The 69891-nt window shown below is 38.5% G+C and overlaps 2 protein-coding genes across 4 annotated transcripts; both read left to right on the top strand.

Annotated features, from left to right (window-relative positions):
• Positions 1–12150: 12150 nt before the first annotated feature.
• Positions 12151–23696, top strand: NPY5R (neuropeptide Y receptor Y5). The gene is made up of 3 exons (XM_061164714.1): positions 12151–12358; positions 12463–12623; positions 22061–23696. The coding sequence occupies exon 3, from the start codon at positions 22070–22072 to the stop codon at positions 23408–23410; it is 1341 nt and encodes a 446-aa protein (XP_061020697.1). The 5' UTR covers positions 12151–12358; positions 12463–12623; positions 22061–22069; the 3' UTR covers positions 23411–23696.
• A 6707-nt stretch (positions 23697–30403) lies between these two features.
• On the top strand, positions 30404–41939 carry LOC133071594 (uncharacterized). 3 transcript variants are annotated; one of them, XM_061164096.1, is made up of 3 exons: positions 30404–32249; positions 36176–36322; positions 40306–41939. In XM_061164096.1, exon 1 carries the CDS (start codon positions 30882–30884, stop codon positions 31839–31841), a length of 960 nt encoding a protein of 319 aa, XP_061020079.1. In that variant the 5' UTR covers positions 30404–30881; the 3' UTR covers positions 31842–32249; positions 36176–36322; positions 40306–41939. The 3 variants fall into 3 exon arrangements, with proteins under 3 accessions (XP_061020079.1, XP_061020080.1, XP_061020077.1); XM_061164097.1 differs by lacking the exon at positions 36176–36322; XM_061164094.1 differs by lacking the exon at positions 40306–41939 and having other exon boundaries at positions 36176–38777.
• Positions 41940–69891: the final 27952 nt, after the last annotated feature.

Raw genomic sequence — 69891 nt, 5'->3', positions numbered from 1 at the left:
TTGTTAGACTGATTAAATACTATTTAAAGTTCAATAGAAAGTATATCTCATTACTTATATAAATAGTGTACATAATCTCTGTAGTCCCTTCCCCTCAAAAAAGGTTTCTAAAATATTTGTAATTAGGTATAGTTTTATAAGGAAACTTCTCAAGTGGCCCTAATGGTAAAGAATTCGCCTGCCAATGCAGGAGAGAAGAGACACGGGTTAGATCCCTGGGTTGAGATCCCCTGGTTGAGATCCCCTGAAGTAGGAAATGGCAACCTGCTCCAGTATCTTATCTGGAAAATTCCATGGACAGAGGAGCCTGGTGAGCTACAGTCCATGGGGCGCAGTCATACATGACTGAGCACTGTATTTTTATAAAGTTGGAAAGGGGTTTCGACGAAGAATCAAAATACCACCATCAGGTAATAAATGTACTATAACAATACATGTGATCATATTTTTTAAAAAACCCACTAGTGATTAAATAAGAGTGAAATGGCATATATACTTTTTTTTTTCTAAGCTAAGGATGAAAATATAAGACACTTTAGGAATTTCAATTGTTTAAAGAAAAATAATTCATTTAGGTTTCTATTCACTCTCTTGTTTACTTCATCCCTTAAATCACATTCTGTTCACAGAAACAAATTTACCCCAGCTCCTTATCATCAAATTGGCTGTTTTTACTCTGCTGCAAGAATTACAAATGAAATAATTTAATTCTCTAAAAGAATACATTCTTATGTAAACAATTTGCTATATCAGCAAATATTTTTGATTTAAGAACATAATTTAGAGTCATTAGACACTTTCTTTTCTATGTTTTCCAGTAATACTAATAAAAGCATGTCTGCAAGAATGCCTAAATTACAATGCCCATTGTATTTAGTCATCTTCTTAATTTTTTATAAAGTGTCCCCACCAAGGCCAATTTATAAAGCTGCATTTTCGAGACATTAATGTCAAATACCAAACTTTGAAAAATTGTTAGACTCAAAGACTTTTTTCCACTTCAAATTTTGTGATACAAAGGGAGGTTTTGAAACTGAATGAAGACAGATTTATACAGTTTTCTAGGAATATCATTTACTAAAGACTCTTTGCAATATGTGAAATAAAAAAACTTATAAGCACAGTATAATAAGATCCTCTTGTAATGTAATCTTATAGAAGATCTGAAGTAAGCAAAGTAGTATGAGTTGCTCAGAAAATGTGTTAAACAGCAATCTGAATTCCTCAAAAAGATTAAATAGTATGAGTGTCAAAGATCTTCTTTTCTTTCTACTATTAAGTGAACAATCAGTTGCATACTTTCTTAGCTTGAGATTAAAGCTAGGTAAAACCTAACCTTTGCTAGAGAGAGAGAATTTTTTGTATCTTATGAAATTTCACAGCAGCCAGATCTATAAATCATGACTAGGAGAATTAAATTAGTGACTTATTCTCATGTTCTCTCAGGCACCAGTCTTGTTCTACCATTTAAATAGAAGCATAGGATCTACACCTTAAACCTCTGTAGATCTTAGTTTTATCATTTAAAAATTGGAAGAGCTTTATGGTCTGGTGCTGTAAATTCCATGAGTCACTCCTTGGCTAGATAAAAGTCTGTCACTATATTCACTCTGGAATTTACATACTATAATTACTTTGTTGGCTGCCTGATGAATTTTGGCTATAAGGGTTAAAGTTCCTGAAATGTTGTTAGGTCTTGATACATGAGAATTATCACAACATCATTCAGAAAAATATTTCTTATTTAATTTTGTTGAAGTGTAGTTGACTAACAATGTTGGGTCAACAGAAAAATCTTGATAGGAATTAATACTACATGTGAAAATTAGAATGTAGGAAATACTGATTAGAAGAAAATTCCACTTGGATAGAATTTACTATGAAGTATGTTGGTGAATCAGTTCATTACTCTATGAATTATTAGATGCCATTTTTTCCTTCTTTCTGTGACTTACCTACTGCTTTTCTTTGAATCTATGATGCCAGAGAATGTAAGTTGCAATGCTATTTTATGGACCACCAAGAAAGAAAAAACACTTCTAGTAAAGAAATGACATATAATCAATTGTAATTAAATTTCAGAGTATTAAAATATTTTTTAAAGTCCTCATCTTTGAACCAATAAAATATAGTAGGTAAAGAACTTTGACTAAATTGGTTAGTACAAATGATCAATACAATCACCTTTTATTGAGAGAATTAACAGAAAGAAGTGACAATTTAATTAAAATGTTAGTATGCAAGTATATAGACAATTCAGTTATCTTCATAGTATAGAAGAAACCAAGTACTAGTCATAGATTTGCTCTTGATTTGAAATGGGAATGTATTCAAGGAAGTAGGTTTCAAATTTAGAGCATTTGTTATAAAACTCTGTCAGAATAGACTCTATATGACAATGATCTTAAAATTACTTAGTAAATATTTGAACATTTTTCTGCAGATTTTGTCCTGTTAAACACTCTTTAAACATTCAACAAATGTGTAATGTTATTTTACAAAAGTGTAATGCTATGTATGTATTGCATGGTATAATGAAAAGAGCTTTGTCACTGTACTACTATCACTTTTTATTGTAATTGCTACCACTCCCTTCCTATCTCCTTTCAAACAGGAGTAGGTATAGCTAGAGAGAAGGGCTAGGATGACCACCACCACTGACCTTCCATTGTCCATGACAAAGGTCTCTGTTCATCCCGACCCACCCCACTGCACCCCACCCCACTCCTGAAACCTCAGGCTTGGCATTAGACCCCTTCTCAACATATTACATCAGAAGATCAGACTTGGCCCCATGAAGTAAAGCTAATTCCCATCTTGAGATTGGGCAGTTTTTCCCCAAAATAGGAGAAAGATTCATTTATATGCATTTAAATAATATGACAAATGGGCACAGAGATGGTATGAAATGTTCCCGGGCATCACTTTGCTAGGGTAACTATTCCTTATTCACCCCTTTGTTCAGGTCTAGCTATAGCTTTTCTTTCCTCAGGTACACATATCAATAAATTTAGAACAAGATTTATATCCAAGTATGGTCTGTGGTATAACCCAACACTTCTTACCCTAGGAAATTGCATAGCTACCACTTTCCACTAGTATTGTATATTGCAGGAAATAACTCAACTGTGCAGAGTATTGCAACAAGTTCAAAATCTCAGTTGAGCCTTAAATGATATTCAGAAATTCTCAGCCTTGGGGACTCCCAATTCCTCTCCTCTTAGAAGCTATTTCAATTCATCACCCCTCTCCTCCAGCCTCCTACCTCATACCCTCAGCCTCAGTGGACTCCGCCTTCTTTCTGAAGGGAGTAAAAGCCAGTAGGGAATTTTTTTTTTTAATTGAAGTAGAGTTGATTTACAATGTTGTGTTAGTTTAAGGTGTACAGCAAAGTAATTCAGTTATATGTTGGAGAAAGGAAAGTGAAAGTCACTCAGTCATGTCTGACTCTTTGCGCTCCCATGGATTATACTTCTCCAGGCCAGGATACTGGAGTGGGTAGCCTTCCCTTCTTCAGGGGATCGTCTCAACCCAGGGATCAAACCCAGGTCTCCCACATTACAGGCAGATTCTTTACCAGCTGAGCCCCAAGCGAAGCCCAAGAATACTAGAGTGGGTAACCTATCCCCTCTCCAGTGGATCATCCCGACCCAGGAATCAAACTGGGATCTCCTGTGTTTCAGGTGGATTCTTTACCAACTGAGCTGTCAGGGAAGCCCTCAATTATATGTATGTGTGTATATATAGAGAGAAAGAGATTATTTTCCTTATAAGGGCTTCCCAGGTGGCACTAGTGGTAAAGAACCTGCCTGCCAGTGCAGGAGAGGTAGGAGACACAGGTTCAATCCCTGGGTCAGGAAGATCGCCTGGAGAAGGAAATGGCAACCCACTCCAGTATTCTTACTTGGGAAATCCCATGGACAGAGGAGCCTGGCGGGCTACAGTCCATGGGGTCGCAAAGAGTCATAGAGAGAGCTTCTTTTCATTACAGGTTATTACAAAACATTGAGTATAGTTCCTTGTTCTATATGGTAGATCCTTGTTGATTATCTATTTTACATCAAGTAGTGTGTATATGTTAATCTCAAACTCCTAATTTGTCCCTACCTCCTCTTTCCCCTTTGGTAACCATAAATATACTTTCTATTTCTGTGAGTCTATTTCTGATTTGTAAATAAATTCATCTGCATAAATTTTAAGATTCATATATAAGTGGTATCATCAGATTTCTCTGTTTGACTTTCTTCACCTAGTATAATCATCTCTAGGTCCATCCATGTTGTAAAAATAGAGTTACCAGATGATCCTGCAGTCTCATTCCTGGGCATGTATCTGGAGAAAATCTTAATATAAAAAGATACATGCACCCCAATGTTCATTGCAGCACCATTTACAATAGCCAAGACATAAAAGCAATCTAAATGTCCATTGACAGAAGAATGGATAAAAAAGATGTGGTGGCAATATTATTCAGTCATAAAAAGAAGGAAATAATGCTGTTTACCATAGGGTATTTATTTTCTTTCACATCCCTCATTTTGGCAGTGGGTTGGCCAGCCTAGCTGATCCAGACTCCAGGCATTAAATCATACAAACCCACTGAATTTTCCCAGATGATGCCCCAAATACCATGTCACAGACAAGTTATCGCTGATGTCCTCTCCTGATGAGAATGCTGACTGACTTAATTCATGAGCATAGATCCCATGAGTTGTTGTTTTCCTATTAAGTTCTGAAAAGCTTGTTACACAACAGTAGCATAACCAAAAACACCAGTTTGTTCATCAACTCACTTTTCTTGACTCAATGCTTAAAACAAAGACAACTCCTCGCCCTTGTCCGCCCTTGTCAGAGATTCTCTAGCTGCCTTGTCTGTCTCCGCCACTCCTCCAGGAATGAAGCCTTTCGCTCCAGTCTTCTCACTGTGCCTCAAGTGGCCCGCTGGAACTTACTTTTGCCTGTGTCACCAATGACTACACTAAGGGATCGAATTCAGACTTTATGATGCATTTGTCTCATTTGACCATCCTTTCCTGAACTTTCATTCTCCTTTGACTTTACTAACTACACTTCATGTGGTTCTCTTTCCTTACTTGCTTTTTGTCAGCCTTCTTCCCCAGGATTTGCATCTCCATCTCCTTAGGTGTCTCTCTCCCTAGGATCCTGTTATATCAATGAGCCAGTGATGGCCCCTGAGTATTAGCCTAAAATCGTCCCCATACTGTTTACTTCTTCACAGCAGACAAAGACAGCAATGCCAGACTGCACCAATCTCAAATTCTCCCACATCTAATTATTTTAATAGAGTCCAAATAAATATATTTTTAGCTATTTAGAGCCTACCTACTTTATATGCTCTGAGAAACTGCACTCAACATCTGCTAACCATGAATGACAATCCTGCAGTGATGAAACACACTCATCTGATGCTGCCCTTCAGAGCTTTCTGACCCAAGTCTCCCCATCTTGCTGGTGAGTGGCATTTTCTAAATGTCTCTAAACCACTCTCTACTTTCTTCTTCTCCCTGGGGATCTCCTTGTGCCATCCTCCTTCTGAGTGGTAGTCTATGCTGCTATCCCTGGGAGGTGTCTTGCTGAGAGAAACTTCCTTGTCATGCAAGCCTGCTCAAGACCAGCCAAATAAAACTTGTGTGCCATGCTTTCCCTGCTGCTGTCTCCTCCCTGACCAGCTCTGAAATTCCCACATTTAACAGAGCTCTTCATCTATATTTTTTCACATTGAAGCATAGTCATACCCTCTGCCATCAATATGGCTCTCCTGTACTCCATGCGAAGTGCAGACCTCTCCCAGGTCTCCTTGGCAGACGTGCTGCACAGCTGGTGGACATGATCCAAACCCGTGCCATCATCTCGGCCCCTCAAGCCAGAACCTGAGGGTCATCCCCGGCGTTTCCCTTTCTTACACACACTCAAATTCAACTGGACTCAAACGCAATGGGTCAGTTGGCAACTGGTCACACATTGCTGTTGATTTCACAGCATGATATGTCTCAAATGTGTTCTTTTATATCCATCAAGCTCTAGTTAATTCTCTACTGAATGGTCCTTCTGCCACCAGCTTCTGTCACAGCAGTTCAGTGATAAAACTTCTCAGCTGAAATCATCTAGTTGCTCTCCAGATCCTTCAAGAAAAGTGCAAACAGTATTCTTTCGAACAAACACTTTCAGTGTGATCTTCTGCCCCCTCCCCAAACTTTGGTTGAACGGAGCTGTCTTCAGGTCTCTGACTGTCACTGTTTATCACCTTTGTTTTCTCCCCTACTCCCTACTTGCCCATCCCCTCCCTCTGCTGGTTTCAGTTCGATTCAGTTCAGTTCAGTTGCTCAGTCGTGTCCCACTCTTTGCGACCCCATGAATCTGCTGGTTTAACTTGCACCAATTCTTTCAACTTCAGTTCAAGTATCTTCTCAACTACAAAGCCCTCTCCTAGATCTATCTCCCATCTCTACAGATTCCCCCCTTGGGCTGAATTTGTATTTATATTCCTATTTTTATTCCTACTGCACTCTGAGTTTATTTCAAACACAATATATTGCAGACAGTTATATATTCCATGGATCTACAGCTATACTGTAATCTCTGGAAGGCAGTAACTCTTTTTTATTTTTCACTTCTTAAAACTTAGAGTCTAGAATAATATCTGGTGTATCATATGATACTGAAAACAGTTTTGTTGAGGGATTGAAGAATGAGAAGTAGATAGGACTATATAAATTATGAAGATCACAAATCAAGTCTATTTATTCATCTCAAACATTAAAAAATATGTTTAGCATTTGTACTTATGATGCTATTATCATTTTTATACATATGAACCACACATGTATACATTTTTTACATATGATTACTAGACTCTTCTTGATTCTTCTTATACTGTTTGATTTTCCTAAATGTTTAATTCTGCTTTCCCCATGCAGTGTAGACTTGAGTAATGGACCTCGCTGGCTTTGAAAATGAATATAATGTCTAGTAACAAAAATGTCTCATACTTTTTTCTACTTGCTGAATAATATACTTTTAAAAGCTGGATTATCCATGAGCATAAAAGTAAGAAGATGGTAACAGATCCATTTTTGAAGATCGTTCAACCATATCCACTTTTGATTCTGAGCTTATGCTTTGAACCATTCTCTAAACATCCTTTTTAAAGACTTAAAAATAAACTGACATACCAAAAATAAATAAATAAACTATTTCCTTTTCATTTCCACTTAAATATAACAAAGCTATATTTAGACTTAAAACTAGATTTAATATTTTAGCCATGAAAATTCACTAAGAAATGGAAATTTATCTTAAAATAATATTGAAGTGATATTTATCAACACTTTTTGTGAGGGGTTTTAACCTACAAAAGGGAAGAATATATGACCTATTTGTGAATTTTCTTGATAGAATATTTTGTCTCTAAAGGAATCCATGTTCTCATTTTTTATATTTTTTGTAATAAAAGTCTTAAATAATGAATTAGACATAGAATACTTTGCTTTAAGAAACACCACAACTTTTAAGAATAAATTAAATTTTACTATAGAGTTATTGCCAGTTGTAGGATAGAGAAGGTACAAAAATAATAGGAAATTTTATCAACAATATTTCTTTCTTCTTTTTCTTCCCCCTTACCCAATATAAAGGCGAAACAAGTAATGTTTATGACCATCAAATTTTTCTGCAGATCCAAAAAAGCTATTTTTCTGCTCATATATTTGTAATGTGTGCTTGTTAATGGCATAGGTATTCAGGGCTCAAAGTGTTAGTGGAAACCTCCTCCATGGGCTTTGGTTCTCTGTAAGGAAGCAAAAAACCAAAGTTCTTACCTGTTGCAAGAAAGTTTATTGACAATAAGGAAAGAAAGAACAGAAGAACACCTCAAGAGCGAGGTGGGTCTCGTCAAGGGAGGCAGTGGCCCTGCAGAGCTGGGGTACAGAGATTTAAAGGCAATGGCCGTTTGCTTAATCCGGGGAGTTGTTCATTGCCAGTCTTGATTGACAGCTGCAGGGTATCTAACAAGATGCTCTACTGCAGCATGTCCTTCCATAACTCAGCCTGTTATAACTAGATGTATATATTCATGGAATATTTATCAGCAGTTAATAAATCCAATGGCCACCGAAGGTTACTTTAGCATATGATAGTGTGAAGGGTGGGCATGTCCCGGAGTAGGGAAAGTCCTGCCAGAAGGCCTGTGGGGAATTTTTCCAGCTTCCTGACTATTTTGGAGTACTGATGGGGGTATCTTAGGGGCAGGAGTAGTAAATTGCTCGGTGGGGGTGGGGTTAGGTGGCTATTGGATCTTTAGCTGAAGGGGCACCTCGCCTTGCTCTTAGCTAACTTCCTGCCTAAGGAAAGGGAATTCCAGATCTGCTAGTCAAAATATTTTGTTTTACAGACAAAAAAAGTAAAGACTAAAAAGATAAAATTGTATGTTTCAAGCCACATAATTAAATTGTAAACCTAGCTACAATCCAGGTATTTTGACAAATGAGTATACAAATACATAGGTGATTATATAACTATATGAATGTGTGTCACATGTAAGTATGTACGTGTTTCTAACATGAAAAATTACTTTAAGAAAAAAACTGGCATCAGTCACTGATTTATATTTAGTGCTTTAATTATTAGGGCATCAAAAAGAAAGATAGAGTTATGCTTACGTAGCATAGTGCTCATCAGAAGACTATGAAATGTTTATAGTTTCCTCTTAGCATGTCAAAGTTGTAATTGAATTCCCTGAGAAAAATGACTCTAGGCTTGCAAATACTTTGGAGTAACTTTTAAAAAACTAGTCTTCGTTAGTTAAATTACATGTATTTCACAAGTACAAGTTAGTTCCTTATCTTAAGTCCTGAATATTGATTACATGACAATCTACTATGATTCCAAAGAAATCAATGCATCAGCAAGCATCATAAAAACATTTTTAACACACAGAAATGGCCCTTTCCATACCTTTTAAGAATCAAAGATTTAAATTTATCATGATAGAAACAGTGGACAAAGAAACATTTACCCTTAATGAATATAACAAAAATTCTCAGAGAAAAAAATACAACTAAAATAATATTTTCTTTCATTTATTTACTTCCACTATAACTAATGTTTGAGATCACATGTCATTTGAGATTATATCAAAGCACTTCAGTAACAAGTCTCCACAAATGGTAGTTGTTATTAAAAAGCAGCAATAACTTTGATAAAAAACAACAGATGTTCCTCAGAGAAAAGTTACCCCAGGCATTGTCTGGAGTGTTTTATTATTCAATAATTTGTCTTAGGAGTTCCCGAGCAATTTTAACTTTTACCTTTACAGATATGCTTCTTTCCATAACTGATAAAGAACCATGAGAACTGGAAAATGGCCAGTTTAATTTTGTAACACACATAAAACCCAACTTAATTTCCCAAATGAGCATTTTCCAAATGGTGAGTGGGAAAAATACATAGAACAGAGGTGGGCATTACTATGTCTATTCCCAGGGGTAGTATTGATACCTTCTCTGTTTGAATAACACTCTATCAAACAGAAACAAAATTACACTATTATACTCTACAGAATTAGAATGATTCATCTTGAATCCTTCCTGGGAAATTTGAAAATAAAAACACAGCTATCTTCATATTTTCTTCTTTATGTAACATATTGTTGAAATTTTACAAATTGATGATTTCTTCAAAAGAAAAGATTTCTAGTGATGTATGGCAAATATGTATTTAAATAAGAAATTCTGACTCTCTTTTTGAGGCTTGCATGTTTGTGCGTGTGGTGAGAACAGAAATGGTGGCTTAAACACAATCTGCATCTCAAAGACATGCTGCCCTTTTATTTTTACTCTAATAATTACTTCCAACCTAAAGGTTCATATCATCAAAAGAAAAAAACCAAAATTTGTGGAAAGAACAAAATACCATTTTCTTTTTAACATGCACAAGCTTATTGCATAGACAAAATGTATTTGTTTTCAGAAGATAGTGTTAGGGCTTATGGTGGGCCACCTCAAAATATGTCAAGATGGCATGCTTGTTATCTCTGATTAAAGTTACTTGAATGACTGATGTGGGACTTTCTCTGGTGGTCCAGTGGTTAAGGGGAGTGCAGGTTTGATCCCTGGTCAGGGAGCTAGGATCCTGCACAACTCCTGGTCAAAAAACCAAAATGTAAAACAGAAGCAATATTATAACAGATTCAATAGACTCTAAAAATGGTTCTCATCAAAAAAAATTCTTTAAAAAAAAATGACCAGTGTGAGAGAGACACTGACTCTTCTTTCTGTCTCTCTAGAAGCAAGAAATAAATCTCACCTGTGACAGGTCCTCTCTCTCCCTGTGGCGGGCACCTCTATAACCAGAGGTGAGAAATTTGGGCAGAGAGGCCTGTATAAGTAAACCACCTTATTTCTTGTATTTACTACTCCAAGCACAAACTCTATTTATGGCTTACTAATTAAGCACCCAAAGCCTAAACTCCCTTGTCCTGTCAATTTCTCACAAATTTATTGTTTGTCTAAAAAGCGTAAAAGCTGCCTGCTTTAGCCACTTTTGAGGTCTCATTTCTACGAGTTCTCCATGCAACATGCAAATGAATTAAAATATGCTTCTTTTTCTCCTGTTAATCCACCTTGTGTCCATTTTATCATTAGTCCAGCCACAAGGACTCCAAAAGTGAGAGGGGAAACAGTCCCCCCTCCGAGACAATAGTCATAAGGGGCCTCTTTTGGAAGTTGTTTTAAAGCCCACGTGCCCCAGAAGTAGGCATGTGTTGTAACTGTACAGGGGATAGAAGGGCAGAAATTTATATGGCAGCTATGGCACTATACTGTGTAGACAGATGCTGGAGTTAAGGAAGTCTAAGAACCAACCTTCCTTTTCTCCCCAGGCATAACTTCTTGACAATTTCATCTTTCCTTTCACCCACCACACAGGCCTACGGGTGTTCTCAGAATGCCTGTTGTGTGAAAACAGTCACAAATGAAATAGGACGTGTATATACTTGAGCTCTTGGATGGCTCTGGCTGCTGCAACAACAGTCTGTACAGGTCCCCTGGGTATCACATACTAAAAGTCAGCAGAAAAGGGGCACAGGAATTTTTTCCTCTGACTTCTGGGGTAATAACTAATATTTACTGTCCCCAGAAATTAGATTTACAAGCAACATTGTTCCCAAGGGATACAGTCCTCTCCAGTTCAGAGTGCCGTTCCCACGGGATTGCACTCATCGCTAGACATGGGGTACTGTGACTGGGACACAGTAGCTTTCAGTTTTGAAGTGTGCAGTAACACACCCCTTCTCAGACCTAACTGTGGTCAAAGGCATGTGACCCTCTCCCTGTTACAGAGAAAACTTGGTTCTGCTCACCCTCGCAAGTGACGCCAGTCCACTGACACGAGGTTGTGGTGAAGGAACGGGCAGTGTTCATTGCAGGTGCCAGGCAAGGAGAATGGGAAGCTCAAAATCAAACTCTAGATGGCTTTCAGGGAGGGGGGTTTAAAAGCAGTGTGAGAGGGAGTTCTGCTGGGTGAGTGAACAGCTTATGCATAATTTTTTAATTGGTTACCATCAATATTAAGTTTCAAGCATCATCAACCTTCTGGTTTCAAGCAGTCCAGCGTCTATATTCTTATGGTCATAAATTTTCATCTGGTGGGGATCTGCTTCCTATAAAAACAACCTAGGAATGGGCCAGCCTTTTGTCTGTATCTTTCAGGGACCTAGTGATTCCACCATGTGGTCCATTTATTCTAAATTGTTAAAAAATAAATAAATAAATTGTTGCCAATTCCCCAGTCCAACAGCTATTCTTTATTTCTACATCTTCACATTCGTAATTATTAGCTCTGAAGCAGCCTTTAGAGACTCAGAGGAGACCTGGTAGCCTAAACAAAATGACTTTTACTTCAAAGGACAGGAACACAAGGGTTTATTACCGGTTCATCCCTAATCTCTCTCTCTCTCTCTCTCACACACACACTCACACCCCCACACACACCCACACACACACCCACACACACACCCACACACCCTCTCACACAGAGAAACCACAGGCTCCTAACAACTGATAACCAAAAATAAGGCAAACCTACTGGATGGATACAGATTTGAACATCTTGAGAACGGAAATCACGTTGAGCAGACACGGAGGACAAGTTTCGTTTGTCTGGTCTTTTTAACCTGTGACAACTCTTTCCCTCCCCGTCGTCTGTAGCTGCCAGGCGCAGCCCGTGGAAGCGAGGGTTCGGCGGCAGCCTCCCCGCCTGGCGCCCACGCTTCGCCCGCGCCGCGCCGGGAAGAAGCCGGCCCTGCTCCGCCCGGTGCCTCCGCAACCCCGCGCCCGCGAAGGTTAGGCGACCCCCGCCCGGACACCTCCCCGCCTGACTCTGGAAGGTGCGAGAAAGACCGGCGCTCTGCTTGCTCTGGGTTTTTATTATTTTTCTGTTTTCTAGCAAGGAGAAAACCTGGGCCTTGAAGAGTTCCCGGGGAGCCCGAGCTACGGTGCTGCCGCGCCCACGGCCGCCCCGAGCCCCACCTCCCTGCACGGCCTTGGCTGGCCCTACCCCGGAGACCGGGTGCCCAGGGGTGCCTCCTCTCCCCCGCCGATCCGAAGGTAGGGGGCGCCCCGAGCGGGTTCGGGGAGCAGGGCCGGGGAGCTCGGCGGGAGCGGTCGCTTCCTCTGGCGTCCCCAGTCCTGCCGCCGCTGAGAGCGGGAACGGCCGCGATCCCGGGAGCCGAGGCGCCCCGAGGTGCCCGTAGGGCCGGGGTTGCGATCAGGGGTCCGAGCTGGGAGCGAGCGCCTCTGGGGCGCGGAGGGAGAGGGGAGGATTCTGCGGCGGTTCCGTGCGAGTCCGGTGGCCGGGGCGTGGGTGAGCAGAGCTGAGCGGGAAGAGCGTGTCTAGGGTCCCGCCGGCAAGGGTGCAGGGAGGACGCGGCTCGGGGGAGAGCGAGCCCGGGGAAGCCCGGCAAATTCGGGGCTGGGCTGCCGGAGGGCTCCAGGCGGGGGCCCCGGGCGCTGACGCCCGGGACCCCGCAGCGGCGCGCCCGGGTCTGCATTCCGGGGGCAGGTATCCCAACTCAACCCAGTGCCCCGAATTCCGAGGCTGGGAATTCATCCCGGAGCTTGCGGACCTTTCAGTTATCTTTTAAAGGGACCGAACTGCCCTGTTGGATGGAAGCCCAGAGACTTGCTGGGAGACCGTGGAAATCACCGAAGGCGCCCTCAGCGAAAATTTGCCTCCCAGATGCAATTTTAAATTTCAGATTTCTCAAGAGAAAAGAAACTCTGATGTTAGAAATGGGGGGAGAGGGTGGCTCGTGCCTGCGTCTTTATCAGCTGAGAGGAACAGTATTTCTTTGCAATTCACATTTTACCAGATTCTGGCTTTAAAAGTAGATCATGGGGATATTTGAGAACGTGAAATATAGCCGTTGTCCCAGGATCACAGCAAAGTAGGCAATAGGTGATATTTTATCATTGCTAGAGGGGAAAAAATTGCACGTATTTTATTCTTTTGTGTGATTAGTAACCTTTTTGAGAAGAAAGATGTGTATTTCCATAAGGCAGGAAAAGATCACAGCAAAGCAACCTTATTTAAATGTATAAGCTCAGTCCTTCTATGTCCTCTGAGTTCCATGCAGCTCCTCCCATTCTTTTTAAGAACTATCTATTAAAATATTGAAAGTCTATTCGCAAGATTCCATTTGTGTTGGTGTCACATATAGATCAATTTTTATAAACAATTACAATATAACAAAATTGCAGTGTCTTTACAAGATACTGCTTTTTAAAAAAAGTCACCACAGTTAGACCAGGAACTTCTGTTTCTTTCACTTGTTACTCTGAGGATAAAAGTTTGATGTTTCAGCCTGGGAATTCTGAGCGGAGGAGGGGGGTTAAAACCAGGTATAAAAGAGTGAACAAAAATTAGACACCACAAAAGGTTTCACACAGTCAATATCAGATGTCTTCTAAAATAATATTTCATTTTAAAAACATTCTTTATTTCATAATTTCTCTAGTGATCTAAGATGAAGAGAAGTTCACATTTAATATTATTTTTATTATCTGTAAAACATTTATGCTGCATAAAATTGTACAACATTCATTACAACACTTGTTGAAAAGCAGATCGTTATTAAAGAGATTTCCATTTCCATTATAGGCTTGTTTATTGTGCTTTTCAGGAAAAAAGAGAAATTAGGGAGTGAATTTAATGAAAGAAACCCTCTATGTTTTTTTCACCTTTCATTTTAAAGTTATTCCTATACTATAAATTTTTCAAGTAAAGAAACGGAAGACTTGAATCTTATTAGACAGAATTTTCCTGATGTTCAAAATGTTCCCAGACTACAAGGAGACACTTTGAAAGAAACAGTTTGACATTCCCTCTTTGCCCCCATCTCTCATTTGCAATATCCACTATTTAGTTGTGAGAAGTTATCCATCCAAGAAAAAAATTTGCATCAGGTTCCTTTAGTGTCTAGTGTGAATGAATGTGTGGTGAGAGAAAGCATAAGGGAAAAAAGATAATTTAATCTATCAGTAACTACAAATAGTCATAGGATTCCCCAGAAATACAAGTGTTCAAGCTGTAGTGATACAAAGGCATCAGGAGAATGCCTTTCTTTCATTTATTCATCATTCATGGAGGGTCTTTCGTGTATGAGACAATTGTAGTCTGCAACAACTCATCTGCTACTGCTGCTGCTAAGTCGCTTCAGTCGTGTCCGACTCTTCGCGATCCCATGGACTGCAGCCTACCAGGCTCCTCCGCCCATGGGATTTTCCAGGCAAGAGTACTGGAGAGGGTTGCCATTGCCTTCTCCCAACAACTCATCAGAGATCTTTAATTAATCTCTCAGAATATTCTCCACATCATACCTTGTATAAGTTATCTTTCTTCTGCCAGAGCCTAGCAAAGCACCTAGCATATTAGATGTTCAATAAATGCTAGCTGAATGAATAAAGGAACAACTGATCTTTCTTAGCTATTCATTAACAAAAAAGGCTTCCCTTTTAAATTACGTGTAAATTAGTGTCTTTTAGAGAATGATAGAAGTGTTGCCTTCAGTCTTGTCATGTCCAGTGAATATTCAGGATGACATTTCTTTCGTCTGATTAATTATGAGACATTGGTTTTTTCCTTAATGAGTTCAATATTTATGTGCATATATTATAATAGAATTGTACCAGCCACCAACTGTACAACCTGATGTACTTCTTTTTCATTTAAGTAAAAATGTTGTAACTATTTTTTACCTTTTCAGTTTTGTGTTCTTATACGATAGCCTTTATCAATGAAGATATTTTGGGGCAGACCTCAGACATATAGCAGACTTGGTTCCAGACCATAACAACAAAGCAAGTCACATGAGTGTTTCATTTTCCAGTGTATATAAAACTTACATTTGCACTGTAGTCTATTAAGCATGCAATAATATTTTATCTAATAAAATAATGTGCGTGCATGCATGCTAGATAGCTTCAGTTGTGTCCGACTCTTTGCAAGGCTATGGACTATAGCCTACCAGGCTTGTCTGTCCATGGGATTCTCTAAACCCCATGGAGAATCCCATGAACAGAATCCCAAGGGCCTCATGGAGACTTCCATGGATAGAATCCCATGGACAGAGAATACTGGACTGAGTTGCCATGCCCTTCTCCAGGGGATCTTCTGAACCCAGTGTCTCTTATTATGTCTCATATATTGGCAGGCAAGTCTTTACCACTAGCATCATCTGGGGAGCCCCAAAACAATGTACATGCCTTAATTAAAAATCCATTATTGCTTAAAAAAATGCTATCATCTGAGCTTTCAGTGAGTCATAGACTTTTTGCTGTAAAGGGTCTTACCTCAGTGTTGGTGGCTGCTGACTGATCAGGGGAGTGATGGTTGCAGAAGGTTGGGGTGACTGTGGCAATTTTTTAAAGTAAGGCACAATAAAATTTGTCCCATTAATTGTATCTTTTAGGAGTGATTTCTCTGTAGCAAACAATGCTGTTTAATAGTATTTTGCCTGCAGTAGAACTCCTTTCAAAGTTGGAGTCAGTCCTCTCAAGCCCTCCTGCTGTTTTATCAACCAAATTTATGTCATATTCTAAATCCTTTGTTGTCATTTCAACAATCTTCACAGCATTTTCACTGGGAGAAGATTCCATTTCGAGAAACCACTTTCTTTGCTCATCCATAAGAAGCAACTCCTCACCCCTTAAAGTTTTATCATGAGATTATAACAATTCAGTTAGTTCTTTAGGCTCTGCTTTCTATTTCCACCACATTTGCAGTTACCTCCTTCACTGAAGTCTTGACTCCTCATAGTCATCGTGATGGTTGAAATCAACTTATTCCCAACTCCTGTTCATATTGACATGTCAACTCTTCTCATAAATCACAAATATTCTTAATGGTATCTAGAATGGTGAATACCTTCTAGAAGTTTTTCAATTGATTTTGCCCAAATTCATCAGAGGAATCATTATCTATGGCAGTTATAGCTTTACAAAATTCTCTATCTTAAGTAATGACATGAAAGTTGAAATTACTCTGATCCGTGGGCTGCAGAATGGATGTCATGTTAGCAGGCAAGGAAACAACATGAATTCTCTTACATCTCATCAGCCTTTTGGGTCACCAGTTGTATTGTCAATGTGCAGTGATATTTTGATAGGAACTTTTTTTTTTTTCCTGAGCAGTAGATCTCAACAGCAGGCTTATAAAATTTGGTAGGCCATGCTGTCAATAGACATGTTTTATTGTTCCATTTATTAAGCACAGACAGAGTAGACTGAGCAGAATTCTTAAGGGCTCCAATATTCTCTGAATAATAGACATGCATTGGCTCAATTTAAAGTCACTAGAGCATTAGCCCTTAACAAGAGAGTCAGTCTGTCCTTTGAAGCTTTGGAGCCAGGTACTGACTTGTCCTCTCTAGCTATGGAAGTCCCAGAGGGCATCTTCTTCCAATATAAGACTGTTTTGTCTACATTGAAAAACTGTTAAGTGCAACCACCTTCATTATTTATATGAGCTAGATCTTCCAGGTTACTTGCTGCAGCTTCTACATCAGTACTTGATGCTTCCCCTTGCACTTTGAGGTTATAGAGAAGGTTTCTTTTCTTAAACCTCATGAAACAATCTCTGCTAGCTTTAGACTCTTCTGCAGCTTCCTCAGCTCTCTTAGCCTTGACAGAATTGAAGAGAGTTAGAGCATTGGTCTGGATTAGGGTTTGGTTTAAGGGAATGTCATTTGTTTGATCTTTTATCTGTTAAAGCTTCCTCTGTATCTACAATAAGGCAGTTTCTTTACTAACCATTCCTGTATTAACTGGAGTAGCACTTTTAATTTCCTTCAAGAACTCCTTTGCATTCACAAGTTGGCTAACTATTTGGCATAAGAAGCCTAGCTCTCAGCCTATCTGGGCCTTTGGCATGCCTTGTATACTAAGCTTCATGGTTTCTAGCTTTAGATTTAAAGTGAAAGACTTGAAACTCTTGAATGCTTAGAGGCCATTGTAGAATTAGCAATTGGCCTAATTTCAATATTGTTGTGTCAGAGAAAAGGGAGGCCTGCGGAGAGGGAGAGAGGTGGGGGAACAGATAATGGAACAGTTAAAACAGACACAATATGTGTGGATTAAGTCGTTATCTTATATGGATACAGTTCATGGTGTCCCAAAACAATTACAATAGTACATCAACAGTCACCAATCACAGATCAACGTAACAAATAATCATGAAAAATTCAAAATATCGAGAGAATCACCAAATGTGACACAAAGACACAAAGTAAGCGTGTGCTGTTGGGAAAATGGTGCTGATACACTCGCTCTAGGCAGGGTTGCCACAAACCTTTAATTTGTAAAAACACACTGTAAGTGAAATAAAGTGAAGCACTCATTTTATAATGAGGCCTGATCATAATTTAAAGTTGAAACGTGGTAAATTATCACAATTGTCTATGTAGGTACTCTTCATTTCATTTTGGGACGTTTTGAAACCTTGTCTAATTTCAGTAGTTCTGATTTATGTATATATGTAAATAGACATACATACATATATGCATATATATTCAATATTCTATATTTTCATACATTGAATAGTAAATATATATGATAAATGGGCATTCAATATTCAATGTATGAATATATATTAATATATCTGCATATATTCAATACATGAATAGATATATATTATTGTATACATTGTATATATACAACATGTTTTTACATATATACATATATGTATGTATGTATGTTTACATATACACATATACTAGAACCATGGCTCAGATGGTAAAGAATCTGCCTGCAAGGCAGGAGACCCAGGTTCCATCCCTGAGGCAGGAAGATTCTGTGGAAGAGAAAATGGCAACCCGCTCCTGTATTCTTGCCTGGAAAATTCCACGGACAGGGGAGTCTGGCAGTTTACAGTCCACTGGGTTGCAAAGAGTCGGACATGACTAAGCACACACACACACACAAATATACACATATAGTCATACTCTATGCTAAATTTGCCCATATTCCCAGGATGACTCATTTCTGTTATTTTAAAGCTGAGAAAATTAAACTACTTTTGTAAATTGATTAAGTAACATATTTATTTAGCATCTACTATGTACAACATACTCTATTAAGCATCATTAAAATCATGAAAATAATTGAGACATTTCCCCTTTTCTCCATCAGAGTGGCACAGAGAGAACTGACCATCACTGGAGGCACTCTGAATTTTAGACTCACACCACATTCTTCTGTTATTACCAGTAGTGCTTCTTCTCCTCTTACTTCAAATGTTGGATAGTCATTGTTACTCTCAAGATGTTTTATCCTACAATTACATGCCCCTAGAAACACAAAGCCATTGTAGAGTATACTGTCCAGTTTCTCTTCTGTCCTTGCCTTGGTCGAAGGGGGGACAATCAGTAGCTACTGATGCACAGCTAAAAAGGACTGTTTTCAAAAAGTGAATCCAGAGACGAATAGCTGAGTATAAAGGATTCATAGTAACAAGCAGCCGGTAGAGACTGTGAGTGTAAATAGGATGGTGAAGAAGCCAGACGGAGCCAGGGGGTCACTGGAGCTCAGGAAATGAGGCAGGAAGGCTCATTGATTAGAAGCTCATGGACCTGTCCAGGGGAGCAGCAGGAAGGCCATTGACTGGGAATATGATGAGTGGGATGATTCAGGAAGCCTGGTGAGTCACTCTCGTACCTACCAGTTATCTTTTTCAACTTGAGACAATATCAGCATAAATTATTGATTAACACCTAAGAATAAATGAATAAGATCCTGAACATTTGAATTCATTTATCATTAAAAGGGGCTTCCCTGATGGCTCAGCTGGTGAAGGATCTGCCTGCAATGTGGGAGACCTGGGCTTGATCCCTGGGTTGGGAAGACATCCTGGAGGACGGAAGACTACCCACTCCAGTTTTCTGGCCTGGAGAATTCCATGGACAAAGAGTCAGACATGACTGAGTGACTTTCACACATCTTTAAAGGAATGCAATTGACCTTCAGAAATTTAATAATATAGAATCTGTTATAGAAGTTGTGAAAAAAACTTTTAAATTTCTCATAGTACAACAACGCTTATATCATGCTATTTGAAAATTTCTGTATGTTTACTTGAAAAGTTATTTATGACAAAGGTATGTGCACAATAAGATTTGTCCTTTGGAAATTTACTGGCCCAGGATCTATATATCCCTTATAAATAGAAGATAATTGTTTACTATTAATTTAAATATGTATGTATTTTATAGTTTTAAACATAATTACCCAACTATAGATCTAGAAATAGATTAATAAACATACACTGATTTTTTAAGATCAGTTCAGTTCAGTTCAGTTCAATCGCTCAGTCGTGTCTGACTCTTTGCGACCCCATGAATCGCAGCAGGCCTCCCTGTCCGTCACCACCTCCTGGAGTCCACCCAAACTCATGTCCATCCAGCCGGTGATGCCATCTAATCCTCTGTCATCCCCTCCTCCTCCTTTCTCTAATCCTTCCCAGCATTAGGGTTTTTTCCAATGAGTCAATTCTTCGCATGAGGTGGCCAAGGTATTCGAGTTTCAGCTGCAGCAATGGTCCTTCCAATGAACACCCAGGACTGATCTCCTTTAGGATGGACTGGTTGGATCTCCTTGCAGTTCAAGGGACTCTCAAGAGTCTTCTCCAACACCACAGTTCAAAAGGATCAATTTTTTGGCGCTCAGCTTTCTTCACAGTCCAACTCTCACATCCACATATGACCACTGGAAAAACCATAGCCTTGACTAGATGGACCTTTGTTGGCAAAGTAGTCTCTGCTTTTCAATTTATTATCTAGGTTGGTCATGACTTTCCTTCCAAGGAATAAGTGTCTTTTAATTTCATGGCTGCAGTCACCATCTGCAGTGATTTTGGAGCCCTCCAAAATAAAGTCTGACACTGTTTCCACTGTTTCCCCATCTATTTCCCATGAAATGAAGGGACCAGATGCCATGATCTTAGTTTTCTGAATGTTGAGCTTTAAGCCAACTTTTTCACTCTCCTCCTTCACTCTCATCAAGAGGCTTTTTAGTTCCTCTTCATTTTCTGCCATAAGGGTGGTGTCATCTTCATATCTGAGGTTATTGATATTTCTCCTGGCATGTATCTCCATATATATCCATATAATATATATCCATCTATCTATATCTATCTACATCGGGATCTCTGTTACAAGGTATACTCATCAGAATTAATGAACTGTTGCTATCCTGAGTATTCTATAAGATATTCTTGTTTAGAAAAAAATGGGAAGTGCTTGCTTTTTTAAAGGGGAGAAGGTTTTCCTTTTGCCTCTTCTTGATATATTATAGGCAATTGTGTACTTCATAGACAATAATGTCAAATCTGTAATATGTAACAGTAAATGAGTAATATCATTGTAGTATTAATATTATTAATATCCTTGAGGTGACAAAATTTATGTGATGTTATATTAGTATCACTTCTTTATGCTATAATATCTTCCTTAAACAAAATGAGGTTATTCAATCTTTTTAAGGTTGAAATCTATTTTCAATTTTTAAAGTAAAAATAAGCAAGTAAATTTTGTTTTTAAAAATACCAGCAGCTAGCTGATCAGTGGTTTAATTCATGATAATCTGCAGGTCTCAGAGAACTGAGAATTGATCACAGGATGATTTTGCTGTCAAGATTGTGTTCACATAGTCAACAGTATCATGTGATAAACATTTATTGAGTGCCTACTCTGTACATGTAGGTCCTAAGATAGTGTATCTACACTTTAGAAGCTCAAATCTGAAGATTTTATGAACTTGATATATTTGGGATATTATTCTGGTTTGAACTTTTCATTTTCCCATATATATTTACTTAACAGTGCCATGATGAAGTTACTGTGCCATGTTTTATGGTCGATATCACAGTGAGTAAAGGACAGTTCTGCTTCCCCATTGCTTATACATAAATAAGATAAACTAGTTTTTATTATACTTGCAGTGCAAAGCAAATTGTGTCATATAGTATCAGACTCTAAACAGACATATGTGGGGATTCAAAGGAGATTATATCCATTTGAATAGAACAAAGAATAGTTTAAGGCAGGTTACTTTTAAGTTTGAGCTTGATTGATGTAGGATAGAAAGAAATGTTTAAGATATGACTACAACATGTATCTCTACTAGAGAAAAATATTAATTAGCTATCATAACTAGATATCCTGAAGTTCTTATCCACATTTTCCTTTTCCTTCCCTTACATTTTTCCTACATAAGTGAAAAAAAAAGGCCTACTTTTTTTATTTTTTTTTATTTTTTGGTCTACTGTTTTAACATGAGTCAGCACATCATAGAAATGATGATGACAGATTTAAACCTACTATAATTGTTATGGCTGATATTTGCACTATATTTGGTGCCAGGTGAAGACTTCACTAACCTTTCTTAGTAAATTAACAGGAGAAAATGGTAAAATTTGTTTCCTTCTCAATGGATTAATTTATAGTTGTGATTTTTTTTTTAATTCCTAACTAGTGTCTTTCTATTCCAAGCAGGAGTATAATATGGATTCAGAGCTCAAGGATTATTATAACAAGACATTTGCTGGTGAGAACAATACTGCTTCCATTCGGAATTCTGATTTCCCAGTCTGGGATGACTATAAAAGCAGTGTTGATGACTTGCAGTATTTTTTGATTGGACTCTATACACTTGTAAGTCTTCTTGGTTTTATGGGGAATCTACTTATTTTGATGGCTCTCATGAGGAAACGAAATCAGAAGACTACAGTCAACTTCCTCATAGGGAACCTGGCCTTCTCCGATATCTTGGTTGTGCTGTTTTGCTCACCTTTCACACTGACCTCGGTCTTGCTGGATCAGTGGATGTTTGGCAGGGTCATGTGTCACATTATGCCTTTCCTTCAATGTGTGACGGTTCTGGTTTCCACTTTAATTTTAATATCCATCGCCATTGTCAGGTATCACATGATAAAACATCCTGTATCTAATCATTTAACGCCTAACCATGGCTATTTCCTGATTGCCACTGTCTGGACACTGGGTTTTGCCATGTGTTCACCTCTCCCAGTGTTTCACAGCCTCGTGGAACTTCAGGAGACCTTTGGCTCCGCATTGCTGAGCAACAGGTATCTATGTGTCGAGTCATGGCCATCTGATGCATACCGAATTGCTTTCACTATCTCTTTATTGCTTGTTCAGTATATTCTGCCCTTAGTTTGTCTAACTGTAAGTCATACTAGTGTCTGCAGGAGTATAAGCTGTGGATTGTCCAACAAAGAAAACCAACTGGAAGAGAAAGAGATGATCAACTTAACTCTCCATCCTTCCCAAAAGAGTGGGCCCCAAGTGAAGCTCCCCAGCAGCCAGAAGTGGAGCTACTCCTTCATCAGGAAGCACAGAAGGCGGTACAGCAAGAAGACAGCCTGTGTGCTGCCTGCCCCAGCTAGGCCACCTCTGGAGAACCGCCCCGGAAGGCTTCCGGAGCACGCAGGCCCCAGGAAGAGTCCGCTCCCTTCATCCAGTAAGTTCATACCAGGGGTGCCCACCTGCTTTGAGGTGAAACCGGAAGAAAACTCAGATGTTCATGAGATGAGAGTAAACCAGTCTATCATGAGAATAAAAAAGAGATCTCGAAGTGTTTTCTACAGACTGACTATCTTGATACTAGTGTTTGCGGTGAGCTGGATGCCTCTACACCTTTTCCACGTGGTGACCGATTTTAATGATAACCTGATTTCAAACAGACATTTCAAGTTGGTGTATTGCATATGTCACTTGCTAGGCATGATGTCCTGTTGTCTTAATCCAATTCTGTATGGATTTCTTAATAATGGGATCAAAGCTGACTTAAGGTCTCTTATACACTGTCTGCATATGTCATAATTCTCAGTGTTTACTAAGGAGAAAAAAAATGTGGTGATCACCTAAAATACATTCATAGTAACTATGTATTTATAATCAGCAAACTTTGTTAACATGTGGAGTTTATGTATAAGAGCTGTGGATTTGGATGTCAGTTCATAATATATAGAAGATAATTTTAATGTGTTATATAAGATAAATTCATTTAGTTGTATAAAGTCATTGTCAATCCAGTCTGTAATTTCATTTTAAAGAGTATTTATATTACCTTCCATTTCAGCTTGTCTGTAAACCAATGAATCGTTAGTTCTTGCTTAAAATAAAAATTGTATTTAACCATACAAAAAAATTGTAGCTTTTTGTTCAAAATTTTAGGTAAAAAAAAAAAAATCTTATTTTTCCTCAGACATTTAATTTCAAATATGAGGAATATTTATTAGTCTTAATTTTTACTTCACAGATTTCTTAATATTTTACTTCTGAAAATACAGAAAAGTTTTAGTATGCCCAACAAACCATAACTAAATGACAGATATATGTTGTTGTTCTTGTTTAGTCACTAAGTCATCTCTGACTCTTTGAGACCACATGCTCCTCTGTCCATGGGATTTCCCACACAAGAATACTGAATGGGTTGCTATTTCATTCTCCAGGGGACCTTCCCGACCCATGGATGGAACCCCATCTCCTGCATTGGCAGGTGGATTCTTTACCACTAAGTCACTAAGGAATTCCCCCTTGGATATAGGCCTAAGTCATAAATTTAATTGCCAACAGTGGGTACAGTTTTGGAACCTCGACAGGAAAATATTTATTTCCTATCACTGATGATTGCTCAAGTTATCAATTTATTTCTCACTATCCTAGCTGTTGTTCAGTCACTAAGTCGTGTCCAGCTCTTTGCAACCCAATAGACTGCTGCATGCCAGGCATACCTGTCTTTCACCACCTCCTGGAGTTTGCTCAAACTCATGTCCATTGAGTCGATGATGCCATCCAACCATCTCATCCTCTGTTGACCCCTTCTCCACCTGCCCTCAATCTTTCCCAGCATCAGGGAAAGAGTAGGGCTTGGTTTGCATTTTTCCAGTGAGTCGACTTTTTGTATCAGTTGTCCAAAGTATTGATGGTTCAGCTTCAGCGTCAGTCCTTCCAATGAATATTCAGGATTGATTTCCTTTAGGGTTGACTGGTTAGAACTCCTGCTGTCCAAGGGACTCTCAAGAAGCTTCTCCAGCACCACAGTTTGAAAGCATCAATTCTTTAATACTCAGCCTTCTGTATGGGTCAACTCTCACTTGTGTATATGACCGCTGCAAAAACCGTAGCTTTGACTATATGGACCTTTGTCAGCAAAGTAATGTCTGCTTTTTAATCCCCTGTCTAGGTTTGTCACAGTTTTTCTTCCAAAGAGCAACCATCTTTTAATTTCAGGGCTGCAGTCACCATCTGCAGTGATTTTGGAGCCCAGGAAAATGAAGTCTGACAATGTTTCCGTTGTTTCCCCATCTATTTGCCATGAAGTGATGGGACTGATGCCATGATCATAGTTTTTTGAATGTTGGGCTTTAAGTCAGCTTTTTCACTTTTATCTATCACTATCAGGAAGCTCTTTAGGTTCCTCTTTACTTTCTGCCACTAAGGTGGTATCATCTGCTTATCTGAGGTTATTGATATTTCTAACTGTTGCTTTTTTGACCTGCATACAGGTTTCTCAGGAGGCAGGTAAGGTGGTCTGATATTCCCATCTCTTTAAGAATTTTCCACAGTTGTGATCCACACAGTCAAAGGCTTTAACATAGTCAATGAAGCAAAAGAGAATGCTTCTCTGGATTTTTCTTGCCTTTTCTGTGATCCAGCTGATGTTGGCAATTTGATTTCTGGCTTCTCTGCTTTTACTAAGTCCAATTTGTACATCTGGAAGTTCTCAGTTCATGTACTGTTATAGCATAGCTTGAAGGATTACCTTGCTAGCATGTGAAATGAGCACAGTTGTGCTGTAGTTTGAACATTCCTTAGTATTGCCCTTCTTTGGGGGTTGGAATGAAAACTGACCTTTTGTAGTCCTGTGGCCACTGCTGAGTTTTTCCAAATTTGCTGGCATATTGAGTGTAGCATTTCAATAGTATCACAATTTAGGATTTTAAATAACTCAGCTGGAATTCCATTACCTCCACTACTCTTGTTTGTAGTAATGCTTCCTAGTGGTTTTCCCTACTTTCTTCAATTTAAATCTGAATTTTGCAATGAGGAGTTCATGATCTGAGCCACAGTCAGCTTCCAGTCTTGTTCTTCGTGACTGTTTAGAGTTTCTCCATCTTCAGCTGCAAAGAATATAATCAATCTGATTTCAATATTGACCTCTGGTGATGTCCATGTGTAGAGCTATCTCTTGTGTTGTTGGAAGAGGATGTATATTATGAACAGAGCATTCTCTTGGCAAAACTCTGTTAGCCTTTGCCCTGCTTCATTTGTTCCATAAGGCCAAACCTGCCTGTTCCTCCAGATACTTCTTGACTTCCTCCTTTTGCATTACAGTCCCCTATAATGAAAAGGACACCTATTTTTGGTGTTAGTTCTAGATGGAATTTTAGGTCTTCACAGAGCCATTCCACTTCAGCTTCTTCAGCATTAGTGGTTGGGGCATGGACTTGGATTACTATGATGCTGAATGTACCACTCACATAGCTCACCTAGAAACAAGGCAGCTTGGGGTTCCCAGGGCATTCTCTGTCAATCACTACAAGCCACCCCATCCACACTGTTATGTCATCTCATGTTGCGACAAAAGACATCTGCTTTTCAGTTCCTTTCTAGGTTTTCTAGCACAAAACTAGGTACAAGCCCCTCTCCTTTCAGCTTCCCTCTGATCTTTCTGGGGTTATATGATTGTCCTAAATTTTGACATGATAGCAGAGAAAACTTTGGTTCACTTTTCTTTTCTCTTTCCTCCTTCTTCTTATTGTACAGTCTTCTGCTTCTTTCTGGCTACTAAGAATGTCCCTTGTTAACAAAATCTTCATTTTTCTGTGCTCTGGGGCTTGTGGTGAAACTATGTACAGAATATCAAGGTTTGTTTTTGGAAAAGAAAGCTTTTGTGATTTAAAATATTTCCCGCAGGACTTCCCTATTGGTCCAGTGGTGCAGACTTTGCCTCCTAGTGAGGGAGTATGAGTTCAACCACTAGCCTCAGATCCCACATGCCTTGTGACCAAAAAAAAGCCAAGAAAATGAAGGCAATATTGTAACATATTCAATAAAGATTTTTTAAATGGCCGTTAAAAAAAAATCTTTAAAAAATTAAAAAAAATAAACACTTTTCCTTTTAAATGCCTAAATTCAAGACTGTACTGTCACCCCAGACCCAAAACAAAAAAGTCTCAGTTTAAGACTGCCCTCTTATTTAAAAGAAATAGCTATTTTCACTTTCATTAGGGCAATCAATTTAACATTAGTGTCCAAAGGGGGAAAATTCACTGATAAGGACAAACATAAAAACATAGGAAAGCATTTTATCCTGTTCAGTTCAGTTCAGTCACTCAGTCATGTCCTACTTTGCGACCCTATGGACTGCAGCACACCAGGCCTCCCTGTCCATCACCAACTCCTGGAATTTACTCAAACTCATGTCCATTGAGTCGGTGATGCCATCCAGCCATCTCATCCTCTGTCGTCCCCTTCTCCTCCCACCTTCAATCTTTCCCAGCATCAGTGTCTTTTCCAATGAGTCAGTTTTTCACATTAGGTGGCCAAAGTACTGGAGTTTCAGCTTCAACATCAGTCCTTCCAATGAATATTCAGGACTGATTTCCTTTAGGATGGACTGGTTGGATCTCCTTGCAGTCCAAGGGACTCTCAAACATCTTCTCCAACACCACAATTCAAAAACATCAATTCTCCAGCTCACAGCTTGCTTTATAGTCCAACTCTAACATCCATACATGACTACTGGAAAAACCATAGCTTTGACTAGACGGACCTTTGTTGGCACTGTCTCTGCTTTTTAATAAGCTTTCTAGGTTGGTCATAACTTTTCTTCCAAGGAGCAAGCATTTTTTAATTTCATGGCTGCAGTCACCATCTGCAGTGATTTTGGAGCCCCCCAAAATAAAGTCTATCACTGTTTCCACTGTTTCCCCATCTATTTGCCATGAAGTGATGGGACCAGATGCCGTGGTCTTGGTTTTCTGAATGTTGAGTTTTAAGCCAACCTTTTCATTTTCCTCATTCACTTTCATCAAGAGACTCTTTAGTTCGTCTTCACTTTGTGCCATAAGAGTGGGTTTATCCTGTTAGAGTAACTTATTTAGCAAATGTACAATAATCAGTCAAACCACAGATTTTATGGTTCCTAATAGATGAGTTTAGTTAAACAGGATTAACTAATTTAATCTTAATCTATTGAAGCTCTTAAACTATTGAACTCTAAGGAAGCCATTTATCTTCCCTAACCAGAAATGACTGAATGTTCTTAATAATTGAAAGTTGAGAAGTTTGAATGGATTGGTAGATAGAAGTCATTAAGGGGAGGATTAATGGTTTTAGAAGGCATTATGAATAATAATTCCCTCCATGGAGAGTTGCTTAGTGAGATAAACAATTTTTGTTCAGTCTACTCTCAATTGCTCAAGAGTTGGTTATCTTTTCTTCCTTTTCTCTCCTGGTGTTTGACTTGATTGCCTCTTTTTTAACACCTCCACAAAGAAAACATGGCTAAAATAAATGGAGATGAAATTAGAAACATCACCCTCACTAAATTTTAACAATAATTTTAAATTATTCAATTAAGAAAAATATGATAAATTAAATTTTAATGGTTATTTAAATTTTCCTGCTAGATCTGTTGCCCATTATTGTGGATAATAAAGCACTAAATGGGAAAAAAAAAAAAAAAAGCTGAGGAATGCACAAGTGAAGTTGCTCAGTCATGTGCAACTCTTTGTGATCCCATGGACTGTAGTCTACCAGGTTCCTCCATCCATGGAATTTTCCAGGCAAGAGTACTGGAGAGGGTTGCCATTTCCTTCTCTAGTGGATCTTCACAATCCAGGATTGAACCCAGGTGTCTTGCATTGGAGGCAGACACTTTACTGTCTGAGCCACCAGGGAAGCCCCAAGAGCAAAAGCCCAAAGGTAAATGCACAAAGAGCATCTAAAATTGTTAAATGATGAAGAAACATATATGAGGATGATTCTATTCAGATATTTATGGAATACCTGCTGTCTACCAAGACCTCTTTTAGGTATTTGGGATACAGCAATGAGAAAGATCCCTTCTGGTCTGATGTTTGCCTTCTGGTGAGGAGGGAGGGAGAACCAGTGGATTGATATAGATCATTAGTAAGCAATATGAACAATAAAAGGTGAATTATATAGTAATGATATAATATATAGATAGATGTATTCATTTCCTAGTATGTCTTAATAAAGTACCACAAGCTGGGTGTCCTAAAACAGCAGAAACTTATTGTCTGACAGTTCTGAAGACTAAAAATGTGAAATCAATGTGCCTGTTCCAGTGAAAGTTGTGAATTCTCCTTGTCTCTTCCCACTTCTGACTGTTAGTCAGCAGTCTTTGATGGTCCTTGCTGGTAGACTACATCATAGGACTAAAATCATGGCATCATGTCCCATCACTTCATTACAAATAGGAAAAAAGTGGAAGCACTGACAGGTTTTATTTTCTTGGGCTCCAAAATCACTACAGACAGTGACTGCAGCCATGAAATTAGCTTTTTTTTTTTTTTTGTGGGTACAGGATTGCTATAAGAAATTCATACCTCTAGATTAACATGAGGCCATTATATGACAACTAAAGAAAGATGAATGATCCAAAGCTGGTTAATTTAATGCCAGTAAAGGATGGTTTGATAATTTTAGAAAAGAAGTTTGCCTTTAAAAATGTCAAGATAATAGGAGCGAGATCCCAGTTGAAGTTGAAACTCCGATATTTGGCCACCCGATGTGAAGAACTGACTCATTGGAAAAGGCCCTGATGTTGGGAAAGATTGATGGCAGGAGGAGAAGGGGACGACAGAGGATGAGACGGTTGGATGGCATCACCGCCTAGATGGACATGAGTTTGAGCAAGCTCCGGGAGTTGGTGATGGACAGGGAAGCCTGACTTGCTGCAGTCCATGGGGTCACAAAGAGTCGGACATGACTGAGCAGCTAAACTCAACAGAAGAAACTTCTGCACACCAAGAGTCAGCTGATGAGTTCCAAAATAACATTGAGACAATTATTGAGAAGAAAGGGTATTTGCCTGAACAAGTTTTTAATGCAGATAAAATTGTCCTTTTCTGGAAAAATTGCCATAAAAGAGATTCACTAGTAAGCAAGAGAAGAGAGAAGGGTTTGAGGCAGGAAGGCGTACACTTACTTACTGCTTTGTGCAAATGAAGTAAGATTTATGATCAGTTCAGCCCTTATCTATAAAGCTGTTAATCCTTGAGCCTTTAAGGGAGAAGATAAACACCGGCCAGCAGTCTTCAGACTGGACAACAAGAAGGCCAGGACAATGAGAACACTTTTTTTTTTAAAGTAGTTCCATTGGTGCTTTATCTCTAAAGTCAGAAAATATCTCTTGAGCAAAATGGACTGATTTTTAAAGTTCTTTTGATATTGGGCAATGTCTCTGGCCACCCAAAACTGCATGAGTTCAAGAATGAAGGCACTGAAGCTGCCTACTTGCCCTTAAACACAGTATCTTTGCTCAGGCCCTAGATCAGAGGGTCACAATGACCTGCATTGTGATATCTACGAAAGGATTTTACATAGATATAATATCTATGGAAAGGATTTTCAGTACTATAGAAGAGAACTCTGATAGACGATTGTGGAAGTCTAGGAAGGATTACACCATGGAAGATGCCATTGTTGCTATAGTAAAAACTGTGAACACCCTTGAGTCTGAAACAACAAATTCCTGCTGGAGAAATCTATATTCAGATATTGTACATGACTTCGCAGGATTTTCTGATAGAGCCAAGCAAGGTCAGGAGAGAGTTTATGCACATGGCAAAAAAAAAAAAAAAAAGAGGGACGGCTTTCAAGATATGGATCTTTGAGAAATTCAACAGCTAATAGACATCACACCAGAGCAATTAACAGAAGATGACTGGACAGAGATAAGTTCTTGCAAAGCAGTGCCAGACAGGGCGGAGGAGGACGTAGAAGAAGCCCTGCCGGGAAGCCAGCTGGCATCAGACAGTCTGTCAGAATGGCTCCAACTATCCTAGACTCCTTTTGACTTCTATGACATGGACCCTGCTATGAACCAAAGCAAACAGCAAAAGGATTGGCGTCTGTAGAGAAGTTGTGGGGAGAGAGCAAATTAGCCAAGATGGCATATTCAGGCTGTTCCGCCTTACGTTTTGTAAATAATGATTATGTAACAGCTAAGATCACGCATCTTAACCGCTGAGAGAGCACTGCGCATGTGCCCACGAGGTACGCACTAGGCCACGGCTTTTGCGGGCAGTATGGAGATATGCGTTCCACTTCAGAAAGCGGTGACATTACTGCAGGGTCAGGGCTGTGTCCGCTGGGCCAGCCCCGAGAGGAGAGAGTGCAGGATGTCTACTGCCATGGCTGCTGCGTCAGCCGGGAGAGGATACCGCCATGGCTGCTGCGTCAGTCACGAGAGGATACCGCCATGGCTGCTGCGTCAGCCGGGAGAGGATACCGCCATGGCTGCTGCGTCAGCCGGGAGAGGATACCGCCATGGCTGCTGCGTCAGCCGGGAGAGGATACCGCCATGGCTGCTGCGTCAGCCGGGAGAGGATACCGCCATGGCTGCTGCGTCAGCCGGGAGAAGATACCGCCATGGCTGCTGCGTCAGTCACGAGAGGATACCGCCATGGCTGCTGCGTCAGCCGGGAGAGGATACCGCCATGGCTGCTGCGTCAGTCACGAGAGGATACCGCCATGGCTGCTGCGTCAGTCGGGAGAGGATACCGCCATGGCTGCTGCGTCAGCCGGGAGAGGATACCGCCATGGCTGCTGCGTCAGTCGGGAGAGGATACCGCCATGGCTGCTGCGTCAGCCGGGAGAGGATACCGCCATGGCTGCTGCGTCAGCCGGGAGAGGATACCGCCATGGCTGCTGCGTCAGCCGGGAGAGGATACCGCCATGGCTGCTGCGTCAGCCGGGAGAGGATACCGCCATGGCTGCTGCGTCAGCCGGGAGAGGATACCGCCATGGCTGCTGCGTCAGCCGGGAGAGGATACCGCCATGGCTGCTGCGTCAGCCGGGAGAGGATACCGCCATGGCTGCTGCGTCAGTCAGGAGAGAGGTTGTGTGTGGCTGTGCTGTGTTGTGCTATGTCTGCTACCTCAGCTTTTGTGCCAGCCAGAAGAGAATAAACGTGTCCGCAGTTCTTACAGCTCTTCGAGTTTCCTTCCAGCCTCTTAACTCGCCCCTTGCCCACCCTGGGTTCAGTGAACAGTAGGCACAGCAAGACAAGTGGTGTCACAAACAGGATGAACAGTAATGCAAAAATATATTTAGAGAAATGACAAAATCAAAAAATCAGACATATTACAATGTATTTCTGCAAAGTTATATCTACATCCCCTTCTACATCCTCTGCCACCCCTGAGACAGCAAGACCAACACCTCTTTTTCCTCCTCCTCCTCAGCTTACTCGAGATGAAGAGGACGACGACCTTTACGGTGATCCACTACCATTTACTGATTAGTAAATAATCTTCATGCCTCTTTTGTGTGTGTGAGTACAGCAAGAACTGTAAGAGACATTTCTGTCATCCTTATCATCATGTAGAACATCTAAGTATCACGTAGAACATCATGTGCAAGAGGTAGTAAAGTGTATAGCCTACCCTTACATAAGCATAAGGTGAGTGACATTTAACATAAGATTAATAATATGGAACTTTGCTTTCAAAGAATTACATTACTATACAATATGCCTCTCTCTCATATTTGGAAAATTTGCATCTTACATTGTCATCATAAATAAGGCTTTTAAAAACTGTAATGAATATTAATAACACTGTATGCTATAAAATTTTATGATTTATTCATTAGTGTGTAGTCTGCGCTGATGGCTACAGTGAAGCGATTGTATTGATTACAGTAGGTAACCACAAAACAATCATATTGCTGCTACATTACCAATACATAAATCTTCACACTTATAAATACATAGGAATTTCTTTTCACATCTTTTCATTCTTGATGTCTAGTATTACTAATACATACAATATCTACAGTGTTTTGTATCATACAAGAAAATATTGACAGATAATTCATCTTGTAAACAGACAATGTAAACTTATGGTGTCAATAAACACAAAACAGTACTGTAGATGTATTTTCTCTTCCTTATGATATTCTTAATAACATTTTCTTTTCTGTAGATTACTTTATTGTAAGAATACAGTATATAACATATACAACTTCAAAATATGTGTTAATTGATTATGTTATCAGTAAGACTTGTAGTCAACAGTAGCCTATTAATAGTTAAGTTTGGGGAAGCTGAATTTACATGCAGACTTTTGACTATGTGGGTATTGGCACCTCTAACCCCCATGTTGTTCAAGGGTCAAATGTGTATATATGTATATACAGAGTGAAAGAGATGCATAAAGCATATATATGTGTGCATATATATATATATATATATATATCAGCATTAATATGTGTGTGGGTGGGGCAGGTATGGGTGTATGTGTAGAGAGGACATTAAGCATTCATTTTTCCTAACATCATGTGTATAACACATATATTCCTAACACCGTATACGTGTATTTGTATATATACATATGTGTGTATATATACAGTACACACACATATTATATACTGTAAAATATAGTATATGTTGACTATATATAGGTAGGTAGATAGATGCTTTGAAGGGATACAAGGCTCCCTGATGGCTCAGTGGTACAGAATCCACCCTGCAGTGCAGGCAACCCAAGAAATGAGAGTTCGATCCCTGGGTCGGGAAGATTCTCCAGAGGAGGGCATGGCAACCCACTCCAGTGTTCTTGCCTGGAGAATCCCATGCGCAGAGGAGCCTGGTGGGCTACAGTCCATGGGTTTGCAGAGTCGGACACGACTGAAGCGACTACATAAAGGGATATAAAGGGCTATACAATGGTGATATTTTAGTTTTATCATTTCTTTTACATGTATTAGTTAAATAGATTAATGAAAAGGTACTCTCTTTTATGCATTATTTTGATAACCAAATACAGTTTTCTCAGGAAACAAGATGACTGTTTGATACTATCTCTCTGTTTACTGACTGTCAAAAAGTGATCAACTCGTGAATTTAAACACATTTGGTGGGGTCTGATTCATTGGCTTTACTGTCATTATTGAAGAAGGTCAAATAGTTTCATCTTTGGCAAGTGAAAGCCTCTTCAAGTCAGCTCTGGGTCATCTTTTTATTTTTTTTTTCTTTTTTGCTGTCTAGTATATATAATTATGATCTGTGGGAAGGTCAGGTCTAATAGTAAGTGAAAGTCTCTCAGTTGTGTCCAATTCTTTGCAACCCACGGATTATACAATCCATGGAATTCTTCAGGGCAGAATTCTGGAGTGGATAGCCTTTCCCTTCTCCAGGGGATCTTCCCAACCCAGGGATCAAACCTAGGTCTCCCACATTGCAGGTGGATTCTTTACCAGCTGAGCCACAAGGTCCAATAGAAGCTATTTATTTACATCAGATATGGAACTCCATTATGTGTGTTCTAAATCATAAATGATAAAGGCTTTAATGAGAATGAATTCTCATTCATGGTGTTTCAAATCTCTCTCTTTTTCTCTCAGTATTAATAAGTTTACTAAGGGGTGGAATGTCAAGGGCTAGGCGGTACAATATTGGACCTACATAATCTTGAGCGCTTTTTACTGATTTTCTTGTACTCCATATAATTTGTTTATAAGTCGGGCTCATGCTGTAGACACAGCTCAATGTAAATGAGACACATTCACAAGTAGTTAAAACCCAGAACTTCATGGTAGTAAGTATTCAGGAAACAATTTAAGAAGTAACTTTTTCACACAGTATGGTGGCCAGAGTCCTGCACAACTTTCAAATTTACTGTAGAAGTGTTTTTGAGGATAGTGATTTTTTAAAATTCTGTTTCTCTACCCACAGATGTTGACACCAAAATGCGGGGTTTTCTTTCACATCAGCTACCAACTTTCCAACTTTTGGGACATAAGTTGAGTGTCCTACAATTCAATTCTGACAGTAATTATTCAGTTCTGCACTAACCTGGAATTAGTGCAAATCCTGCAGGCCAGGACCTAGTCCCACAAAGCTGCCCCCACTTCAGACACCAGTCTGAAGTCAGTCAATGGATTGTGAATCTGGGGTTACCATGATCCTTCCTCAGTTTGTTAGTATTCTGTAATGCCTAATAGAACTTAGGGACACTCTTTACACTTATTGGTTAACTTTAAAAGATGTTATAAAGATACTGATGAGTATCCTGATGAAGAGACATTATTATGTATGTAGGAAAAGGTCCAGGATGGTCCCAAGTGCAGGAGCATCTTTCCCAGGAGTTGGAGTGCACCATCCTCTCAGCATGTGGACATGTTCACCAACCCAGAAGCTCTTCAAATCTGTGAATTTGCAGATTTATGGAGATAATTTATGGAACTTCCTCATGGAGGCATACTCAATCATCAATTCAGTTTCCAGCCTCTCATACCCCTCTCCCAGAAGATGATTTCTAACCATGTCATAGTCTTTCTGGTTACCAGCCCCATCCCAAAGCTGTCTAGTAGCCCACCAAAACTAGTGTCATTTGAACAAAAGATGTCTCTATTATGCAGGAAATTCCAAGGGATTAAGGAGCTCTGTGTCAGAAACCAGGGAGGAGACAAAATACATATTTATTATTATTTCACAGTGATAAATGAATGCCAAAATATTGCAATATACTCTTGTACATTTTACAATAAAATTCTTCTTAGTATTCTATCCTGAATAGATATCAACAAACTCTTATCTACAATTTTTGGAGTGAAATTATCTAAGGTCCACATAAAACCAGTAATGAGCCTTGTACATACCATTTAACAGATGTAGTCACACATTTTCCTGCAGAAATATTAACATTTTTTATTAGGAATGCTGCCTCAGACCATACTGGTGGTAGCAAATAATATATGGTATAGATATTCTAATATTTACTTTTCTAAGCACATCTGACACCAGATTTTGGATGAAAGTTTGTGGCTATGTAATCTATGCATCTGCCACTTATTCCCCATCAACCACATTTTAGCAAATAATTTCTTTGAATAATCTCTTTATCCCTTATATACATATGTTTGTATACATTTACTTCCCAGGTGGCTCAGTGGTAAGGAATCCACCTTCCAAGCGGGAGACCCAGGTTCGATCCCTTGGTCGAGAGGATCTCCTGGAGAAGGAAATGGCAACCCACTCCAGTATTCTTGCCTGGAAAATCCCATGGACAGAGGAGCCTAGCAGGACACAGCCCATGAAGTAGCAGAGAGTCAGACACACCTGAGCGACTGAGCACTCTCTCAGTAGGTCTGTTACACAGTTTAAATTTCCTGGCTCTTAACGTGAATGATTTTGTTTGCAACTTCACCTTCAAGGACAGTGCTATCTGGCACCGCTTTGGACCCAGGGGTTCCTTACTGTCTCTGTAAATCTTCATGGCACTTATGAAGTGTTTGGGGCCATTAAAATCACTAAAGGTACAAATAGATGCTGTTTAAATGTTTGCTTAAATAATATGTTTTATTTGCCCTCCTTTCTTTTATTAGATCAGTTCTGAGAGCAAGTTCAGGCTGGTAACTGAAGCAAGAAGAGCATGTTGGTGACTCAGTCATTCAGCTGATAAAGCACTTGGCTGGACACCCGAAACCACAGTAATACTCTGACCATTATAAGTTCTGGTTTTAGTCTTAGATGTAAGTTAATAGACACCATTGTTTCATAGGAAGCAGAAGGAACACTGTGTTAAACTATAGCTTAATGAGGAGGAACATGAAGATAATTTTGCAAATCTGTTTCAGGATGCTACTCAGTAACTTCAGAAGTTTGCATTATCTACTTTAAAAGTTTATGTGGCACACTAAGATGTCTCTAAGTCTAATAAAAACATCATTAAAATGAGAAAATAACTGGTCCTATTTGATACTTCATTTATTAGGAATAAATAGTATCCAAACTAAAGCTACAGCTTTGGAGTAAAATGCTCTATAAATGGAAACCTAAATGTCTAATATGTTTATTCATTTAGAATAAAGGCACAAAAGTATTGTTATTAAAAAATTGAATATATGAAGTGCAAATTGAGACCGTTCCAAAATCAGGTTATGAAAGCAGAAATTTTTAAAATATTATTGACATCATAAACATTTAGTTGCACTTAAATCTATAGCTTAAAATGCACCTATCATCAAAAAACATTTTAATTGGTGCAGTTATTCCAACTTATTTTAAAGTAAGAATGTATTATGTGTTAGATATAAAAACAACCCTAAGTATCTCTAGAGATGTAGTGATTATTGTTAAAGTTCATTTAAAGTAATATCTTCATGCTCCTAAAATGCAATACAGTACAATACCATAAAAAGATTATATTAGGCAGCAGCTTTGGCTGTCTCTACGAATGCTTTTCTTGTGGATATGTACATAGTGCCGAGCTAAGAGTTTTGGTGGTAATTCCGAAGATAGGAAAGAAAGGGGCAGATAGACTCATCATAATCTTGGGCTTTTTGTTTGTTTGCTCTTTTTCTCCATTCACGTGTGCTGCCTCAGGCTCCTTGCATCAAGAGTAACGGATTTGAAGTCCTCTTCCCCAACTAATCTGTCACTTCTTTTCTCCTTAGAGTTAATCAAGTATCTTTCACTTCATTGTTTTTTTTCTTTGTTCTGTAACTTTTTCTACATCTTCTCCTCTAACTCTATTTTTTAGCTTGATTAAAACTGTGATAGTTTTTCCCTGCCCTCATGTAGATGATCTTTTTAAGGATTCTTATCAGAAAGAGATCCCTTCATTGACTTCTTAGAACATGAAAAGGAAAGATTTGTTTCTCGTTTGAACCTGACCATTTTCATGGATGATCTATGCCAGAAACAGTGTCATTTTTCAGATCACCTTATTGATAATCAGAGTTTAAACAGCAGATACCTGGATTTGGGTTTGTCCTTTCATTCCTAAATCCTTTAAGAAGTGTACTCCACTCTTTCTGCCCCTAGTTAGTCAAAATTCAATTTCTTTGCTTCTTATCTTCCAATAGGACAGATCACTTTAGATATCCATAGATAGCTGGAATCTTTCTCTTTATATTTGCAAATACTTGAAAAGCTGTAGTAATTTGATATATAATCTAAAGGAATAGGAATCAGAGAGGAGTGACCTAGAGAGAGAGAGATAATCCAAAAGTAATGTCTACTTGATTTTGTTGTGCCTTCTTTGCTTTGGAAAACTTACTTTTTAAACATATCTGCTTAGAATCTTGGCAAAGTAGCGTGTTTATTCACCTAAGAACACTATGCCAGGTAACATAAGGAGTGATAAGGAAAAGGCTTCCTAGTGCTTAGGTGGGTGGTAAAAGTTTTACAGTGATCAATACCAGAAATTGATACTTCCACTGAGTCATTTATAGGTAGCCACAGAAAGCTTTGAATTACCTGATAGGAAAAAAGTCAACTCATCTGCATTATGCTCATCTTATACTTTTCCAAAAACTAAACTAAAAATCTGTTTTTCTTTTCTTTATTTATTTATCTAATTGGAGGATAACTACTTTACAATATTGTGATGGTTTTTTGCCATGCATCAGTGTGACTCGGCCATAGGTATACATACCCCCTTCACCCCGAATCCCCCTCCCACCACCCTCCCTGGCCTCCAGGTTGTCACAGAGCACTAGCTTTGAGTGTCCTGCTTCATGCATCTAACTCACACTGGTTATCTATTTTACATGTGGTCTTGTATACGTTTCGATACAATTCTCTCAAATCTTCCCACCCTCTCCTTCTTCCACCGAGTGCAAAAGTCTGTTCTTTACATCTGTGTCTCCTTTGCTGCCCTGTATGTGGAATCACTGGCACCATCTTTCTAAATTCCATGTATATATGTTAATATATTATATTTGTCATTCTCCTTCTGATTTACCTCACTCTATAGGTAATAATAGGCTCTATTAGGTTATAGGTTATAATATAGGTTATAATAGGCTCTAGGTTCATCCACCTCATTATAACTGACTCAAATGCATTCCTTTTCATAGATGAGTAATTTTCCATTGCATATATGTGCTACAACTTCCTTATCCAATCATCTGCCAATGGACATCTAGGTTGCTTCCTTGTCCTCAGTTCAGTTCAGTCACCCAGTCGTGTCCGACTCTTTGTGACCCATGGACTGCAGCATGCCAGGCCTCCCTGTCCAACACCAACTCCCAGAGGTTTCTCAAACTCATGTCCATTGAATTGATGGTGCCATCCAACCATCTCATCCTCTGTCGTCCCTTTCTCCTCCCACCTTCAATCTTTCCCAGCATCAGGGCCTTTTCCAATGAGTCAGCTCTTCATGTCAGGTGGCCAAAGTATTGGGGTTTCAGCTTTAACATCAGTCCTTCCAATGAACATCCAGGACTGATCTCCTTTAGGATGGACTGGTTGGATTTCCTTGCAGTCCAAGGGACTCTCAAGGGTCTTCTTCAACATCAAAAGCATCAATTCTTTGGCACTCAGCTTTCTTTACAGTCCAACTCTCACATCCATACATGACTACTAGAAAAACCATAACCTTGACTAGACAGCTGCAAAGTGCTGGAGTGTACAAGAGATTCCTTGTCCTAACTATTGTAAATGGTGCTGCAATGGACACTGGGGTACTTGTGTCTTTTTCAATTCTGGTTTCCTTGCGATGTATGCCCAGCAGTTGAATTGCTGTGTGGAATGGTCATTTTATTCCTAGTTTTATAAATCTCCATATGGTTCTCCATAGTGGTTGTATTACTTTACATTCCCACCAACAGTGTAACAGGGTTCCCTTTTCTCCACACCCTCTCCAGCATTTATTGTTTGTAGACATTTTGAAGATGGCCATTCTGACCAGTGTGAGATAATATCTCATTGCGGTTTAGATTTGTGCATTTCTCTAATAATGAGTGATGTTGAGCATCTCTTCATGTGTTTATTAGCCATCTGTATGTCCTCTTTGTAGAAATGTCTGTTTAAGTCTTTTGCCCACTTTTTGATTGGGTTGTTCCTTTTTCTGGTATTGAGCTGCATGAGCTGCTTGTGTATTTTGGAGATTAATTCTTTGTCAGTTGTTTCATTTGCTATTATTTTCTCCCATTCTGAGGATTGTTTTTTCACCTTGCTTACAATTTCCTTTGTTGCACAGAAGCTTTTAAGCTTAATTAGGTCCCATTTGTTTTTCCTATAATAGTTTTACTGAGACATAATGAACAATATTTAAAATGTACTTTTTAAATTCTACCATTTTGGGGATTTTATGTTATTCACAGAGTTGTGAAACCATCATCACTACCTAATTTTAGAACATTTTTATCACCCTAAAGCCCAATAGGAGTCACTCCCCATTGCCTCCCTCCTCTTTTCCTCCAGCAAGCTATAATTTACATTCTGTTTCTATAGATTTATTTTTTCTGGACTTTTCATGTAAATGGAATCATATATGGTCTTTTATTGATTTAACTCATTAATTTCATTTTCAAGGTTCATCCATGTGGTACCATGGATCAGTACCTCATTCATTTTTATTGGCAATTAACATTGCCTTGTGTTGGTGTACAACACTTTGTTCATCAGTTCATCTGTTGATGGGCATTTGGATTGTTGGCTTGAAGTGGTATTTCTGTAGTTTTGATTCATTAAAACATCTACTTCTGCTTCATTGACTATGTTAAAGCTTTTGTGTGGATTACAACAAACTGTGGAAAATTCTTCAAGAGATGGGAATACTGGACCACCTTACCTGCCTCCTGTAAAACCTGCATGCAGATCAAGAAGCAATAGTTAGGACCATACATGGAACAGTGGACTTGTTCTAAATTGGGAAAATAATACATCAAGGCTGTATATTGTCACCTTGCTCATTTAATTTACATGCAGAGCACATCATGAGAAATGCTGGACTGGATGAAGCACAAGCTGGAATCCAGATGACTGGGAGAAAATCAATAACCTCAGATATGCAGATAACAACACCCTTATGGCAGAAACCAAAGAGGACCTAAAGAGCCTCTTGATAACAGTGAAAGAGGAGAGTGAAAAAGCTGGCTTAAAACTCAATATTCAAAAAACTAATATCATGGCATCCAGTCCCATCACTTCATGGCAAATAGATGGGGAAACAATGAAAACAGTGACAGACTTTATTTTCTTGGTCCTCACAATCACTGCAGATGATGACTGCAGCCATGAAATTAAAAGACGCTTGCTCCTTGGAAGAAAAGCTATGACAAACCTATATAGCATATTAAAAAGCAGAGACATTACCTTGCCGACAAAGGTCCATAGAGTCAAAGCTATGGTTTTTCTAGTAGTCACGCATGGATGTGAGAGTTGGAGTACAAAGAAAGCTGAGGGCCAAAGAATTGATGCTTTTGAACTGTGGTTTTGGAGAAGATTCTTGAGAGTCCCTTGGGCTGCAAGGAGATCCAACCAGTCAGTCCTAAAGGAAATAAATCCTGAATATACATGGAAGGACTGATGCTGAAGCTGAAACTCCAGTACTTTGGCCACCTGATGTGAAGAGTCAGTTCATTAGAAAAGACCCTGATGCTGAGAAAGATTGAAGGCAGGAGGAGAAAGGGACAACAGAGGACAAGACAGTTGGATGGCATCATCGACTCTGTGGACATGAATTTGAGCAAGCTCTGGGCAATGGTGAAGGACAGGGAAGCCTGGCGTGCTGCAGTCTAATGGGGTCTCAAGAAATTGGACATGACTGAGAGACTGAACAACAACAGTGGCCAGTGATATTAAGCATATTTTCATGTTCTCATTGGACAGCTGTATATCTTCTTTGGATACGTGTCTATTCAAATCTTTGCCAATTTTCTAATTGGGTTGTCTATCTGTTGTTGAGTTGTAAAAAATCCTTACATATCCAGAGTAAAAGTTCCTCATATTATATAGAAAATGCGAATGCTGCTTTTCATCTGTGATTTATTTTTTTACATTATTTATGCTATCCTTTGAAGTACAAAGTTTTCTAATTCTGATGAAGCACAAATGATTTACTATATATAGTTTTTTGTTGTTGCTTGTGCTTTTGGTGTAGGGCCTAAGAAATCATTGCCTAACCCAGGGTCATGAACATTTACTCCTAAGTTTTCTTTTAGGAGTTTGATAGTTTTATGTCTTGTATTTTGTTCTGTGATTCATTTTGAGTTCATTTTTGTAAATGTTATAATACAAATGTCCTAATTCATCATTTTGCATGTGGATATCCAGTTGTCCCAGCAATATTTGTTGATAAGACTATTCTTTCCCCATTGAATTGTTTTGATTTTACCCTTGTCAAAATCAATTGTTTTGGTACCCTTACTCATGAATACAATGGTTTATTTCTGGACTCTGAGTTCTATTCCAGTGATTGGCATTTCTAGATTTATGTCAGTACCACACCATCCTGAATACTGTAGCTTTGTTTGAAATTTTGAAACAAGAAAGTGAGTCATTCAACTTTATCCTTTTCCAAGTAGTTTTGGGCTCTTACATTTACATAGGCTTTTTTTTTATCTCTTCCATTTCTGGAACTCTCATTATGTCTATATTGGTCTCATGGTAAATTAAATTTGTTTTAGAAAATTCTCTCTACTGTAATACACTTGTCACTTTCCCCCAGTTGTTTTTGTTATTTCATCTTATTGTGAAACTATATTCTTGTTTAATCTTTATGCTTCTGGTATTGTTACTTTTGAATTCTTTCGGTATTTTCTTTGATATAGACTTTAGACAATTCAGGTGTTACAGAAGCATACCATTTCCTCTCTTCTGGTAATTACAAATTATTTTCACAATCATTTCCTGTTCAGGATAAGCCCAACTCTCCAGTGTGATGACAAGAGCAGGAACAGCAAGACAAATAGATTTTCAACGTGTTCCTCAGAAAACAGGAAAATAAGCCTCCATCTTTTTCCTTCAAATATCAGTGTCATCTATACAGTGAAACAAGTGTAGATTCCAGAACTGCCTTGAACTGACCCATGGGAAGGAGAAATTCTTCAGGGCCTGAAACCACATGCTTGGATTTACTTGTTGCTGCTGTTTTGATGCCAGCATTCCTTGAGGTGTTTTCTGCTACCTTGTGAGCAGACCCAACAGTGATGCCTATTTCAATGCTGAAATTTGGATTTATATACACACTGTTTATAATGCAATGCCATTAAATTTAGGAACAGTAGGATTTCTAATGCTGGTTGACTTCCTTCTAAGCATGAGTTAACCATGTATACAAAAGAACTAGAATATTTGCTTTCATTGTTATATAGAAACTACTGGAGTGTTACTCTTATCTAACATTTTCAGTGTCCCTGTAGTTTTTCTGGTGCTAACTTTTGCCCCTAAGATCAAGTTAATATTTCTATTTATAACTTATAGTGTTAATTTTCATTTATATCATGTTATTCCTCAATACTGGGGGCTTCCCTGGTGTCTCAATTGGTAAAGAATCTGCCTGCAGTGATGGAGACCTGGGTTTGATTCCTGAGTAGGGAAGATTTCCTGGAGAAGGAAATGGCAACCCACTGCAGTATTCTTTTTTTTAATTTTCATTTATTTATTTTTTAAAATGAAATAAAGATGAATATTTTAAAATATTTTATTAAAAATAAAAAATGTTAATATTTTAACATTTTTTAATAAAAGGTACAATTCACAAAGAAGATAGACAATGTAAACCATTAGACACCTAACAACAAAGAAACAGAGATACATAGAGCAAACATCAGAAAAAATGTAAGGGAAAAAAAAAAGTATCTAATCATAATGAGACACATTAACATTTCTCTGAGAATATTTTATCATGGGCAGAAAAAATAAGAATAAGAACATCTTGAATGTCATTAATAATTCAAATATAATATATTTATATTTAATTAATTTATATTAATCTTATATCCTACAGAAATATATTTAAAATTTTGTATCTCATACATTGTTATTAGACGTCCATAGGACATTTAGAAAACTGGAAAAAAGATAAATATGACTATATTTCCAAAAGTAAAATTTGTGTGTGTGTGTGTGTGATTCAGTTATATATATACACATATGTTATTTTTGAAATTGTATAATATATATGTTTTAGAAAGCTTATAACTATTGCTTAACTAAAAAAAAATATACCATTTTGTTTACACTTGTTTGAATAGATTGCTATATTTCTAATTAAAAAAAAAAATATGCTACAAGCAATAAAGGTTTACTGTATAGCCCCATACAAGATATTGACTGTAGTTCCCTGGGCTATACAGTAAACCTTTATTGCTTGCTGTATATCTTTTTTTTTAAATTAGAAATATAGCAATCTATTCATACTAATTCAAACAAATGTAAACAAAATGTCATAATTGTTTTAGTTAAGCAACAATTATAAGATTTCTAAAACATATATATTATACATATTTTACAAATGTATATATGTTTGAAAAAGCATTTCTACTATGTTGATAAAGGCTTGAGAAAGAATAAAAAAAAAGAAGAGATGAAGAAATTGGAAAACACTAACTAAATGAAATGGGAGCACTGAATATGACATAGAAAAAGTGAAACAAGCTAGATAAAAGTAAAAGATCCTCATATAGTCCAGTTGTTTTTAAACACAGCTACTCATTAGAAATATATCTGGAGATCTGGCTAAAAAAAATCAATAGCTGGGCATTTGTATTTGTAAAAAATTTTCCAAAATAATTTTTATATGCATCTGGATTTTAATAAGTGACTACAGGTTTTCCTTTTAAATGATAGTTTGGTGATACAGAATTCTATTATTTTTCTCTTGACCAATCATGATACAATGGTATTAAGTGAGTTATAGTTACATAATCACAATAGTAAAAGATGTTTATCAGCTTTCACAATCAATAGCCAGACAAAAATAAAAGTTAATTGCAATTGCAAGCCATAATGGGAACTTGACTTACCTAATAATATAAAATAATTACATACAATTTGGGGGTCAAGCAGAATGATATGGTAAGTGGAAGTGCATACATGCACATGTTTTCATCTGCTCAGCCAGTTTATGTCTTTCAGTAGTGAAAGACATTTACATTCAAGATAATTTATCTTACATTTAAGATAATTATCGATATGTATGATCCTATTACCGTTTTCTTAATTTTGGGGGGTTTTATCTTCTGTAGGTGGGTCTTCTCCTTCTCTTGTTTCCTGCCTAGCAAAGTTCTGTTAGCATTTGTTGTAAAGCTGGTTTGGTGATGCTGAATTCTCTTAACTTTTGCTTGTCTGGAAAGCTTTTGATTTCTCCATCATATCTGAAGGAGAGTTTTGCTGAGTATATTCTTGGTTTAGGTTCTTCCCTTTCATCACTTCATTTTTTAAATTTTTCTGCTATGATTTGCATTTTATTTTTTAGGATATTCTTTTTTTTTTAAGCAACAAATATTTTTATTAGCTGGAGGCTAATTACTTTACAATATTATAGTGGTTTTTGCCATACATTGACATGAATCAGCCATGGATTTACATGTGTTCCCCATCCTGAACCCCCATCCCACCTCCCTCCCCATCCCATCCCTCTGGGTCATCCCAGTGCACCAGCCCTGAGCACTTGTCTCATGTATCCAACCTGGAGTGGCAATCTGTTTCACACTTGATAATATACATGTTTCAATGCTGTTCTCTCAGATCATCCCACCCTCGCCTTCTCCCATTGAGTCCACAAGTCTGTTCTGTACATCTGTGTCTCTTTTTCTGTCTTGCATATAGGGTTATCGTTACCATCTTTCTAAATTCCATATATATGCGTTAATATACTGTATTGGTGTTTATCTTTCTGGCTTACTTCACTCTGTATAATGGGCTCCGGTTTCATCCATCTCATTAGAACTGATTCAAATGTATTATTTTTAATGGCTGAGTAATATTCCATTGTGTATATGTACCATAGGTTTCTTATCCATTCGTCTGCTGATGGGCATCTAGGTTGCTTCCATGTCCTGGCTATTATAAACAGTGCTGTGATGAACATTGGGGTACACGTGTCCTTTCATCACTTTAAATACATTGTGCCATTCCCTTCTGGTCTGTGGAGTTTCTGTTGAGAAATCAGCTGATAGCCTGATGGGAATTCCCTTGTATGTTATTTGTCATTTTTCGCTTGTTGCTTTTAATATTTTATCTCTGTCTTTAATTTTTGTCAGTTTGATTATTACATGCCTTGGTGTGTTCCTTCTTGGGTTTATCCTTCCTGGGACTCTCTGCACTTACTGGACTTGGTTGATTATATCCTTTCCCATATTCCAGACGTTTTCAGCTATCTCTTCAAATATTTTCTCAGGTCCTTTCTATCTCTCTTCTCCTCTGGGAGCGCTATAATGCAAATGTTTATGTGTTTAATGTTGTCCCAGAGATCTCTTAAGCTGTCTTTATTTCTTTGCATTCTCTTTTCTATATTGTGATCTGCAGCAGTGATTTTCCACCATTCTGTCCTCCAAGTCATTTATCCATTCTTCTGCCTCAGTTATTCTGCTATGAATTCCTTCTTGTATATTATTCATCTCTCTTTGTTTGTTCTTTAGTTCTTTCACATCTTTGGTAAACATTTCTTGCAGCTTCTTAATCTTTGCCTCCATTCTTTTTCCAAGATCCTGAATCATTTTCACTATGATTATTCTGAATTCTTTTTCTGGAAGGTTGCCTGTCTTCACTTCACTCAACTATTTTTCTGGGGTTTTATCTTGTCCCTTCATCTGGGACATGACTTTCTGCTTTTCACCCTGATTTACTTTCCATAATGTGACTTTTTAGTTACTGTAGGACTGTGGTTCTTCTTGCTTCTTCTGTATGCTCTCTGACAGAGAAGGCTGAGAGGCTTGTGTAAGCTTCTGGATAGGAAGGACTGGTGGTGGGAAAAACTGGGTCTTGCTCTGGTGGGCAGGGCCTTGCTTAGTAAAACCTTAATCTGATTATCTGCTGATGGGTGGGGTTGTGCTCTCTCCCTGGTAGTTTTTTGGCCTGAGGTGACCCAGCCCTGGGGTCTATGGGCTCTTTGGTCAGGTTAATGGCAAACTCCAAGAGGGTTTGCACCAAAAGGAACCTTCCCAGGCTGCTGTTGCCAGTGCCACCATCCCTGTGGTGAGTCCCTATCGACCCACGCCCCTACAGGAGACCCTCCACAAGAGCAGGTAGTTTTGGTTCAGTCTCCTGTGGGGTCACTGCTCTTTTCCTCTGAGTATCGGTGCATGCAAGGTTTTGTTTGTGCCCTCTGAGACTGGAGTCTCTGTTTCCCTCAGTCCTCTGGAAGTCTTATAATCAAATGCTGCTGGCCTTCAAGGTCATACTTCCTGGGATTTCCAGTCCCTTTGATGGGTCCCCAGGCTGTGAAGGCTGAAGTGGGGTTCATAACTTTAACAACAGTGGGGGAGCTTCTTTGGTATTATTGTTCTCCAGTTTGAGGATCATCCACCCAGTGGGTATCAGTTCAGTTCAGTCACACAGTTGTGTCTGACTCTTTGTGACCCCATGGACTGCAGTATGCCAGGCCTCCCTGTCCATTGCCAACTCCTGGAGTTTACTCAAATTCATGTCTATTGAGTTGGTGGTGCCATCCAACCTTCTCATCCTCTGCCATCCCCTTCTCCTCCCACCTTCAATCTTTCCAAGCATCAAGGTCTTTTCAAATGAGTCAGTCCTTTGCATCAGGTGGCCAAAGTATTGGAGTTTCACCTTCAACATCAGCCCTTCCAATGAACACCCAGGACTGGATCTCCTTTTGGATGGACTGGTTGGCTCTCCTTGCAGTCCAAGGGACTCTCAAGAGTCTTCTCAAACACCACAATTCAAAAGCATCAATTCTTCAGTGCTCAGCTTTCTTTATAGTCCAACGTCACATCCATACATGACTACTGGAAAAACCATAGCTTTGACTAGACCGACCTTTGTTGGCAAAGTAATGTCTCTGATTTTTAATATGCTGTCTAGGATGGTCATAACTTTTCTTCCAAGGAGCAAGCACCTTAATTTCATGGCTGCAGTCACCATCTGCAGTGATTTTGGAGCCCAAGAAAGTAAAGTCTGTCACTGTTTCCATTGTTTTCCCATCTATTTGCCATGAAGTAATGGGACCAGATGCCATGATCTTAGTTTTCTGAATGTTGAGCTTTAAGCCAACTTTTTCACTCTCCTCTTTCACTTCCATCAGGAGGCTTTTTAGTTCCTCTTCACTTTCTGCCGTAAGGGTGGTGTCATCTGCAGATCTGAGGTTATTGATATTTCTCCTGGCAATCTTGATTCCAGCTTGTGCTTCATCCAGTACAGCATTTCTCATGATGTACTTGGCATATAAGTTAAACAAGCAGGGTGGCAATATACAGCCTTGACGTACTCCTTTTTCTATTGGGAACCAGTCTGTTGTTCCATGTCAAGTTCTAACTGTTGCTTCCTGACCTGCATGTAGGTTTCTCAAGAGGCAGGTCAGGTGGTTTGGTATTCCCAACTCTTTAAGAATTTGGGATTTGATTTATCATGATTGTGCCTCTCCTACCATCTTGCTGTGGTTTCTTCTTTGGATGTGGGATATCTTTTTCTGGTAGGTTCCACTATCCTCCTGTCAGTGGTGGTTCAACAGCTAGTTGTGGTTCTGGTGCTCTCACAGGAGGAGGTCCCATCCGGTATTCTTCCTGAGAAATCTCGTGGATTACTGTCCAGGGGATCGCAAGAGTCAGACATGACTTAGTGAATAAACCACCACCACCATTCCTCAGAACTAGGGATTTCATATTTTATATTCTTTCCTTTCAAAAGTGTTTATGTCAAATAATTTTGACTTTCATTCAAGTGAATATTGTGAATGAATGAAAGTGACTTTCATTCATTTGATTATTCAGCCAGAAGCATAGAATCATACTGAAAATCAATTTTAATGTTAACAAGAGTTTTAAGGAAGAAATATCTTTTAGTACTTTCCAGATATAAAGAAAAGTATATTAAGTTTCACCATATAAAACTGCAAGTATTCAGTCATTTTGACCTACAAAAAATGGTAACACAATAAGCTTCAATCTATAAATAAAAGCCTGGAAGTTTTTCAATATTGGAAAGTTATAGAGGTTTCAGACAATTCCAAGAAGATCTATTTTCTTCAACATCTTTATCTTTGTCTAATCCTTTACTTAGGCTTATGAGTCATAAGAAACTAAGTTATAGTAAATCATATGAAATTTATTGTAAGGGTACATGTGACAGCGAACACTAGGGACTCAAGTATAAAGCTCCGTGAGAACAGAGATTTGTCTTAATTATTCATCAGTTTATTCCTCAAAGTCTACTACACTGCCTGATATAGAACAAGTGATAAATACATAAGTGTTGTATCTATAATATATTTTATACACCCAGAGGAATATCCATTCCTCTATTGATCGACATTTAGGTTACGTTGCTTCCATGTCTTGGCTATCAACTGTACTTCAATAAAAAATTTTTAAATGACACACAGAAAGTCCTCACACGGGATTAAATACATTTTGAGGATTAAGAGGGTCTAGGAAGCACTTGTGTTCTCAGTCACACGACACTGTACATGCATGCTCAGTGACTTCAGTTATGTCTGACTTTTTGCCACTCTGTGGACTGTAGCCCATCAGGCTCCTCTGTTCATGGGATTCTCCAGGCAAGAATATTGGAGTGGGTTGCCATGCCCTCCTCCAGAGGACCTTCCTGACCTGGGGATTGAACCCATGTCTCTGCCATCTCTTGCACTGGTAGGCGGGTTCTTCACCGTTAGTGCCACCTAAGAAGACCATGAGTCTCTTTTAATCTTCAATCTAGGGTTCTGCCACTGAGGTAATTTAACTATTTTCTATGTGCTTGACTCTTTCTCTGAAACTATAAACTCTTTATGCATCCAGCCTCCTCCATATATTTGTTCCCTTCCTGCTTTCTCCAAAATTCAGCTTGCTATGACTCATTCCTCTTCCCAAGCCCAGTTCCACCCAAGGATCACAAATGTAATATCCAGCACCTCTTAATTGCACAATCTTAACTTTGCTTATATTACTAATTGCTTAATATTTTTTTCATAATTGGTACCTGCCAGTTGGTTCCCGCCTAGATACATGGTATTTTTAGGCACTGTGGGGGCTAACAAAATAAAGACACACACACACACACACACACACACACACACACAAGATGTTCAGGGCATCCTTTACTACCCTGGGTCTAGAGACTGAAGACAAGCAGAGAAAAATTCGGCTAGTGGTAAAGTCCTTGCGGCAGGGGTAAGGAGAAACTGGAGTTTAATGATTCCCATGGTCAGTCCTCTATGGCCAGCTATGCCATGCTGTAGTGTTGCCCTCCTCATCACCATCACCTGTCCCGTCTCCTTGGGAATTTCAATGAAACACAGCAGCCTTGCTTAGGGTTTTGTTTAAGGGATGAATGAAGTGGAATGATATTCCATGAGAAGGGGTCCCAGATATAGAGAGAGACTGAAGATACAGGAACAGAGAACAATGGTGAGAGGCAGGTTATAATGGGAAGCAATGTTCAGCATGTATTAACCTAGGGACAGATGGGTGGGGCAAAACTGAAACATTTCCCCCCAAAATGTAAGATGAAATCAGTTCCTGAAAGGGTTATGCTTAAAATTAAGGGCTATTTGTGTTTACCTCTATGGTTGATAGCATATCACCCACTACTCTGTCCTGTTTTGCTTTGACTTTCTCATTCTTCCCCACTCCTAATGTTATTCTTCTAGGTAAAAATGAAATAAAATCTCCTGCCAATCCTCAAATCCTTTCGATGAAGGAAGAAGAGAATACAGCAATTTTATTACTGAATAAGCATTAATCTTCCCACATGGCTCAGTAGGCAAAGAATTCACCTGCAATGCAGGAGACATAGGAGATGTGAGTTTGACACCTGGGTCAGGAAGATTTCCTGGAGAAGGGTATGCAACTGATTCCAGTATTTTTGCCTGGAGAATCCCATGGCTAATGTAGTCTGACGGGCTACAGTCCACAGGGTTGCAAAGAGTTGGACATGACTGAAGTGACTGAGTACAAGCATTAATGTAGACTTTATGTGCATCATAGACAATTTGCTGAAAAAGTTGTACGGATAGAGAGAAATCTCACTTTTTTATAAAAATAGCCAAGGATGTGCCATCCATTCCCTCTATGTTCTCAGGAGCAGTGATAACTGGCACACAGGTAAGGCGACTTAACAGAACCATTTGTTCCACGTTGTTCATCTTAATTTCACTTGGTATCAGGATGACATCTTTGTTAGCTAATTATTTTTATCCAGTAGAAAACACACTGTCATATGTCTCTATGACAAGCAGGTAGTGACAATTTAGAGACAAGTGTTGCTCATAAATTCCCAAAGAGATGAGGAGATGGACCCTCCTTAAATGTGTCTAACTCAAAGAGAGAACTCCAAGGCCCTTAAGGAAAACATTCCTGGGCTGTAAAATGTGTTGTTCAGTTGCTCAGTCATGTCTGACTCTTTGCAACTCCATGGACTTCAGCACACCAGGATTCCCTGTCCTTCACTATCTCCCAGAATTTGCTCAAGCTCATGCCTACTGAGTCAGTGATGACATCCAGTCATCTAATCCTTTGTCACCCCCTTCTCTTCCTGCCCTCAATCTTTCCCAGCATCATGATCTTTTCCAATGAGTGGACACTTCATATCAGGTGGTCAAAGTATTGAAGCTTCAGTATTAGTCTTTCCAATGAATATTCAGGGTTGATTTCCTTTAGTAGTCACTAGTTTGATCTCTTTGCGTCCAAGGGACTCTCAACAGTTTTCTCTAGCACCACAGTTCAAAAGCATCAATTCTTTCCCACATTTATACATGACTACTGGAAAAATCAAACCTTTTACTATATGGGCCTTTGTTGGCACAGTGATATCTCTGTTTAATACGCTGTCTAGATTTGTCATACCTTTTCTTCCAAGGAGAAAGTGTCTTTAAATTTCACGGCTGTAATCACCACCTGCACTGATTTTGGAGCCCCTCAAAATAAAGTATGTCATTGTTTCCCCCTTTTCCCCTATCTATTTGCCATGAAGTGATGGGACCAGATGCCATGATCTTAGTTTTTTAAATGTTGAATTTTAAGCTAGCTTTTTCACTCTCCTCTTTCATCTTCATCAAGAGATGCTTTAGTTCATCTCTGCTTTCTGCCATTAGAGTGGTGTCATCTGCATCTCTGAGGCTGACATTTCTCCCAGCAATCTGATTCTATCTTGAGCTTCACTCAGCTTGCCATTTCACATAATGTACTCTGCATATAAGTTAAATAAGCAGGGTGACAATATACAACCTGATGTACTCCTTTTTAAATTTTGAATCAGTTCATTGTTCCATGTCCAGTTCCAACTGTTGCTCCTTGTACTGCATATGCTGTCTCAGGAGGCAGGTAAGGTGGTCTGGTATTCCTGTCTCTTTAAGAATATTCCATGGTTTGTTGTCATCCACACAGTCAAAGGCTTTAGTGTAGTCAATGAAGCAGAAATAGATATTTTTCTGGAATTCCTTTGCTTTTTCCATGATCCAAGAGATGTTGGCAATTTGATCTCTGATTCCTCTGCTTTTTCTAAATCCAGCTTGAATATCTGGAAGTTCACAGTTCACATTCTGTTGAAACCTGGCTTGAAGGATTTTGAGCATTACCTTGCTAGCATGTGCAATGACGGCAGTTGTGCAGCAATTTGAGCATTCTTTGGATTTGCGACCTCCTTCAAAAGGACTTATGCCAGCACTGTTGTATTCACTACCCCTGACCCCATGGCAGGTCACTGTTAACCCACACCTCCTCAGGGGACTCCTGGGCCCTCACAGGCAACTCTGGCTCAGTTTCTTGTGGGGTCACTGCTCCTTTCTCCTGGATCTTGGTGCGCACAAGGTTTTGTTTATGCCCTCCAAGAATCTTCCCCTCCAAGAACTATAGACAGAGTTTCATGACATTGTACAGGAGATGGTGATCAAAATCATCCCCAAGGAAAAGAAATGCAAGTGGCAAAACAGTTGCCTGAGGAGGCCTTACAAATAGCTGAGAAAAGGAGAGAAGCTAAAGGCAAAAGAGAAAAGGAAAGCTACATCCATCTGAATGCAGAGTTCCAAAGAATCTCAAGGAGAGAAGAAAACCTTCCTAGGTGATCAATGCAAAGAAATAGAGGAAAAGAATAGAATGGGAAAGACTAGAGAATTCTTCAAAAAAATTTAGAGATACCAAGAAACATTTCATAAAAAAATGGGCACAATAAAGGACCAAAATGGTATGGACCTAACAGAAGCAGAAGGTATTAAGAAGAGGTGGCAAGAATACACATAGGAACTATCCAAAAAAAGGTCTTTATGACCCAGATAACCATGATGGTGTGATCACTCACCTAGAGCCAGACATCCTGGAATGTGAAGTCAAGTGGGCCTTAGGAAGCATCACTATGAACAAAGCTAGCAGAGGTAAGGGAATTCAAGTTGAGCCATTTCAGATCCTAAAAGATGATTATGCTAAATTGCTGCACTCAATATGCCAGCAAATTTGGGAAACTCAGCAGTGGCCACAGGACTGGAAAAGGTCAGTTTTCATTCCAATACCAAAGAAAGGCAATGCCAAAGGATGTTCAAATTACCATACAATTCCACTCATCTTACATGCTAGCAAAGTAATGCTCAAAATTCTCCAAGCCAGGCTTCAACAGTACTTGAACTGGGAACTTCCAGATGTTCAAACTGTATTTAGAAAAGGCAAAGGAAGCAGAAGTCAAAATTGCCAACATCCGTTGGATCATAGAAAAAGCGAGAGTTTAAGAAAAACATCTACTTCTGCTTTATTGACTGTGACAAAGTCTTTGACTGTGTGGATCACAACAAACTGTGAAAAATTATTAAAGAGATGAGAATACCAGACCACCTGATCTGTCTCCTGAGAAATCTGTATGCAGGTCAGGAAGCATCAGTCAGGACTGGACTTAGAACAATGGACTGGTTCCAAATTAGGAAAGGAGTACAACAAGGCTGTATATTGTCACCCTGCTTATTTAGCTTATATGCAGAGTACCTCATGTGAAATGCAGGGCTGGGTGAAGCACAACCAGCAACCAAGATTGTCGGGAGAAATATCAATAATCTTATGCAGATGACACCTCCCTTATGTCATAGAGCAAAGAGGAACTAAAAAGCCTCTTGATGAAAATGAAAGTGGAAGGTAAAAATTTTGGCTTAAAGCTCAACATTCTGAAAATTAAGATCATGACATCTGGTCCCATCACCTCATGGTAAATAGATGGGGAAACAATGGAGAGAGTGACAGACTTTATTTCTCTGGGCTCCAAAATCACTGCAGATGGTGACTGAAGCCATGATATTAAAAGACACTTACTCCTTGGAAGAACGGTTTTGATGAACCTAGACAGCATATTAAAAACCAGAGACATTACTTTTCCAACAAAGGTCCATCTAGTCAAAGCTATGGTTTGTATGGATGTGAGAATTGAACTATAAAGAAAGCTGAACACCAAAGAATTAATGCCTTTGACCTGCGATGTTGGAGAAGACTCTTCAGAGTCCCTTGGACAGCAAGGAGATCCAACTAGTCCATCCTAAAGGAAATCAATCCTGAATATTCATTGGAAGGGCTGATGTTAAATCTGAAGCTCCAATATCTTGGTCACCTGATGGCAACTGACTCAGAAAAGACCTTGATTCTGGGAAAGATTGAATGCAGGAGGAGAAAGAGACCACAGAGAATGTGGTGATTTGGTGGCATCACAGACTCAATGGACATGAGTTTGGGCAAGCTCCAAGAGTTGGTGATGGACAGGGAAGCCTGGCATGCTGCAGTCCTTGGGGTTGCAAAGAGTGGACATTACTGAGCGACTGAACTGAACTGAGTGCAGCACTTTAAGAGCATCATTTTTTAGGATTTGAAATAGCTCAGTTGGAATTCCATGACATCCACTACCTTTGTTCATAGTAATGCTTCTTAAGGCCCACTTGACTTCACACTCCAGGATATCTAGCTGTAGGTGAGTGATTACTCATTCATGGTTATGTGGGTCACTAAAACCTTTTTTGTACAGTTTTGTGTATTCTTGCTACCTCTTCTTAGTATCTTCTGCTTTTTTTAGGCCCATACTCTTTCAGGTTGTAAAATTGCAAGAGGCTTTTTCTTAGCTTCTTGAGACTTACACATCAAAGGGACAGAGAATTAATTTACAATGACATATTTTTTAAAAAATCTAAGGGGAAAAACAGAAGGGAATTTCTCTCCCTATGGGCATCAGAGGAAATTTTTTTAAAATAAATTAGGATTGCTTTTTTCCCTTATACTGTATGACAGTGGTTCTCAGAATGGGGTCATTTTATAATTCCTGGATGCATTTTTGGTTGTCACAGTGGAGGAAGGGGAATACAAGCATCTAGCATAGAGGCCAGGGATGTTAAAACATCCTACAACACACAAGACAGCCTTCCATGGCAAAGAAATATCCAGTTCAATACCTCAGAAGTGCTGAGGCTGAACTAGCTTGCACTTTAAGAAAAGTAACCACATCATTTATCATCTAAACTGAAACACTTTTTAGAATGGAAAGCTGGTATGGTTAATATAAGGCTGGGACAGCAGATATATATGTAATATCTATATCATGTTGTCCAGAAGACAATTGCCAATGATGTGAGAGTCATAAATTAAGGTCAGGATATTTACATCTCTTACAGTCTCTCAGGATGTGCTGGGAAACACTGAAAAATTAACATTCTGCAAGGGAGTGGGAGTGTGCCCTAATTTTCAATGTTCATGATTATGTAACATGGTTGATTTCGATCTATCACATGACTCACTAAATGTGGAGCTGAGTGAGGTGTGCAAGAGCACATCATTACACGGACTCATTCCACGCAAACAGCAAAAGTGTCGACAATCTCCGGAGCAAAGAAAATAGTGAAGTAATAAGGAAGTGAGAAATGGGGGATACTTATAACTTTGTTTTTAAGGTGATTTAATTATAAGCTTATATGTTTTTTAAAAGGGGTGTTTTGAACAACTGAAGTCCAAATTCTCTGCAGATTTAACAATGAGTTTCGTGAGATGGCACGGACTGGATCCAATACACCTCTATAATTTATTTTATGATGTAGCTAGAAATAAAATTTTACTTCCAAGCTGAGAGTATGTAAAGTAACTACAAAGAGTGAGAGTCTGCTGCCTAAATTCTTCTCATTCTCCCTCCCCTCAAAAGAAGAAAATTCACTCATTTAATTGTTCAGAGCTCAGGTATTTCTCAGTGAAAAGGATTACCTCAAAAACAAGTATTTTGGCTCCATGTTGTCACTGCAGCCTCTTGCCACCATGTGGCACGTTGACCCTAGTCTTTAAATAAGGTCCCAGAATGGCAAGTCCAGAGATGAAGACAGAAAAAGTTGGCAGGTAGGAACTTCATGTGCCAGAATTCCACTTTCACAATATTCAGAAAAAATCTTCACAGTCTGTATAGTTACGGTTGAGGCCCCTTCCTGATTTCATCCTAGAATGAGGCAAGAATTACCTGTTGTACTAATATCATTGAAAATGATTTGCCAACACCTCTTAGACTTGTCAAGCTTATGTTATGTTAGCTCCATTTTAGTCTTGCCTCAATAAATACCATGTTTGGCAAAAAGGTGTTAAAAACATATTTAAAAGACCACAACAATATTTTATAATAATATAAACTATATTATTAATATATTGATTGATTAACTAGCTGTAATGCTTTTCATAATTTTCTATAATGTGCTCCCTTTAGGTTATATAAAACCTTATATCCATCTGAACTCAGTACTCTTGAAGGGGTTGAATTTTTGGCCCTTGGAAGAGTTAGTTATCTACAAACTTCCATATTTTTTTCTGGTTTTAGACTATTCAGTTTTCTTCTCAGTCACACACACAAAAAAAATTTTGTTTTAAAAAATATTCAAGTAATTTATATATATATATATATATACACATATATATATGTCTTACAATTAAAACATTTTTTCTGTACCTAGTTATACTATCTCCTTACCTAATGTATAGATATCTTATCTTAGTTTACTGTATGCCAAACACTCCACAGGATTTTCCATCTTAAAAGACCAAACTTTTGGGTTTTTTTTTTTGTTTAAACTGACTTACTTGTTGCTGAAGTCTAGCATTCATATATAAATCATAGGTGTATAGCTCATTTTCAAAGAAAGAGCACATCCATGGGATCACCACTCAGATTAAGTGAAAGTCAGTTTCTGGCACCCAGAAACTTACTTGATCCTAGTTGCAACACATGTCTTTGTCTCCAAAGTCATCACAAAGTCTGACTCCAATTACTGTATATAAGCGTTCAATTCAGTCCATCAGTCGTGTCCGACTCTTTGCGACCCCATGGACCACAGCACACCAGGCTTCTCTGTCCATCACCAACTCCTGGAGCTTGCTCGAACTCCTGTCCATCGAGTCAGTGATGCCATCCATCCATCTCATCCTCTGTTACCCCTTCTCTGCCTGACTTCAGTGTTGACAGTGGCATCTAGTCAGGGCATGATTAAAAAGATAGTATTATAATTTGGTATTTTCTTTATCTTTGTATGTCAGTGCAGCTTAGTGACTTCACAATTAATATGATTTATTAATCTTAGAGATTTACCTCACAGTTCTTTAACTATGGGACTAGATATCAATATACATCGAAAAAGATGTACTTATCATTATTTTTTCACCTGGATTGTTTAGCAATCAAGTTTAGTGGAAAGAACATAGGTTCTGGACTGACACAGACCTGGATCTGTATCTCACTAGAGTCATTCAATGGTCTGAAGAACCCATTTTTCTGACCCTCAGTATCTTCATTTACTACATAGGAATAAGAGCAGTAATATAGGTAAATGTGAACAATAATCAAGATAACATAAGAAAGCATCTAGTTTTATGCTTGCTACAATGAATAGGACCCAAGGCTATGGTTTTTCCAGTGGTCATGTATGGTTGTGAGAGTTGGACTACAAAGAAAGCTGAGCACTGAAGATTGATGTTTTTCAACTGTGGTGTTGGAGAAGTAAAAGAAGTCAGTCCTGAATATTCATTGGAAGGACTGATGATGAAGCTGAAACTCCAACACTTTGGCCACCTGATGTGAAGAGCTGACTCATTTGAAAAGGCCCTGATGCTGGGAAAGATTGAAGGCAGGAGGAGAAGGGAACAACAGAGGATGAGATGGTTGGATGGCATCACCGACTCAATGGACATGGGTTTGGGTGAACTCCAGGAGTTGGTGATAGACAGGGAGGCCTGGTGTGCTGTGGTTCATAGGATCGCAAAGAATTGGACATGACTGAGTGACTGAACTGAACTTAAAAAATATCTGTTAGTAATGACAAAAGAAATAATAAAATATGTTTGAATAATGCAATATAATGTGATGATAAAAACAAAGCTCAGGCTGTGTGCTCACATGGATGAGCATTTGAATCTTAGCTGTGCCAATTACAAGCTATGTTAAATACACAGAATACATTCACACTTCTGGTAAGTAACTCATGTTGTCTGCACCTCTAAAAGTTAAGTTTTCACATCTGTAAATTAGAAAATGATACTCACAGATGTGAAATTTTTCACTTATATAATGAAAATTAGAGATTGCATATATAACAAACTTAGCACAGTTTCTATATGTTAAGAAGCCTGTAACCTATGGTAACTACTGTCTTACTGCTGCTGTCAAGCATTGTGAAGATTAAATATGCAAGGGTATGGAAAGTTTTGGATAGGGTGCCTGGGCCAGGAAATAATTACACTATTGCAGGTACCTCCGCTACAACGTCCACTACCACTGCTACCAAAAACTGGCTCTGCAATTCCAAACTTCTAAAGGTCAGAATGAAACAAATGAGCACAATGCATGGAGAATGTGGATAGGACAGAAAAATTCCTGAAACTGTCCACAGTCACTGTACACTCACCTTAATCCAAAAGATTGATTTCTTATTGATAAACTTATCTTCTCAAAATATTTTGTTGTTGTTGTTGTTTTTAAGTCCCTATATAGAAACAAGGTCTCATATGTTTTTCATTACAAAAATACCTCCTGGATTTTTCTTCAAAAAGCTGTTCAAAACTGGCAGCATGAGTGTCCTCACCAGAATGCAGCAAGACTATGAATGCAACTGTCTAGAAATTTGGGAGCCCTGGATTTTCTTCTCTTTAGCATCTTTAACCCTGCTGGTAGTCAGCTTCCTCGACCCCAGTAAGCTTTCTTACTTCTCATTTAATGAACTAGGATCTTCATTTCCTAGACAGGAGTAAACACCCATGAATGAATTTTACCCACTAGGATACACTGAATTGTTTTTCTAAGAAACAGCTGGATTCACTATCTGGAAGAACCACAGAAGACTTCTTCTTTAATTCTGTGAAGATAAAAACAGTCTTTCTTTTTCAGTAAGTTAGAAGAGGACCTACTCTTAAGAGTGACTGAAGGAGAAAGCATGGACCATTACAAGAAATAATATATCCCAGAGGACACACAAAAGAACAGTGAAGTGGAAGATATATTTTTCCAGTCCTACCTAAACATCTGGGTAATATGACCTAACTTTCTTACTGGAGATATGTCATATTATGTATTTTCAGTATAATGGCATTAATCAAATATCAAAAAAAGATTAAGATGAACTAGGGATTTTAGCGTGTTAAAATTAAATTGAATTTTAACATCTGTGGCTCTTGTTAATTGTGGCAACAACTTAATGAGATGTTATCCTCATTTTATTTTTATTGAAGTAGTTACCTTATAATATTGTGTTTCTTTCTGCTGTAGAGCAATGTGATTCAGTTATATATTATATAATATATATTATATATACATATATATATGTATATATATATATATATATATGCATGCATGTATGCTAAGTCACTTCAGTCATGTATGATTCTTTGTGACTCTATGGACTTTAGCCAGCCAGGCTCCTCTGTCCATGGGATTCTCCAGGCAAGAATACTGGAGTGGATTGCTGTGTGCTCCTCCAGGGGATCTTCCCAACCAAGAGATGAAACTTGTGTCTCTTACATCTCCTTCATTGGCAGGCGGACTCTTTACCACTAGTGCTACTTGGGAAACCCTTATATATATGTACACTCTCTTTTTATATTATTTTCTATTGTGGTTTATCACAGGTACTGAATATAGTTCCCTACGCTATACAATAGGACCCTCTTGCTTTTTTAGTCCATATACAATAGCTTACATCAGCTAACCCCAACCTCCCACTCCATTCCTTCCCCACCCCTCTCCCTTTTGACAACCAAAAGTCTATGCCTGTGAGTCTGTTTCTTGTTCATAGATTAGCCCCTTTGTGTCGTATTTTAGATTCTGCATGTAAGTGATATCATATGATATTTGTCTTTCTCTTTCTGACTCACTTTGCTTAATATGATGGTCTCTTGTTCCATCCATGTTGCTGCAAATGGCATTGTTTTGTCCTTTTCTATGGCTGGATAATATTCTGTTGTATGTATGTGCCACATCTTTATTCACTCATCTGCTGGTGGCCGTTTAGGTTGTTTCCATGTATTGGCTGTTGTGAATAGCACTGCTATGTACATAGGGGTGCATGTATCTTTTTTAATTACAGTTTTGTCTGGGTATGTGCCCAGGAGTGGGATTTCTAGATCAGATGGTAATTCTATTTTTAGTTTTTGAGGAATTTCCACACTGTTTTGCATAATGGCTCCACCGAATTACATTCTTGGTGTGTAGTGATACCACACTGTAGTTTTTGTGTTTTTTTTTTTTTTAAGACATACTGATTTTATTTTTCTACTAGAAAAATTAGAAATTAAAAATTAAGGTCTAAGTCAAAAGAATTATTAGAAGAGATTTGGAGGCTTAATTAAGACAACATTATGGATGCTGAGAACTAGTACCTGGCTAACTATTTAGTCAAAGTGTCAATAAGATGTTTTAGAATTACATCAAGCAGAGTATATTGGGCTTCCTTTGTGGCTCAGCAGTAAAGAATCCTGCAGGAGACTTTCAGGAGACATGGGTTCAATCCCTGGGCTGGGAAGATCCCCTGGAGAAGGAAATGTCAATCCACTCCAGTGTTCCTACCTGGAGAATCCTATGGATATAGGAGTCTTGTGGGCTACAGTCCACGGGGTAGCAAAAGATCAGACTGAGAGACTAAACAGCAAACATAGTAACATGATTGTAAGGAGTTTTAACTCTTTCATAAGTGAGGAATCTTTGTTCATTATTTTTGCTTTTTAAAAAATAATTAAGGACATTAATAAAAGTCAATACAGAACAAAAAATATATTTCGATGAGATACGGAGCCTCTACCATTTGAATAGATTTTACAGAGGATACACAAAAACATTTTTTAATCCCTTGTTAAGATTAATTTACTATGCTAACAGAGAGAGATCTAAATTCTAATTTTTCATGAATATATTTGAAAGCAAAAGATTCACAAGCTCCTTTTCATTCCATAAATTATCCCATGACCAAATTCTTCAAAACTGAACAAATTTGCCAAAATTTTAATACATTTCATAGCTTCTTTTCAGACTAAGCTATTATAATTCAAGGCGAATAAAATAACTTTCCTGAAATTATCAACAACTTGCTCTACGTACTGAGATTTTTGTTCATCACTGTGCTCTCTTGCAAATATTTTGGAACAGACACACACCCTTTAATGTAGGATTATATCACTCTCCTTTTCTCTTTTTTAAATTAATTAATTAATTAATTTTAATTAGAGGATAATTGTTGTACAATAGTGTGGTCATTTTTACTATACATTGACATGAATCAGCCACAGGTGCACATGTGTCTTCCCATCCTGAAACCCCCTCTCACTTCCCTCCCCACTGCATCCATCCAGGTTGTCCTAGAATACTGGCTTTGAGTCCCCTGCTTCATGCATTGAACTTGCACTGGTCATCTATTTTACATATGGTAATATATGTGTCTCAATGTTACTGTCTCAAATCATCCCACCCTTGCTTTCTCCCACATAGTCTGAAAGTCTGTCCTTTACATCTATGTCTCTTTTGCTACCTTGAATATAGGAAAGTTGTTACTGTGTTTCTAAATTCCATATATATGTGTTAATATACTGTGTTGATGTTTCTCTTTCTGACTTACTTCAATCTGTATAATAGGCTCCAGTTTCATCCACTTCATTAGAATTGACTCAAATGAGTTTTTTTTTTTAATAGCTGAGTAATATTCCATTGTGTATATGTACCCCAACTTCCTTATCCATTCATCTGCCAGTGGACAGCTAGGTTGCTTTTCTTCCAGAAAATTGCAGAGGAAGGTAAACTCACAAACTCATTCTATAAGGCCACCATCACCATAATACCAAAAACAGACAAAGATGCCACTAAAAAGGCAAACTATAGCCCAATATCACTGATGAACATAGATGCAAAATTCCTCAACAAAATTCCAGCAAAAAGAATCCAACAACATTTAAAAAGATCATAAATCATGATGAAGTGGTCTTTATTTCAGTGATGCAAGGATTCTTCAATATTTGCAAATCAACAAATGTGATACACCATATTAACAAATTGAAATAAAAACCATATGATTATCTCAATAGATGCAGAGAAAGCCTTTGACAAAATTCAATACTCATTTATGGTTAAAAAAAAAAAAAAAAAACTCTCCAGAAAGCAGGTGTAGGAGGAACACACCTCAATATAATAAAAGCCATATATGACAAACCCACAGCAAACATTATCCTCAATGGCGAAAAATTGAAAACATTTCTTCAAAAATCAGGAATAAGACAAGGGTGCCCACTCTCATCATTACTATTCAACATAGTTTTGGAAGTCCTAACCACAGCAATTGGAGAAGAAAAAGAAAAAGGAATCCAGATTGGAAAAGAAGAAGTGAAATTCTAACTGTTTGTGGATGACATGATCCTCTACATAGAAAACCCTAAAGATACCACCAGAAAGTTACTAGAGCTAATCAGTGAATATAGTAAATTTGCAGGATATAAAATTAATACACAGAAATCCCTTGCATTCTTATATACTAACAATTGACAAATCAAAAAGAGAAATTAAGGAAACAATCCCATTCACCATTGCAATGGAATGAATAAAATACTTAGGAATAAATTTACCTAAAGAAACAAAAGACCTATATATAGAAAACTATAAAACACTGATGAAACAAATCAAAGATGGCACAAATAGATGGAGAAATATACCATGTTCATGGATTGGAAGGATCAATATAGTGAAAATGAATATATTACCCAAAGCAAGCTATAGATTCAATGCAATCCCTATCAAGCTACCAATGGTATTTTTCAGGGAACTAGAACAAGTAATTTCACAATTTGTACAGAAACACAAAAAACCTTGAATAGCCAAAGCAATCTTGAGAAAGAAGAATAGAAATGGAGGAATCAACCTTCCTGACTTCAGACTATACTACAAAGCTACAGTCATCAAGACAGTATGGTACTGGCACAAAGACAGAAATATAGATCAATGGAACAAAATAGAAAGCCCAGCAATAAATCTATGCATCTATGAATACCTTATCTTTGACAAAGTTGATAAAAATATGCAATGGAGAAAAGACCATCTCTTTAACAAGTGGTGCTGGGAAAACTGGTCAAACCATCTGTAGAAGAATGAAACAAGAACACTTTCTAACACCATACACAAAAATAAGCCCAACATGGATTAAAGATCTAAATGTAAGACCAGAAACTATAAAACTCTTAGAGGAAACATAGGCAGAACACTCTCTGACATAAATCACAGCAAGTTCCTCTGTGACCCTGCTCCCAGAGTAATGGAAATAAACAAAACAAAAATAAACAAATCAAACTTAGAAGCTTTTGCACAACGAAGGAAACTATAAGCAAGGTGAAAAGGCACTGAAACAACTCACAAAGAATTAATCTCTAAAATATACAAGCAGCTCATGCAGCTCAATACCAGAAAAGCAAACAACCCACATAAAATATGGGCCAAAGAACTAAACAGACATTTCTCCAAAGAAGACATACAGATGGCTAATAAATACGTGAAAAAATGCTCAAAGTCACTGATTCAGTTCAGTTCAGTTAATTTGGTTTTGAGAGACTGTCTTTGTTAACTCATGTGCCCTAATCTCTGCCTCAAGTAGTGTTCTACGTTTGCCTGTGTTTTGTGTGTAATGAGAATGTATACAACAAATAGAGCTAAGGTGCCCTTAGAGGGAGAAGAATGAGAGACAGAAAACTGCACAGGTGGGTTTAGATGAACACTGGGTGGTTAACCTCACTGAGAGGTTAAAGTCTCAGACCACATTATGTGTGAAACAAATGAAGCTAGAAATGTATTACTGGTTATAAATGTATTGCCCTTAGCACTCTGAATTCCTTGAATGTGAGTTTTTCTTTTTCTTACCCCTGGATTTCTGGACTACACTTCTTTGCACCTCACTGAGAAAAGCCTGATGGACTCCAAGCTTACATTTGGTTTAAAATTCAACAACAAGGAGACTTCAACAAGAGACTGGCTCTTTGCTCCCAGTGCAGGGGGCCTTGGTTTGATCCTGGTCAGGAATCTAGATCCTGCATGTTTCAGCAAAGACCCAGTGCAGCCAAATAAATAGATATTTTTTAATAAAATTCAACAATACAACACTTTCTGGTATTAGCAATAAACCTTACTTAAAAGAGAAATAGTGACTTGGTTGCTGCTGCTGCTGCTGCTAAGTCGCTTCAGTCGTGTCCGACTCTGTGCGATCTTATAGACGGCAGCCCACCAGGCTCCCCCGTCCGTGGAATTCTCCAGACAAGAACACTGGAGTGGGTTGCCATTTCCTTCTCCAATGCATGAAAGTGAAAAGTGAAAGTGAAGTCGTGTCTGACTCTTAGCGACCCCATGGACTGCAGCCTACCAGGCTCCTCCTTCCATGGGATTTTCCAGGCAAGAAGACTGGAGTGGGTTGCTATTGCTTTCTCCAAGTGACATGGTTAGGAGTGTAAAACTATGGAATACCTCTACTGTGGTTTTTTCATATCCGTTATCTTACTTGTTCATCTGCTTTGCTAAAATTCTATGATGACTGCAATTCCTCATCCTTTATTAGAATTTTTGGTTAATTCTGGAGACCTTGAGCTTTCTCTATTCAGCTCTTAGAGTAGAGAATATATATATAAGCTGTCCCTCTGTAACTCTAATTGTTGTTCACAATTTGCTGCTACAATGATCAATTCAGGCCTGAGAAATCTTTAAAGAGAAAGGCAGAAACTTTGAGAGGACCAGTACACAGGGATTATCGACCAGGACTACAAAAGCATGATGTCACCAAAGCATGATGACGGGTCTTTACATGAGGACAGAGATGCTAGAGGTTCCTAAATGGTTCTCATTAAAAAGTGAAACAAAGAAATAAATACATAATTTACTTATTTGTCTTTTTAAAAGGAATACTCTTAATGGTGTGTTCCTCTAGAATCATGAACTTTTCTCTCCAGTTAATTTCCAAATACAGATGACCAAGTGGAAATTTTTGACTAAAAATCTGCACTTTCATGTTCATTTGACAATGTCATATTTTTGCTTGTTTTTAATAAGCAAAGCCACTTTAATAGGTGGCTTTTTCTCTAAGAAAAGTATTGGATTCTTTTTATTAGAATAAAAACTTGACTGGGAGAATATGCAGTTTTCATTAATAAAAATAAATTTCTCAGTTCTTTTCTTATTGTTATCAGTTGATTTTCATGGCAATGAGCTTCATTTTAATGTTTCAGAATAAATATCACATCACCTTTATTACATTATTTTATTGTTTTTCTTTCGAGGCACCATGCATAGGGTTTTGAAAGTGTATACACACAAATGAGTAACATGTCTAACATTTCAGTTAAATACATAATGGCTGAAAATTCAGAGTCTAGTTCAAAAGTTTGAGAGAACTTAATCAGTTGTTTATCACAAGGCCTCTTGTTTGGTGTACAAGTTTTTGTGTATTTGGGAAAAGAGAGCATCAGTTCTACCATCTCAGAGTTTTCTTATTTCTCTTGCACCTTTCATCTCAAGTTCTTCTTGTGCTTTCACTCTCCTAAATACACTCTGGCTGGCTTTAGTTCACTTATTTGGCTTTCCAACTTGAAGGAAATTTTTAAAGAAGGAGGTCGTATATCACCTTAGCAACCTGGTTGGAGGGAAGGGATGTATTCTAAAACATAATAGAGCAAAGGCAGCACCTGGCAGATTTTGTTATTGTTAGCCATTTCTTAAGTGGTCATGTTGTCCTGGTGAAAAGTGAAAAATGCCAGGTCCTGAAGAAAGGTGCTAGAAATGTTTCCTAAAGACACTATGTGCAATGACAAGATCAGTTTATTAGTTCAGAAGAGTACAAGTAGCTATTACTTTAGCATAAGCTATCTTTTTCTTTAAAAAAAAAATGAGTAAGTGTCAAAATGGATCAGGCTGGAGAACTTATAAAACTATAGATATGACCTAGAAAGAAGTGATAGATTGAATGATGCTAGTGAAATCTCAGTGTACATACATCATCTCTCTATTAAAGGAAATAGGAGCTCCTGTAAGGTGGATATGCAGAGACATCCTCACAAATAACAGGCATCCATTCTCTCTCTTCATTTGCTTCATTCCTGTCTTCATTCCTTTCTTCATTGCTCCTCTTTTCATTCTTCTCCTATGCTTCATTTGTGGTGTTGTGAACCAGACGTGCATGAATTTTCCTGTCAATCATGAATTAATACTTTTTTTTTTTTTTTCTTTACCTTTCTTCTGCAACTTTCAGATCAAGGCTGGAGCCAAAACTGTTTACACACTTTTGCACCAAACATGAATCAAAAAAATTGGAAAGACTAAAAAGAGCTATTAATTTAAGATCAGAAATATTTCTCAGCATTGTATATTATTCCCATTAGCATTGTCTTTTTCTCTTTAACATACAATTTCATCCTGGTCCAAGAGGAATAAAAAGGAGAACAAAGAAAATCCCAGGTAGATGGAAGAGGCACTTTGGGCTTGTTACAGTTGTATTATTGCAAAGCTGACAGGCACCAGTTCTCTGGCAGCTCTCTGTATAAATCATCCCAGAGTGATAATTGTCCAATTTTCCCCATACTAAGGAAAGGATTATGTTGTAGCAGAATCTCCACTGAATTCCAACAGCAAATTACATTTGGCCAGAAGCTAAATGCACTCTTAACCATCATCTTATCTGAACAGTTTCAGTACTGATGGAATACATCAGAAAAGAGGACTCTCATAGTTTGGCTTATAAAAAGTAAACTTTAAGAGTGAGTGCTTATAGCCATAAGAAGGAACGCATTTGAGTCAGTTCTAATGAAGTGGATGAACCTAGAGCCTATTATAGAGAATGAAGTAAGTCAGAAAGAGAAATATAAATATCATATACTAATGCATATATATGGAATCTAGAAAGATGGTACTGATGAATTTATTTGCAGGGCAGCAATGGAGAAACAGACATAGAGAACTGACCCATGGACATGGTGGGAGGGGAGGAGGGAGAGGGTGAGATGTATGGAGAGTGTAACATGGAAATTCACATTACCATATGTAAAATAGAGAGCCAATGGGGATTTGCTGTGTGATTCAAGGAACTCAAACAGGGGCTCTGTAACAATCTAAAAGGGTGGGATGGAGAGGGAGACGGGAGGGAGGCTCAGGGAGGAAGGGACATAGGTGTACCTACGGCTGATTCTTGCTGATGTTTGACAGAAAACAACAAAATTCTGTAATTACCTTTCAATTAAAAAAAAAAAAAAAAAAAAAAGAGTGAGTGCTCATGTCCTTGCTTCCAGGATGATGCATTTTTATTTTTATGATGTTATAAAGCAGGAATATTAGCAGAAAATGATTTTCACAATAATCCAAGAACATAATAAATTCATAAGCAGTATGAATGGCCTGTGTTCTCTGCAATCTGAAGACTGACTACATGTCCTATTGAAAAGAGAACTGAAAGTGTTAGTTGCTCAGTGATGTCCTACTCTTTGTGACCCCATAGACTGTAACCCATCAAGCTCCTCTCCCCTGTTGATCTAAGGCTTAACTCACTGCCCACCTTCCCTCCAATTAAATTGCCTTTTCTCCCACATGTTGGAGTCTTTCCTGTGTCTAATCCTAGGAATTCCTGAAAGGTAGTAAGTGATAGTTTAAATATTGTTTGCTAACTCTTGAGCAATTCTCAAAGGTCTAAAAATCCACCCAGTCTTTCAGGAGTGGAATTTGGAAATACACTTCAAACATTTTAGAGATGTTTATGTATTTTAATCTTGAAAATTTATTCCAAGAAGTTATAGTAAATAAACAACCTGGAATATACATAACACTAACAATGAGATATATTATTTTATTTTATTTTTCATCTTTTAGAATTTTATTTTATTTATTTATTTTTCATTTATTTTTATTAGTTGGAGGCTAATTACTTTACAATATTGTAGATATATAATTTTAAAATTCAAATGATCAAAATGTCCATTAATGAAAGATTGTTGAAATTAATTTGGGGGAGGATATTACATCAGTAAAATGGCAAAATAGAAAGCCCTGAACTACCCTCCCCACTTCCAAATCTCAACACATACACTGTTTCAAAATCAATATGCACACTAGTTACCTGTGTGAAGAATCTGGAGGGCAGTTGAGAGGCTCCTGGAGCCTACATGAGTGTGAAATCAGCCCACATCAGAGCTCTTAGGAAAATCTGAGACACCCTCTCACCAACGTCCCTGCCCTTGGCACAGAGTCATAAGATTGGGAGGAAACCCCTGCTCCCAGCTTCTCTCTGGGGAGGGAAAGAAAGGACTGGACAACATATAACACTTGGATTTCTCAGGGGGCTGCCAGAGGAACTGGCTTCTGTCATACCTGAATCTGAGGACTGGCAGCAGCTCTTGGGAGCTCTCAGACTGGGAGAACAAGATGCTGAGAACAAAGATGGTGATTTAGCCTGGTATGAAACAGTCACCTTAGCTCCTCCCCACAGTTTACAGTAGACTGAGCAAGTGATCCACTCCAAATCTCACTTTCACCCTCGGGAGGTTAGACCACATATCAAAATTCTCTTTCCAAGGGCTGCCCAAGGGACTGGCTTCTGCCATGCTTGTCTTGGAGCATTGCCTGGACTCAGTATACTCTAAATGCTGAGAGCCACTGAAAGTAAAGATGGCAGTTTTGACCAGCAGGCAAGCATTCTCCAGAGTACCTCTAACTGGCTCAGCACAAAGCGAGTTGCTGAAAAGCTCCAGACCCCAGCTTCTCCTTGGGGAAGGAAAGATTTGGACCATGTGTTCATTACTCCATCTGTTCCAGGGGCTGCCCAAGGCATTGGGTTCTCTTCTGCATGCCTTGCTGATGGGACACAGCACACTCTAGATGCCTGGGGGTCACTGAGGATAATATTGGTTCAGACTACCATGCAGTCATCTACCCTAGCAAGACTGCAAGCCCCTGGCTTCTTGTTGAGGAGGAAAAGAGAAGACTGAAATGTACACCCAATATTTAGACTTTTCAGGTGACCATCCACCCAATGCTCTGGCCTCAGTCTTTGCCACCTCAGAACAGGAATAGGACCCAGTATACTCTAGATACCTGAGGGGTCTATGAGAACAACAACAAAAAAAAAAGTTTGAAGAGTGCTGCTGCTTCAAAGGACTTGCGGAATATCAGAGAAACACTAGAGGAATCAAGAGAGTACAAAGTCTTGGAAATAAAAATAAGCAAGCCATCAAAGTCCTTTAATCAGAAATTTACACATACAAATCCAAAGAAGACACATACACAGAGAAGGTTTGAGCGGCATCCTGAATCTCTTGCCAGATTGATTGGTGATGTTCTTAGCCAGTGTGGGGCCACACTATGAAGACTGGTAAAGGTGTCAGCTTTTTCTAATGCACAGATGCCAACACAGAGTTAAGGAAAGTGAAGAAACAGGAAAATATAGTCCCCAAAATGGAACAAGATAAAGCTCCAGTAACCAACCATAATGGAACAGTGGTATATGAATCACCTGACAAAAATTCAAAACAACCACTATAAAGATCTCCAATAAACTTAGGCGAAAATATGTGAACAGTAAGAGAATTTTGATAAAGAGATAGAAAATATGAAAACAACAAAATAGGAATCTTAGATCTGAAGAGTATAATATCTGAACTGAAAAAATTTACTAGAGGGATTCAATACAGATCAAATCAAGCAGAAGAAAGAACAAGCAAACTTAAAGATGGGC

Source organism: Dama dama, chromosome 17 (assembly GCF_033118175.1).
Source record: "Dama dama isolate Ldn47 chromosome 17, ASM3311817v1, whole genome shotgun sequence".
In the NCBI taxonomy this organism is placed as follows: Eukaryota; Metazoa; Chordata; class Mammalia; order Artiodactyla; family Cervidae; genus Dama; species Dama dama.
This window is presented reverse-complemented; position numbering and strand designations above follow the sequence as displayed.

Coding starts and splice junctions, on each gene's coding strand:
- NPY5R (XM_061164714.1), top strand. CDS start 22,070: ATGGATTCAGAGCTCAAGGATTATTATAACAAGACATTTGCTGGTGAG.
- LOC133071594 (XM_061164097.1), top strand. CDS start 30,882: ATGCGTTCCACTTCAGAAAGCGGTGACATTACTGCAGGGTCAGGGCTG.